Source organism: Ischnura elegans, chromosome 3, assembly GCF_921293095.1.
Source record: "Ischnura elegans chromosome 3, ioIscEleg1.1, whole genome shotgun sequence".
NCBI classification, from domain to species: Eukaryota; Metazoa; Arthropoda; class Insecta; order Odonata; family Coenagrionidae; genus Ischnura; species Ischnura elegans.
In genome coordinates this window covers 42741005-42813093 of record NC_060248.1, presented here as the reverse complement: position 1 = coordinate 42813093, position 72089 = coordinate 42741005, and positions in this window count along the sequence as shown.

Sequence of the window (72089 nt, the reverse complement as noted above, 5' to 3'; positions counted from 1 at the left end):
TCTACATTTCTCAACTCCGGATGCGATGGTGATGTTCGCGATATAAGATGGCATTTTTGCTCTTTTTTGGAGGGGTTATGTGTGAAGATCGACAACTCTTGATGAGCGCACAAAGCGTTGCGTTATCATAATTTGAGAGAAGGAAGCGAACGAAGACTGTGAGATGGTTAACAAATCGTAGTTTAGACCATTCTTAATTTTTATTACCTTAGGTTGATTAAGAGTGGTAGCATTTGTCTCAGAACGATTATAGCCGGAGTATTGAACAAAAAGAAAAAAAGGCGCATTGAAATTAGATGGATTGGTGAATGATTGCAAAAATATGTAGCATAGGTACGAATACACTTTGGGCTTCAATGACTTATTTATTAAAAAACAGTCAATTGTTTCCTCGAAATTACTTACGTCTATTTACTATCTCGAGTGTCTATATCTTTTATCGAATGATATTTAATCAATGAAAATTAGAGCATAACTTTATCATAGGAAAAATCATTTGCACGAATCCACTTTCAGAGGGAAATATGTAGTTTTAACTTTTAGCATTAGAAGAAACAGTCCACTCTAAAACCATTTTTTGCCCTCGATGTCTTTTAATAAGCCTACGCAGAAGTCTCATTTAAATATTTGTTTGTTTCCAGGGGCCCTCAATCCGAAAATTCCTCAAAGTTTCAATTATCATAAAATGTTACCGTCCTAATATATTAAATAGACTTCACCATGGTGAGACAACACTTAGGAAAAGTGTGAAAAACTCGCACAGCCTCCCTTTCGCGAATGCGGGTTGGATAACCACGCATACCCTCACTCCAAATTGAACTTACCCATCCGATTTCCGATAAATCATATTTAATAATTCATTCAATCTATAAATCCTGTTCTCTCCCACCCTTTCCCCACATATTAGACACGTGGCCGTTTGCATTGTTGTGTTGGGGTTGCCCATACCAATATTTTGTTGTCGATTCGCACCCATCGGAAAACCATACATTCGTAAATTAGTTATATGCAGGGGCGGATCCAGGATTTTTTTTGGGGGAGCCACAAGGGTCTGTCAGGCAAACGATTTTTTCATACTTGAGAATAAAAACAACATACAACAATTACTTTACGAAATATTCTTCTAATTTTAATATGAAAGTTATGAATATGAAATTAAATGATTGAGACTCCGTAATACACAAAAACGAAAGGAACGTAATGATAACCGTATAAAAAGTGTTAACTAATTTTTGAGAGTCTGGGGGGGCACGTGCCCCCGATCCCCTCCTCTAAATTTTCTTACGGCTATATGTGTCATGTACGTAATAATTTAAGTTAAATTCATCGATTTTTGTTGGCAGACAGCATGAAATGTAAATATATCGAAAATTGGACCGTCGCACGATAGATGCCTCTGGGCCAGTGGTCTCCTCAAAGGATAGTCGCCACAAGAGTAAACATTTCGGTTGGAGATGGCTGCGTGCCTGCTTCATATGCATATTCTAACATCTTCATTGGAGCATGCATTTAATAGCTCTCATCCCGAAACATAACCAAAGATACACTAATATCGTATGTTCCAAAATTTTTAAATGGTCTGACGCATGTTTCGGCATTATACACTATTTCATTCTCAAAGGTGTACCGTAAATACATAGTGTATAGTATCGAAATCTGGGTCAGACCATTAAAAAAATGTGAAACAAACCATAATTTTATCTCAGCAAACACAGATCCACCAAATATCACCATCCACCATCAAGTTGATCCCTTATTCGCTTAGTACTCGATACAGATGGTAGATCAGGAATTCAAAAGGGGCAGTTCATAAGTAGTGGAGGCGTTGGTGAATGGAAGCCGTGTTGTGCTGAAGAGGTCAGAGGGAAGTGGCACATGAGAGGGGAGGTGAAATCCGGAGGGTGGCGGAATAGGGAGGAGTCGAGGGACTTGCGCGCTGTCCCCTCGCAACCGCTTCGATCTCCGCAAAGAAGATCGCGCATGCTCGCTGAAGCGGGGCGAGGCATGCCCATGGAGTAGGCACCACTCCCTCCCTTTGAAGCTTGATTTCTGTTTTCTTTTTGGCACATTTTAATCGGTTTTCAAAAATGTCTGCAGCGCGGCTCAGAGAGAGCCATTTATTCTCAATATTTGCCACGTAATATTCACAAGCGCCAGGATTAGCATTGAATAGCTATGAGTTTAATGGATCACCTATTTAAATTAGGTAGATCACACATATATTAAAGTTTGCGCACTCTTCCGCACTCTAACAGGGCAAAAAACACGGGGGAACTGCTGGGGGAACTAGAAATGATCACCAGAACAGGATCAAATTTCGGTCACAAAGGACCTGCGTAAAAAAGTTTTCATATCTTATCAGGACGAATAATGATTTGAATAGACTCCCTGCAGAATTTATTCAGCCCTTTTCCCGGTAACAAAAAGATTTTTACGATTAAGTGCAACAATTTTATTTTAGAAACATAATTTCAATGTTAATTTCCATTTTAATTTTAAATTATAAAAGGTTAATTTTTAAATTATTATTTTGAGATGTATTTTAATTAGTTAACTGTTAGCAAATGACCTGGCAAATATCCAACTTGTAACAATTTTTATAGCAATCATAATAATCACCGTCACGAGTATTGTCTGACAGCCCTAATTGAAGCATATTTCTCCGTTAAATCTGGTCGCTATGCCCGATAGTAACGCGAGTATCGACTTTTGTAAACCTACGTCAATGCACGGCGCATGATAACCCACCTGGAGAACCACTGCGGAATCTTTTATTGTAATTTTCGTCTCCGTGAATTTGTAACCGACCCCAGAGGGCGGCCGCGCACTTCGCCACTGGATCCTTCCTCTCTCACCCCTCTGCTTCGCACTCCCTTTCCTAATGCCCTGGGATTTAGATGTGAGGTTGAGCACGTCGTAGGAGGGAAGTCTTACAAGTGAGGATAGTTCTCCATCACCATAGCCTATTTGTTGACTATTAAGGTATACCACCGATAAAGGGAATAGTCTAAGAATTATTATCGGGTTTTTTTCGGAACTTACCGCGCGTCATTATTTTATTTCTGTGCAGTTTTGTTCACATTAACTTTTTCATTGTACCCTCGTTTTTACCATTATTATTTCTCAAATATCGATTTAATGACAGTAGGTGGATTTGATATAGCGTTGCAGTTTTTTTGTTTTTATTGGCCAAAAATTCTCATGTGAAAAGTCCTCTGAGAAATTATTTCAATAATTCTGATTCCTTCGTTAAAGGCTGTGATATGCTTCAGTTTAAGAATCTGGAAATGTATTGCAAACAGGTTTTACCAGAAAAAGTAAACAAATCTTCAAATAGGTTTTAACAGGAAAAGAAAAAAATTCTCCATCTAATCTCGTCGCCATAGTTCTTTCTTTTGGCATATGAAAATGCTACATCATTTTAAAAACAGAAGAAATCGCAGAATTATTTTGATAATATAAGCCATTTTCTCCGACATTCTAAGGTGTAAATCCCTTTTCCGCGTCATAGTGAAATAAAAACTTTTTATATGTTACCATGCGAACCTACCCAGGTCCTGGCTATATATTTATTACGTTTTTATGTCCCATTAAATTTCATTGTTGAAATAATGAATAAATGTAAGCCAAAGCACACTTTATTTTATATTAATGGATCGAAAAATCTAAAGAATGATGTCCTGAATTGTATAAAATTGAATCTAGCTAACAACTATTGACAAATCCTCAAAGTTTGCCGCAATATCTTCCCACTCTCTGTGTGCAAATGAAGGGTTTCTGGTGAATCACTGGCACAATCCCCTCGAAAATGCAAGTCCGACCCACTAAACAGGAATCCGTGGCTCTTCACTTAGTTCGAGCAGTCTCAGCTTAGCTGTTCGCCGAACCATGTTAAATACAATGGGCCATGTGTCTGATGGAGACATCATGTCCTTACTTCGCCTTTAGCACTAATCGCGATGAAAGAGATTTCCATTTAGTCCATTTCCGAACCAAACCAGCCACCACGTGTGAGGGCGCGGCTAGTGTGACTGCCGCCCAGTCGGCCCGTCGCATTCTTTTTCCTGCTAAGAACGTTAATTTTAACGCAATTAAGTGAGAAGACCTTTTAAATTAACGTGTTTAAACATGCGTGATTCACCGGTGTTTTTAAGTTTCTTGCGGTCAGTCTTTTGGTGATAAATTCGAAAACCTTACCCACTAAACAGTTTGAGGGGTGAAATATCCTCAGGGAATAAGGGATCAAATCAGCATCGATGTTCACCTCGTTGTCATTTTCAAGGGACCAGCATTTGTGGAAGAGAATAAACTTTCACATTGCCCCGTATTGGGAAGGGATTAAACATAGACGTCATATCTTGTTTACGGTCAAAATTCACGTAAGCAATAATCGGTGAGTGCCATTTTAATTGACTTGCCAAAAGGCTTGATGGGACTGCTCCCTTAATTATTCAACAGTTAATTCAGTAACAATTAGTAATAACGGTATTCAATTATTCTCGTAGATCAACTCATCAGCCATTCTATGCATGAAGTATTTTTCTTACCCACTCCTTAGTATATTCTCTAGCATTATCTCCACCGCATAGTAAATTTTATTAAAGTAATCCACCGATTAAGGGAATTTTTATCCATTAAATTATTTTGAACGCTTTCAGGTGGAATTAATATTGATATGACGAAAAGAAAACAATCGCGTCTGGCCTGTAATTCTATAATGGTCCTGAGTATGGTGAGGCGGCGTGCAATCTCTATTCAGTTCGGTTGCAGTGAATTCTGAGTAAAAATTTGACATCATTCATATGAAAAATACGCGAAGTAACAACTTTTTACCCGTACTGAACTTGACTTTTATGTATGACTTTTATTCATGATGTAGAGACACGCTTTGGAATGGGATGTGGAGACACTTCAATTCCTTTGCAACCAGCTAGGAGAGCCTTCTTGTATCTATATTGGATATAGTTTTCGCGGGCTTCCTAATATGTTAGGAATTCAGTTTTTGAGAAGGCTATTTTCGCCATCGACCTCAGAGCATTTAGTCTACTCCATTAATACAATGCCTTCTATAATTTATTTGCCTGTGAAAGATCAGATTTTATATAGGTTTCCCTTCGCAAAATAAGACGCACTTATGAGAAAACAGAGAGCTGTCCTTAATGGGATTGTTTATGAGGAATGTATCAGTGTAAAAGATGAGCTCCCCTATCCTCGCAGCAGGCGCTGTATTGGAAATCACTATTCGGAGACCGGAGAAAAGTAGACTTTAAAGTTTTCTTATACACCATATCAGAAAATTTATTCAATTTTCCTAGGCCAATTTTTCTGTTAATTTAAGACATAAAAATATTTTACACTGGTATTCATTGACGCTGCCCCTTAACTTACCTCACCTTTGTGAATCAATTGATACTGCGATAAATCTGTGTCTATAAATATGTGCATGGGATTCTGGGGAGAGGTTTGCGGGATTTACATCGCGTGTGTCCATCTGTGTAGACGACAGTTTAGCCGGCATTGCAGCTGGCTTCTCCACGTAACTACACGAAAGCCTTCGCAAGGAATGCCACGTATTCTTCGTTGCGGTAACAGGGAATCTAGCGCGAAATTTTGTTTTGTTCCCCGAGTTTTAATTTACTTTCAGCCTGGTTTCTCTGTGCTATTTAATGTGATTTACGTTACATGCTCTTATTTGCTCACCTTTCCATGCGGTTGGAGTTTTGTTACGTAAAAATGCAAGAGATGGAAAGAAGCCTGTGGTTGCGATTTCGTTGATAACGGTGATGTTACCAACAAAGATTCACAATATGGGTCGCTTTAGTTCTTCTAAGAAATTTATGTATGCATGTAATGTATGTAATGTATGTGTTTGGAATAAAAAAATAAAAGAACTTGGCTAAAAATGAAGAGAATCTCACGCCAGCAGAGGAGTGCCGTTTACCAGGTCGCTCTCCTCGGATGGATGAGGAATGTAATGTGAGCATACAATGAGTGATCATTGTTAAGTAAAGTATTTTTAGATTCCTTTTAAATCCACTAATACATCGGTAAAGGTATCACTGACTTCAAAAGCCATTGAAGTCTTACCAAGTACACACACTGTAATGGCATCACTTGGTATTTTAGAGAATATCTATGCATGAGAAATTGCTGAAAGATTCGGAGATTAAGACTTAAGAGAATGAGAAATGACAACTCTCATCAATTTACTTGTAGTGACAGTTAATTCAACTAAGACGTGATATAAATCTCAAGGAACAAACTTAGTAGAGCGGTGTCATCTATCGCACGTAGTTTACCTTCGTTCATAACCCGTTGCAGATAGAGTGGCCTCATTTCCGCAATAATTCAGGATAGTAATTGGGGAGAAATAATACATGTTTAGCTAGTATAAATGCTTTGCTTATCCATAGGTTCTCTGCGTTCTTTAATGCGAAAGCCTTCTTCGGCCAAGTATACGTTGAATACAAGGATTTTTATGCTTATAATCACAACAAAATATTTTTGGTGAATTTTTCTGATACAAATGCTAATATATTATTGATATAAGACACGGTCTCCGGCATTACTTTGTGGAACAGCTTCATGATAAAATGAAAATACTTTGTTCTATTCCACACTTTATTTTAAATAGTACGACCCGGGTTTCTGCATATGCACCTGGTGGTAGCATGATATAGGTACAGAAACCCGGGTCGTACTATTTAAAATAAAGTGTGGAATTGAACAAAGTATTTTTATTTTATTTTATGACTAATATATTACGTCTGTCTTAAAAAATAGCCCTAAATCTATCATTTTTATATTAATGTTTTGTCACAATTTCAGAGTAGATGGTCGTTGCCGTAATTTTTCACCACTTTACTTTCTCGTTTATTGTTATTCATACTATTTCTTGTGTTTGTGGTATACCGTCAGACTTCTCATCTCACAGCCCCTGATTGTTCGATCTAAAGATGCCATTGAATTGTGTAGGTTCGAAGATTTTCGCGGCGTTGATTAGATGATCTTTCCATTCTTTATGGGTTTTCACCGCGTTTGTTGTTTTTTAATGACAACGGTTTCGCTGGCGTTACAGTCAGCGTCTTCAGGTCGAAGTTGAGGAAATTGGAAAATTTTTCCGCCTTTTATAGGCATAAAATTTTTCGCCTTATACAGGCGGCGGCGGCTGCTGATCCGCTGCTGCTCTCTCATTGGCCGGTTGTCCATCTCTCATTGTTGGTGGTCGGAGAATCCTCTTCCATGCAATATGCAATCATTCCAATGAATTTTCGTAGTGGAGTTTGAAACGCTTTTTACAGAGCACAGAGTCAAGGTTGGGGAGTGCCCAGTTAGTGCATCACATATGCAATGCCATTCATGCCGCGTCATTCAGCTATTAACCACCGCTCTTACCCGAGATGCAGTATGCGGACAGTTTCCTTCCTCAGAGAAAATTACGGACAATAACTTAAGTATAAGCACTCACGTGTGTTATGACACATAAGCTTGATTACAATCGTGTGCGGAACAGGTGACGCAGTTCAGCATTATGAAGTAGAGTAACAAAAAAATGAGCTGTCATTACACCATTTAAGGGCGCTGAAGAATTGTTTGTACCACGTCGGAAGTTTCTACTCATAAATAACTCTCTTAGTAAACGGTAAAGACTAGATGTCAGCAATTGTCTGTTTTAGACGTAATTTGTTCTTACTTCCCTTCAATTGGAGGAAAACATGAGGCTGTAGCATAGAGTAATTGGTTGTATTTCCTCTTGGCTACTGGAGTAAGTCAAGAAAAACTGTAGATATTTCATTTCATGATTTGGTTTGATTTAGGTTGGTAATGTATCAGTTATTTACAGGGCGAGCTTAATTTTTTCCTTGTAGAAATCGCTTGCTTCTATATTTCATTTGATGAGCTTTCTATGAAGACTTTTATGACCTAAATATTATGATTTTGGATCACAGCGATTATGCCAATTAAGCAAAACGTCTCATTGATAAAAATGAAGCAGTGATATTGAAACGATGAAGTTAAATATAGATAAGAAATAAGTTGAATTTCTTGATACTAACTGTAGAATCATTTTTTAAATGTGCATTTCTATTTTCGCGGTCACCTGTTCGTACAATTTCTGAAATAGTTCTATGTGAAGTCATTCAGTGGAAACCCAGTTTCATCTCCTCTTAATATTGGCGTGATCCGGTACTTCTCCTTTTTGATGTTAAAAATGCAGAACATTTTTATTCGGGATAAAATTGAGAAGTCTTTACAGTCTTATGCTCTACATAAAAAAAACGCACATAAATTGGCCGCAAGTGTGATTATGGGAAAAATAGTGATATCGTTGATATAGTCATTTGGGAGATATTTTTAATCTATTTTACAGTGGCATAACGTATTCCTTGGTCTTACCTACTCCCCAACAGATTCCAAAGGACACCCTGCAGTGCACGCAGCACCCACTCGAAAGATTTAGCTACTCCAATGGAGGTATGCTACTAGTTAACGAGGCTGTATGCTGCGAAAGAAGTCATTTCGAATGAATGTAATTGAAAATTAACGGCAGTTTCTTTACATTACAGGAGTTTCGAAGTGAACCCCATTGAATAAGAACACCTGAAATGAATCTTCTCTCAAGGACTCTAGTGCTTCGATGAGTATACAAGTTTAGAAGATGGTTGCTGTGTTATTCGTCTGAGTATTCACTGTAATCATTTGAGTACTCATACTGTCTTTCGAGAAAGCAGTATTCATTCGCGTAGGTAGTCTTCCAGTATTCTTGACAACCATTTAAATATCGATTAGGTTACTCGAGTAACTGTGAGTGATTACTTTGGGGACAGCCCTATCACGCATAGTGCGGGACCACTGGTTTATGTCGGTTCTGGGGGAAAAGGGGTGGATTATGGTCGTTGTTTTGGGGGGGCTGTTCACCACTTTCCGCGGCGACTTGGTTGTATGCAATATCTCAGTGATAATTCGTGTGGCAAGCAGTAGACGAGTGGCTTTTAGATATTCTCATATTGCCTTTTATCATTGTTTGTTGATCCGACGAAATAATGTCTTGCATTTGAGAGCCACATTAATAATTGCCTTTTTATAATTAGTAAATTAATAGTCGCAGCAATATTCCACTTTGATCGTACCTCACGACAGGTTTCAATACATATTGTGATGCTAAAACCGTACTTGAATTGACATTGAAGTGGAAAATTTTCAATAGATTTTAATTTACTTCCATCTTAGATTTCCACCAGATTAAGCTTGAAACAACTCTCTATTCCATGTTTCAAATTTTTTTCCGGAATGACGGGGAGACGGCCGCTGTCACTCCCCCACGAATATTACAAAAGAGAATCCTCAAGTCGGCCTCTAAATGTGTTATCAACCACCGCGCATTAAAATGGGTTACTTAAGTCGCTGGCGGACAAATTGATCCGAGTTTCACGGGAATATAAGGTATAATTAGCATTTTTAACCGAAATTTACATACATGATGATGTGATCTATCAAGTGCATAATTTTTAATGCTATTCCTAGAAATTACATTCATTGTATTGCAAAATATTGGAAAAAAGTGGATCGCATTGATCTCATCACTACGCCGCGGACATTTTTGAAAACCGATTAAAATGCAACGACCGATATGGCAACAGAAATCAGCCTTCTATGGGAAGGAATTGATCCTACTACATGCTTTTCCCTTGCACTCCCCAATCCGCCCCTGTGATAGAATCGGGTGTTTGCGAGCGGAGGAGGAGAGTGTTGGATCGTGTCGGGGAGGAGGAGGATAAGGAGGGGGTGTCGCGATGCTCCGATGGAAGGGGGAGGGGGCAGAACAGGAGGTGGGGGCATTGTTGTGAGGTGGGTGGGGTGGAGACTCGGGCGATCGCCGCGAGGCAGCGTCACGGGCAGTTCGGCCTGTTACCGCTGCGAAGGTGGGGGTACCACGGGTGTCTCTTTCTCTCATGCCCTCTGGCGGTCGAGTTACGCCGTCGTCGAAAGAGCCCGCCCGCGCGCGCGCTGTTGTTGTTGTTTAACGAGAGAGCGCGCTGACATCCGCCTCGTTACGTCACGCGGGAAGCGGACCGACGACGGATTTTCTATGTGGACGCTCGCGGCAGAAGGGGGCGTGTACCTACTGTCCTGTCACCTTGCGGGACCTCCCGAGTGAGGTCAAGAGTGTTGACACCGGACCTCGTGTTAAAAAGTAATGACGTAGGAATTATTCGTGAGTGGCTCGTGGTAGAAGTACTCTCTCATTTCTTTAGAAAGGGGACCCGAAAATACTTGACTTATTTTTTTTAAATAAACTGCAATCAAACTCAAGATTTTTTTGTCATTGCTGGATTTTTGGTCACTACCCCAAACCTGACGGCGCGCAGTCACTTGTTTTTGACCTCGTGTCTGAGAGTGTTTTGTTTTGCGGCCGGCGCTATCTTTCGAGTTTCTTCGGTGTGGTCACGTGGGTGTGGTTAACTATTTCACCGTTTGCGAATATCTGTGCTCTCATTGAGTGGAGATGCGACCGCTTCTGAGGAATCCCTGGCTGTCATTGTAGGTGGTAGCTGTTTGAGGTAATACAAGAGAACTGAGGCGCACCACGCCAACCCACCTCCCCCTCTCCTAGTGGTGATAACTGGCTGGTCACCACCCCACTTCTTCCGCCCCCACCCCTTCAAGAGACCTGTGTTTTGGTCGGGTGATGTCGGGGACCGGAATGACGTCACACACCGAGGACAGCGCATAGAAGTGGAAACTGGTTGATTTCTAGGTGAGAGATCCTACCTTTACCTCTGATCATTGCGCGGATTTATATCTTGTTAGGCGCGAATCTCTGCTTATTCATGCAGTGTGTTCCTTAATAATTCACCGCAGAAGCATTATTGTTCTTGAATTGATTGGGGATTCAATTGTTATTGAATTGCCTGGAAAGAGAGGGCTAGTTTGCAAATATTTTCTCGACTCAAAAATAAAGCTGTCTAAGAAACATGATCGGTGATATGAAATCGCTACTTGTTTGAATGGTTTTTTTCTTCAAAATGTTATCTTCTGTTCTTCGTCGGATTCTATCCATCATGGTATGATATTTAGTGTTCACTTGTTCTACGCATATTTTTACGGTCTTATTGACAATTCTGATATCATAGGCTAGTTTTCTATGTTGCAATTTATTTCCATATCAAATATCATAGGGTAGGTTATCGAGTTTATGAAGTAAAATTGCGTCTTGACGAGGTGTACCATATTAAATTATGTTGTCACTAGATTTTATGGGAATGATCATTTGTTTCCACCTCCAAACACTTAAGTATAAGCGGAATTTACTTAAGGCTTTCGGAGGACTGATAACTAAGCTTTTACCTTATTTTGTATACTTCTATTTAGAAGAAAGTTGTGTATCTAAAAAATCGAATTGTTCACTACATTCGCATTGTATGAAGTTCATGCATCTTTTTATTCCGTTTTATACATCTTACCTTAGTGCCGACGATTTACATACTTATAGCATTAACATAGCTTTATAACGTCGCTATTAATAATTGGATTACATTGTCAAGACACTCAATAATTTTTTAACTATAATCTTCGTCACTCCCAACCCATATTTTGACGACTATTCTCGGTACCCACAACCCATGACTCAGATTTTTTCCTCTTTTGAAAAGACAGAAGATTCTTCTCAACGGAAGCTGGAAACATCATGAAATTATTTTTGTGCTGTGAGATATTATATACCTTCAGATGAATTTCAACATAGATGTTGAGGTTACCTTTTAGCGACTATCTAAAAATTGAATGGTCGTAATAGTGTTCTTGCTACTCACTGTCCCAGCTACAAATTTAATGGTAATTTGCACCCTGATCATCTCCGCGTCGGAATGATACATTAACATTTTAGTGACCCAGTCGTTTATTTATTACCCGTTATGGCTCCGGTGTTTCATTCATCGAACCCCTAATCCACGCTCTCATAAAATCACTCTTCGTTTTCACCTCTTCGATTCTTTGTAAAGACGTGATAAAAATGACACTCAAGCACTACTTGAGTGTAATACAGTTGAAACATCCCCAAATCCAGCTTATACGCTGCCAGTGTTTGGGACCCTCATGAAAAAGGCTTAATAGCAAAGTTAGAAGGCGTGCAAAGAAGAGCTGCCAGGTATGTGAAAGGTCGTACGATAGTCTTGTTAGTGTAACTGACCTCTTAGATAAACTCAGATGGGAATCTCTGTCGGACCGTAGATTGAAAAATAGAGTAAACCTTTTAGATAAATTCAAGAGCAGGGTCTTTTCTAACGAAGTTAACCATATCTTACGGACGCCAACATACTACGGAAGATCAGATCATATAAATAAAATAAGAGAGATATATTGTAGAACAGACAGATTCAGAATGTCTTTTTTTTCCCCGATCAATAAGAGATTATAACGGCAGCGACAGAACTCATAAATAGATTGCATAACTTGTAGTGTAGCCTACTAACTTATGTAAAACTTAATGCATGTTTCTTAATTTTACTATTATTTCTAACAGCATATGGTAGTATAATTTGTTAGTATACGCGACGTTTTTTGGAGCGTGTGGTGTGCATGTGGGAGTCCAATTGCATGCTGCATGCTGGTGTTTGATCACCCCCTGCCAAACACCCTAGAGGTGGCTGGCAGGGTATTATATAGATGTAGATGTAATCACATTTTTTCAATAATTTTTGTGGAGCCTTATCGAAGTTTTTACATACATCTCACGTCAGGTTTTCTCATTATTTAATTTTATAAAATTCTGCCGTCGTCCAAATCGTTCTACTTTTGTAACTAATTTTCCATAACTCCTTTCTGTTTTTTTTCGATCATCCCTGCGATAGCCACGAACTTTAAAATAAATCAAAGATATCAGCTCTTTGATCGGGAATTATTGGAAGGACGGGCGCGTGACGGCGTACAAAGTCACTTGTTCCTGCAGTGCTTTGAAATTCGTCGTCGAGGACCAGCGACAAAATAAGGGTTTTTCACCCCGACAGTGGCTTAGTAAGCACGACCCCTACCACATGTGCCACAGTGTGGACTTGTGACGTCAGCATCTTGTTCGGTAAAACCCATCCCGAAGTTTGCTCTGTGCAAATGGCTTGATGGTGGAACTGGTTAACACGCCTGACCGGCAATCGGGAGATCCGGGTTCGAATCCCGGCTAAGTCAAATATTTTTTCATTTCGAACCTCATCCTTTGGTGTATATAACTTTGCACCCGTGCGCGTGACTGCGTACAAAGTCACTTGTTCCTGCAGTGCTTCTATAACGTTATAAGTTTCATCTTGAGAGAAATAACTGGCCTATTTGCCACCTTATTGATTGCTGTCACGGTGACGCTCCTCAAAAGGCATAGGGAAGATGACGAGGGTCCTCCACAAGGAAGACTTGAACGATCGCAATGAATTGGAACGGATGAATGTTGGATGATAGGAGAGCCGTTGAAGCTGGAGGTGGGAGGAGAATTTTGTTCAGTAGACGCGTGAATCGGCAAAAGATTAATGGTCCCAGTACCATCGGGTTGAACGGTACGGAGGGAGACTTGTGACTGAAAGAGAAGCGAAGGATGAATGAGCACTGCGAGGGTTGGAGATGAATCCAAAAAGAGGAGAGAAGCATCCACGGCTAATTGAAAATTTTCTCAAAAATCACTACACAGTGTTGATAATAAAACCTTGCAAGCCCTTTCACTCATATAAACAATTAATCTTTTAGGATAATTAAACTAGAGCTTTGAGTGAGTACCAGCAATACGATTGCGCAATATCACCCATTGATATTAATTGTGTCAGGCAATAGGGTGGTTTCCTACTATTTTTTTATTGCCTAAATCGAAAGATTATTACTCCTGGAGTACGTATTTCACGCTTTTACATTTTTCAATGGTGATATCTATTTTTCGCGGCTAATCTAAGTGAAAATTTTCAAGCGCGCGAAAACGCGACGGTTAAGTATGAATGCTGGGAAAACACGAGTGACGTCATTCTGGTTCCCGCTGTCGCCGTGTGAGGTGACCTTGGGGCGAGGTTTTGAGCGCTGATACGACCCAGGATGCTAGGAGGTAGCAGAGTACCCTGCTAGCTGGTAGCGCTTGGCTTTAATAATGATTATTAATACCTTATCAAACGAAGAAAACTTTCCGACCTTAGCCAGTTTTAATAAGTGATATTTAAGACATGTTTCCCTGAGCTCTGTGCCTCATGCATGCATTGGTAATCTCAGACGATGTAAAACTACTATCTACTCGTATAGAAACTATGCACCTGTGACGTCACGTGGAGTGGCATCGCATGGGCGCCAATCTGGCCTTTTTCAAATGAGGTTAAAATTGACCATTGCCATTCGTCTAAACCGGTATTTCTAAAACCAAATAATTTGTATATTATGAATACACTAATGGTGGGTAACGAATCGCAATCAATGCCTTTCGTTTTCTATGGTGAAGGAAACTACCCTATTATTTTAGAAAAATCTTCTCGGGATTGCGCGCGGGTTAGATTATTTAAATAATTATTAATTATTTAATTTTAAAGAAGAGTTTTCTAAAGTTATTCGCCGGGAAAGTGTAAAATCATATATACCCTATTATTATTATTGCACATTTTCGTCCAATCTTAATTATTTGATGTCTTTAAAAATCAAGAGTATTAAATAAAATGTCGAAAAGGCTGGATACCCAAAAACCGTTTTCAAGGTAATTGCAATTTCCATTAAAAATGTTTATGTTGCCATAGCTCAGAAACTTAGGAACTGCGACCCCATTTTAATGGATAGAAGTGCATAAAATTGTCTCCCCTACTACCTCCTAAAGAATTGCAGATTCCTCTTGAAACACCCTGTTTCATATTTTGTTAAGAAACTGATGCTGGTCTTATTTTAAGTGACCTCTTTATTTCCGCCCTATATTTCGTTACCACCTTGTTTTTCCAATTTGAAGCTATGAGAAGATGATATATAAATGTGTAGGATACGGCAGACTTACTCTTATTTTCGACAACTCCAGAGAGTTCTTACCGTATTGAAAGAAATGGAGCTGGAAAATTATACTTATCAATGATGTTATATTAGACTCGGCGCTGCGCGCCCATTGCAGCCTCCCCGAACTAATTTTTGGACGGTGAAAATTTGGCTTCTTCCTCGAAATCGATTTGGGGATTGCGTAAGACGTTTGGTTAGGCTAGGATTGATTAGTTAAGGGTTTACAACCAGCGGCCCGCCGGCTGTCTTGCGGCCCCTAGATGCTATAGAAAATATTGTATCGCGAACCAAATATCGACTCACTCGTCAAAAATGAAAAATGTCAAAAATCGCATTGATTGATTAAACTTTTTAACCAATAAAGATTATTGCACTTTGAAATTATGGGTATTTTTAAATTTTATCGGTATGGTGGTGAAGTGACGTGGAGCATTGTGGTTGAAAGGTTGAAGACTCCTGTGTTAAGTCCTAGTTCGAGAATGAAAATTGAAGGTAAGACATACATGGAAGCATACCGGTACATTGGCGGTTAAATGTGGCGTCCTCAATAGTATTGAGTACCTCCTAAAATTTTAAGCTCCTATTCATTACGTAAGTGTCGTTTTGAATGGGTGTTGAAACCAAAGGTACGATTCCATTCGCCACTCTATGCTAACCGACGTCAAGAAACTCCAAGGGACGTCCTCACAAGGTGAGCGCTTAGCGTGTCCATCGACTGCCACCAGGCAGAGCTGCGATCGGTTCGCGCAATTAAGGATTCTCGGCGAACAAGATAATTAGCGGCATCCCTTATCTCTAACCAGGGTTGCCTTCCTTATTATTTGCGCCTGAGTTCGTATTTAAGTCAACACTCTTGGTTAGAGTCTTGTTTATCTGAGGGATCGAACCACAGGGAGTCGTGTCTTCCAGAAATAACCTTATTTGTGCCCGCGAAACGTCGTATTGGCCAATTATTATTTCATCTAATGTCCCTCTCATATCCTAACACCTGAGTAAGCTGAAAGTCAAGCGGTGATGAATTACGAGTGAAATGGACAACTTTTTCTGAAATATTGACAATATGACACGGAGTTAAACTCTTCATGCCAAGTTAATGACACCTACTTATGTATCTGTGCCCTACATGCGCATCGTGGAGCATTCTTGCACCTTAAATAAATTAAATGCCTTAACCTGGAACGGGAATAAAATCTACGCATGAGCTGTTTAGGTCATTTAATATAAGTGTATCTTAATTTTGCAGTTCGTACTGGCTATAATTTTTGAATCACTCGTTACTATTTTTCCGATGGCTAGAGCACAGATTCTCTTAACCCTTTACCCCTGCTATTGAGTCTCTCATATATTTAGCTGCGTTCTCGCCGTAGTCTCAAATTCACAAATGTGTACGGGTACGGATTGTGGGTGCACCATTTTGAGAAATTATTATCTTAAACATTTTCATTACTCTTCACAACTTAGGTCTAACGTTAATTAGCATTATTTCTGTTCACCTAAAACCCACTAACTCGAGATAAAGAGAATTTTTTTAAGTATATATCAGCAGGTTTGATTAAATTTCCGGGCATTGGCCCTCCAGTTATCACTGGACACCACAGCTCCACGACGCTTTCCCGTCTTGTCCGCCGACCGGTTCGAGGAGTAGAAACTGAGTGATTCCTGTACATTCTAGTTGGTTGGGGTTATGGTGTATTTGACGGTCGACATCTATGTGGTGGAGACAATGAAGTTGTAGCTAGGTAATCATACCATACAAGCTAGTGGTGGATCGCTGGGTATCATGAGCACGTAGATGAAGGCACAAAACGTAATACCGACTCACTACAGTATCATATTTTATTATATTTCGCGAGCGTCTACTATTCTTTTTAGTGGTACCAAAAACTGGGTGCGGATGACACAAGAGGTTATCCGAGCATTTCCATTTTTAATAGTATCGATAATAAAAGATATGACGTTGATGGAATAAACAAGTTTTGTGCGATCAATTACTAATTTATTTGATCTTTTGGCGGAGCTCCCGATGCATCTTAATTTTTTTGCCTGTAATTGGGATAACTTCTCAATCATTTGCTACAATTATTAAATGAATAGTGCATATTATCACTCAGTCTATTTGCTCCGCTCAAATAGGGCTCTTTGAATTTTGCAAAATAAAAGTTTTCGCTGCTTCATATGTTTTTTAATTTTACACAATTTTAAATATTCTTGCCGTAATTTACGATTATTTCACCATCTTCGTTTGTGCTTCGAACTTTCCACCGCAATAAAAAATTGCAAGCAATGATAAGATCGCAAAAATTTTCTTTCGCGAAAATTAAGGAGCCCTTAGTATTAGTCTCCTCTTTTTTATGGGCCACCCTCCTCAGTCGCTGTTTATCTCGTGTGTTTTTGTCTCGTACTAGCGGAAGTATGGCTCCAAATAATTATCTTAATTTGAAATCGTCATTTTTGGGCACTATTTTTGGTGGAAAACAGAAGAAAAATTTTTCGTCATCATTTTTTAATTTAATTTTTTTCCATTTAGTAATACTTATACGTTATCTTGTGCCGTTTTTTTCTTTTTTTATTGTGTTTTTTCTTAAATTCACTGCTGGAAAAAGAAGGTGCGTGTCTTACTTTGGGAAGCTTAATATATCTATTATGAGAATATAAGGTATATTATCAGGTTCTTTTGTGAATTGACGACTCCATCTACTTCAGGAGAAGAAGCGCGTATTACTAAAGAATGCGTCGTATATGAGAATATACGGTATGTGATCGGATTCTTCTATGAATTCATAGCTCTATTGACTTCAAGTGTTTTTAACTTGCGCATTGCATTGCCCGATGATTGATCACACTACTGATAGGTTGGGCAGCAGTCGATATTTTTGGACCATCGGTAAAATAAGTGGAGGATTGACTCGGTTGTTAGCAAGGAGGGCGGCGCGTGTAGTGGCGATACGGCTAGCTTCAGGGCGGGACAGATGTGTGTGCGAGCCTTGGGGTAGAAGCATGTTGCGTGACTCGGGGAGCGTTTTTAAGTGGGGAGAGTGCAGTCAGTGGTGGTCCCGGGAGATAGCGAGCGAAAGAAGGGGAGAAAGATGGCGAGGGCGAGGGAGGAAGGCACGAGGCTGGAAGCGAGAAGGAATGGATGTGTACGCGGAGATGAAGGGTTTTGGCTGGGCGCTTGGAGATAATGGTCGTCGGAGAAGGGCTGGGAGGGTGGATGTAAATCGGGAAAAGTTTGAAGAGAACCTCAAACGAAGCTGCGATGAGAAGAATCAAGAATCGCATGGGTTTTTTAGTTTTTGCCGCTCCCCTAATTTTTTCATACATTTCGCTTAGATCCTACTTAATTAATCGAACTAAGATCATCTTCTGGAAAAAAGATGACCGAAATATGGGCATAAAATTAAACTTGAGAAAGTTTAGCTAAGTTGTATTGTGTGCTATACTCTTAAAATTGTTGAAAATTAAAATACTTGGGTATGTAACTCGACTTGGGTATGCCCCCGCACCTCTCGCTTACCCTGGCGGGTATTCCATACCACCAGGCCCCCCAGTATTAGTTGTGCCAAAAAAAAACCCTATCCGTAATTCTTAGCTGCGCCCCTGCAATGAGGGACCTTAATACCTGCGATAGTTTAGCTCTAGGATAGCTTGACTAGGAATATATAAAATAGGAACTGCAAGTATAGTTGATAACTTGCAGTATTTGTAAGTACCAACTACCTGCGTGATTTTTTCTTGGCATATTATAACTCATTCATACAACTCGCTTACTAAGCTAACTTTTTGTGCTCTATGGCGGAATAATAGTTTTATTTGCATTCTCGTGTCCTTAGCACTCTCCTACTAGTAGTTTTTGGTCTGACCGAATCTCGCTGTCTTGTTTTGGAAAAAAAATTTGATTGGATGGAATGCAAAAAATTGTTTTCTTCCATTGGATGGAATGCAAAAATACAGTTAAGTTTGACGACACCAAGATGCTCTGCCGATCCAATGGCTTTTGGGATCGACTCATCAAAGAGTCTATTGAAATTAGACTGGCCAAGAATACCATCAACAGAGATTCCGGATATGCATTGAGCAGCGCTTGGAAACCTGTGCTAAAGACTATCCAAAAGGCTTGGCAAAACCATCACGACAGCCAATCAGAGTGTGCCGCTGACGACAGCCAATCAGCAGAGTGACTGTATGTAAGCAAGTCAAAATTCTCACTCGACACTAACAGCCCTGAGGACGATGACCGAGTCGGACATCGAAACGTCGGCAGCTATGGAGTTCCTGACCCGGTGGCGATCCCGAGAACTCTTCACCGAGAGTGCGTTTCTGATTAAGGCCGGGACGAATTCTGCATGCCTGATGTGGAACTACCCCGTGCCATACACCCTGATGGTGGCTTGCACGATACCTCGTAGATGTAGATGTATCTATCCCATGGCTCCGTACTTTCTCTTCCACTTCGATATGGATTGCGCGTGGACTTCAGGGAGGGAAGGGGAGCAGTTTCCGTACCGTACCACGCGAAGCACCGTAACGCGTCCTCGGCTGCACCGCTCTCTCTCTCCTCGATGGGTGCGGTCTCTTCGTCGTGCCTCTGCTCCTCTTTCGCTTCCTCCCTGATGAGATGCAGTCGGCGTCCGAGACTCCCGTGTCCTGTCCCACTTGACTCATTCCGTTTGAGGAACGGGGGGAGAGAGAGAGAGACGGAGAAGGTGTCGAAGGCGGTGGTGATGAGGATGTTTCGGAAGAAGGGCAACTTCCTACACTCTCTCCCACGCCATGGAACGTAGCACGTCAGAGGCATACCACCCCTCTCCCATCCTCTCTATCAAGAGGACTGCATAAAGGAGGCCCAATTCTATCCCATAGAAGGCTCATTTCTGTTGCCATATCGATCGCATTTTAATCGGTTTTCAAAAGTGTCCGCGGCGCGACGATGAATGCAATGTGATCCATTTTTTCCAATATTTTGTAGTATGGCCTTTGCAAATGTGAGTAATAGCATTGAAGAGTTATGCATTTGATAGATCACATCATCATGTATGTACATTTCGGTTAAATCTGCTAATTATACCTTATATCCCCGTGAAAATCGGATCAATTTGTCCGTCAGCGACGTGAGTGGCGACTTTTGAATGCCCATTTAAATACGCGGTGGTTGAGAACACATTTAGAGGCCGACTTGAGGATCCTCTTTTGTAATATTCGTGCTCTCTTTATACAGGATGGATAAAAATGATGTCACGAAATTTTAGCCCTGGATAGCTGATGCCAGTAGGAACCAAAAATTACTCATGATGTTTAAATCGAAAACGCACAATATTTAAATTGCAGATACTTTGAGCCAGGCTCTGCGATTTGCCGCGAGTCCGTCCTGTTATCGGATACTCTGGACTACTCATGACTTCTGCCTGCCGGAGATCGCGATGTATCCTAGGCATCCGGCAACGGGGCAAACTTGCGGCCTCCCAAGGCTTTGTTAGTTTCTTTAATGCGGAGAGGTAGAAGTCACTGGTTTGGTGTAAGAGAAAAATGTAACTTCAACTGAAGACATTTCATTTAATTAACATCAGATCCGAAGATTATTGTTACTGAGAGTAAACATAAATACATTTGGTCGCTAACCAGAGAACATCTGAAAATTACAATAAAAACAGGCTCAAAAGTTCCGTAGTTTAAAAATGGTGCGTTTTTGAACAAAACGTCAGTAATTTTGGCTCCTACTAGTATTAGCTATTCAGGGTTAAAATTTCGTGACAAAATTTTTCTCCACCCTGCATGTCCCACCCTGCCTCTGCTCATCAGCCATCATCGGAGGAGGGTGTTGGACCAGTGGGTAGAGCGTTGGGCTGCTAATAGAGAATTCCTGGGTTCAAATCACAGGTGAACACATTCCTCCACAAGTGTGAGGTGGCCCAGGGAAAGGAACTGGCCCCCTACCTTGAATGGGCAGGGATGGCAAGCGAAACTAGACGAAAGCCAAAACCAGTAAAAATGCAATAGTTTCGTTATCAGGAGGGAAATGCAGAAACGAAGAGAAATGGATTTAAATCCTGGGAGCTAAACTCAGGCTCGAAACGAAATCGGTGTCAAAACTACTTCGGGTCGAATCTAAAGTAAAACTCTGGGACGAAACGAAACACAGATAATGTTTCGCACCGGAGGGACCACGAGCTTCACCTTCGAACAGTTTAGTTTCGACCCACGCACCGAGTACGAAGTATGGTTGAATGAAGAAGAGGTTCGGTTTACCGGAATAAGCTGCATGGGGCACTCATATTCTTACCATTAATAGGAAAGCGGTGAACGCAAACAGGCCATTTGATTTTTAAGCTCAATATTTTAACCTCTCTACACGTATATCAAACGAAATGGGTCGAAACTATTCCCTGTTATCCCCTCCACTCAACTTTTCGGATCGAAACTTACCTATGACCAGCGAAGTTTCGATTAATTTCGTTTCGTTCCCGAGAGTAAAGTACCGTCCCGGGTCGAACGAACACTCATTGGTGATTTTAATTTCGTGCGGGAACGAAACTAAACCTAGGCCTCGTATTTTCGTTTCCCTCCGGGTCGAAACGAAACATTTTCGTTTCGTTTCACTTGCCATCCCTGTGAATGGGTGGTACTCACGCTTCTGTATCTTTAGTTTGGGGTGAGCTCTGCCCTCACCTAACCATAACAACCTCCTGGTTGTATCACTGAGTACTAAAGTCAAATTCAATATTCACTGGAAAGGTAACACTGGTCCCTCACACCTGTTTGTGCCATTTGCCTCCTTCGTACGTTTTTACACACAATCAATCCAGATGAAGAGTTGGTATATTTACACACTGACAGCTGCACGTGTACCCGGTATAAATATCAGGGTGAAAATTGCGGATCGCCGTAGTCAGCATCTCCATCATCACCTCTGTTTGACTTTGTGCTTCTTCCTTTTCTCCGCGTGGCTTGCGAAATCAATCAAAGAAACGGTGAAGTGGAATGCGAATTGGGAGGCCTCAGTGCTCTTTGTAGAAGCTTGATGAATGCGGCGACTTCGCTCGCTTTTTGATCGCCTTTCAAAAAATCCGCTGCGCGTAGGTGAGCGAAGCACGCATCAATCATCAGCACGCATCATGCAAGAGGATTCCCGCATGCACACATCATGGACATAAATATGTTACTCACAGCAAACATGGTGCCATGCAAATAAAACTATTAGTTTGCAATAGAAAACGAAAATGCGTAGTACAGTGGGTAGCATCAGGAGTGGCTCATTTGCGCCGTTGTCGCGGCGGACATCCCGGCCGGCAGGTGCATGCGTTATTCTTCCTCAGGTGACTTGTCTCGTGCGTGGAGGAAGGCCCAACGGGATCACAAGCGTGACGGTATTCGCGTCTCTCGGATGAGCAAATAGGGAATCATCTGCAATGGGATAATGACACGCTTCAGGCATCCACCGTGTTCGCATGCTCATCACACCCTCAGCTTCGATCTGAGCCGTGACTGTGCCAATCCTGTTGGTGGTACTTCGTTACCAGGTAAAGCAGTGATTCATCGCACAATCAAAGTTAGCGTAAGCCGTTAGGTTGTAGTAAGAAGCAAATATTCACAGCCACTGCATGAGCGGAAACTACATTAATAATTCCATGAGTCATTTAAGGAGGTAATGCGTAACTAAGGCATAGTTTGACTTGCCCGAGATCATGTACTTACCAAAAGTTTCTTGGTCGCTGTTTTCTGCCGAACTAGACTTCATAAAATTCTATATCAGGATGATTACAAAATGAATAGTATTGTTAAACGTTATGTTTATTTGTAAACGAAGCAAATATTTATTAAATACATGAAGTTTTGTATACTTTTGTCCAATTAACCTTTCGGTAATTGATATTATTTTTCATATTATTATTTATTTATTAGATTTAGCCTAAATATTCTGATAAATATTTATTTCCGTACAGTACATTTGAACAAATGTTTTCGCTTATTTTCCTTCCAACCACGTTGTCCAATTCATTCCAATAATATATTTTGTAACGAGAGAACAACGTGACATTTATTTCAATGCACTGCAAAGTGGATTGCCCATACGATATTTTGCGATCGTGACATATTTTTAGCTGTGATTCGTCGTTTCCGCGCAGTGCTTTGGAGTATAGGTCCCACTTCAATCAAGGAGAAGGATTTTTTCAACAAAAGGCCTTTTGATGTATCAATCGGAAAAGCGATTCCCATTTTTAAATGCAGTAAACGGAGTTGGCAAATTAGCTGTAAAGCCTTGCCGTTTACGACACATGCGTGGGATTCATTGTCTCCAATAAATCATTCTCCCATCTCTTACTATTTCTTTTTTTTGTATTTGTTCAATTGTATCCGTTGGTGCTGCTCCAATAGCTCGGAGGAGAAACTTGCGCAAAGTGGGTCGCGAACTAGCGAATGTCCTTCGGCAAATGCAGTCTCGTGTGAGGAGATTAAATGTTCCAATGCAATTTTACGTTGATTCCGAAACATTGAATATTCTCACTATAATAATGTAATCCAAGAAACATTTCACCTTTTGATCAATTCCTACTTCTAATGAATGAATAAATCTAATCAATTCTAATGAATCGGAAAAATATTTCCTCTTAGATTTTAATTTTGGATTTTTCAGTTTCGAAGTTTGCGGGATACAAAATAGGGGCTGTCTGTCTGTCGAAAGTTTTAAGATATTTATCATGCTCTCCCGATGAGTATATTTGCAGATTTTCCATTCCATAGAGCTCCTTAATAGAGCATGAAACATCCTTTAATGATTTTAAAAATATAGAACTTAAATAAACTGATATTTATGGATGGATCATGAACCAGAATTAATTTTCCAAAGCGTAAGAAAATTCAATTTAATCATTCCACATTTTATATAGTTCTGCTATACACCATAACCTTGACTAACTTCATAATTAGGGCTATTATGTCTCTCTTGCCTTGGCATCAGTTGGAAGTAACATTTTATCTTCTGCTATTCAGGGACATTATTGTTTACCCAGGGGATATTTTCTTTTAAAGTCATACCATCATACTATGAGTACCGCTTAATGTTTATGATGTCGCAAACAAAATATAGACAAAAACACTCATTTAGGGTAAAGATTAAGGCTAGCAGCTTTTGTTTTATTGTAAAGGGTGTTGTACCGTTGCCACACGGAGCGTTTAAGCGTGCAACATCCTATTGCGATATACTCTCATTGTCTAGGAGGCCAAGAAGACAACAGCGTCGCCGTAGTTCCATCGTATCTGTGCTTCAAATTTTCCCACACGCCTGCCTTCGGCATCTTCTCATGACTCGCACCGTCATAAACCTTGCTTTGTCTCCTCGCACGGGAAAGCCACCGGGGCTGTTACGTCATCCACTCGCCTGCCATTTTTTTTTCCAGTGCCTATCACCTCGAGAGTATTACGCCTTTATTTTTCTCTCGTCTCCATTTTTGTCGGATTTTTTTTTCCTCAATTAAAAAAAATATCTCTATGAGTGGTGCCTCTGTCATTGCGATCGAAGGGGAAATCGAGCCAAACGAGATTGTGAATCATCGGCTAATGGGCATTTGTGAGTGATTTTCCGCCGTAGACGAAGCTCGCTGTGTTTTCTCACGTAGCAGTTGCTGTTCGGGAGTCGGTGGTGATGGAGTGAAAATGTGGATAAATCCATTTACTACGCGAATAAAGTCGCATGGAACGTAGACTGATCCGTCTCTTGTTTTAATATGTACGGGAAAACTAGTAATCGTCATTCATAAAATGCTTCTTTAATAGCTTATATTTTACATATATTTGTCATGAATATGAGAGAAAAAATATAAGGTAACTATAATTACTCAGGAAAGAATTAAAAAGGTGTGATACTTTTTTTCACAGAATTAAATTTAAGTCGATCGGTTTCGTCGCAAAAGCGACATCTTCAGGTACAGAGTATGAAGATGTCGCCTTTGCGTCGAACCGGTCGACTTAACTTCTGTGAAAAAAGTACCTTTTATTCGTGCCTTAAATCACTAAGTCCGTAAGATGGCTCATTTCATAACAACTCTTAAAGCTTCAAAAGAGGCGAACATTTTATCAAGCTGTAGCACATGTAGGTATCTATAAGTAACTACTAGTGTGTTGGGAGAATTATTTCTTATGATTCATTTAATGATTTGAAGGAAATTTGTCAATAAACCACTGTTAATCTATTCTTTCATTTTCACGAGGTTTTTGCCTTGAGCACCTTGTATATTTAGTAATTCTTTTTCATTGTCTTCAGTACTAGCTTCGAATATGCATTTAAATACTAATTGTAGTGGCTCAATAGTATAAAAATCCTTTTTCCTTAGGCCCCTAGAATGAATCTCGGAATTGTAATTTGAATCGTGCATCTATAATGACTTTTATTTTCCTATTCAACGATTAAACTGAACTCAGTATTTCCAGTTATCAAGTCTTTTCGACATGTCGACAGATTTCAGGAATGCTGCGCATGAAAATTGCTAGGCTTCTGTGCTTACTCCAAAAATGATGGCGATTGAACATGTTTTACGGAAACATTTTTTTAAGCATAAAAATTTTAACGCGCAAATCCCCATGTTACTATTGCCTCCAAAATCCCAAACTTTTTGTTCATTAAATGAATATTGAGATCCTCTCGTGTAAAACCATGGACCGCTAGATGTACCGCATAATTTCAAAGGAAATAAAAAGGCTTAATTATGATAAATTCCATGTTTCGTGTAGAATGTTTACAACTAGTGCCTTTGAATAGCCAGGAAATATTGTTGATATCCTATGAAGAAAGAAGTATGTATCTATAAAAGGAAAAGCAATAAATACTTCATATCCGTATGATTTATTTGAGAGCCTTTGATTAAGTAACTCAAGGGATTGAGATACCCGAAACGGATATGTAAGTGCATATGCTTTTTTATGATGTACTCAACCACCATAGAGTAGCTCGTTAAATTAGATTTAATAGTCCATCGATTTAAAGATCAGTTGGGCATATCACATTGATAGAGTATACCTATGATTTTTTCTTTAATTGTTCGCGAATCTGCTCTTTTCTCATGACTTTTCAATCACTGCGTGCTAAACCATCCTTAACAAACGATCAGGGAAAGCGGTATTCGATTGTGCGGTCAGAGAGTGAGCTCTACTGTGCGTTCTGATCCAGTGATCGATATAATTCCCATTGGGAAACCAATCTCCACGTGTTTTACCCACGATGCTTATTCTCAGGTCTATAAAAAAGACAGCGCATAATTCGCAACGATACGGTTTCTTGATCGCCTTCATCGTGTAAGAGGGGAGTCGACCTACGTGGAGAGTTCCATCCTTCTACGAGTGTTACACTAAACGTCATTGCAACTAGAAGCTGCTGCGTACATTGTGGAAGGGCGGAAGTGTTATTGAGAAAGTGGCAGACCGATCATTTCCAACTCTGCGCTTCGCCTTTCCCATTAAAAAACCTTTTTGTGTTTGAATTCTAAGCAGGGTAGTGAAATACTTCTTGTCACGGAATTTAATCTCGTAGTAAAAATTTTAGTGTGTGGTGGTTCAGGTCAGTCCCAATGGTTTTAGCGGAACAGTATCAAAAATATTTATGAGATCAGAGTTATATAGACCTAAAAGTAATTTAGCTGTGAAATATTTTTCTTCAGTATCTCTTGACGTACGACTTTAATGTATTGGTGCGTACAAATCAGTTCAAAGGAAAGTAGGTTACTTACTGGTTTCATCAGCATTAATTAATACTATTCCTTAATTAATTTTTTGGCTGAATTCACAAAAAAATATGCTCGGTCCAAATATTCAATGTGGAGCTTACCGCAGACCTAGCCCAAGATTCGATGAGCAATGTTTTATTTCTTTTTTTTTAAGATTTCAATCGAATTCTTAACCATTTAATCACATTTTCAGGGTATGGAAGTATATCTGAGGTGATAGTTGCTCAAGTATAATATTTTTGTATTTTATTTCTAACTATTATAAAAATTAAAGTCATCCTCTGAGATCACTAACGCATATGTTATGTCAATAAGTAGTCAAAAAATGATGCCAATGTCAAAGAACACGCATCGAAGTCAGTGATGCACACACGGTATATAGTTACAGGGCTCCATCGGCCCAGGGGGTATGTGCGAAGAGTGTCAAGCTATTGTCCGGGTTTTTTTACCGTCTCGCCTTTTATTTTTATGTGTTACATTACTTTGGTAACTATTTTTAGTATCTGTCATGCTTTAACATACCCGTAAGTTTTGGGAGAAAATAAAAGAAATAGTTTCTGAAAATGCATACTAGGCTTTATGTAAATATTTAAGAGTAAACCTACAAATTCGCCAAAAAAACCCTGTCATTCTTCAGCATACCTTGCAAAATAGGCTGGCACTGAAAGGATTAGGTAACTGTCAAACGATGGATTCATTCACATATCTACGATTTGTTGTTCTACGACTATTCTATACCACATATCATCAGTTAATTTGGACAAAAACTATCACAGTTGTTTCACTTATTTCAATTGACCCAATTGTTTCTCAACTAACTTCTGTCTCACCAATTTTTTTCGGATTATAATGTCTGTGATTTGAGTAAAAGCATTCAATTGTGTGACTCAGAGCGACATTCCGGAAATATTTCCTCGGCCATTACACCCGCTCCAAAGTTCATTTTAATAAAATAATTCTCAGGGGTATCCACCGCTGTTGGGATGGCTGCGGATTCCGTGGCTGTGTAAGAGACTTTTATCGTAGACGTGAGCTAACTCTTTGTGTGCCCGATCCGCGCGGTACGGGCCTCCATCGAAGATTGTGCTCGAGCCAGGAAACCTATCGGAGGTTGAAGAAGACGGTCTCCTCGACTGAGTAAAGGATTATGAAGGGGAGAGGAAGACGACGACGACGATGACGATGGGAACGACGGCGGATGGGAATGCCAATACTCAGGGTATTATTGAGGATTTTTCCCTCCTCAGTTCTGGGACATATCCACCGTTAGTTTTTGGTCTGAATGTAATGTTTTATGGTAAGCTAGATGTTAAAAAACAACATGGGCGATTTCTTTGAATCTTACTTCTGTCGGGGGAAAAAGGCAAAGCCTTTTCATTTATTCCATATGGATACAAGTGTCCAAAATGTACACCGGAGACCACTATTTTCTACGCAAGACGCCGTTCATGCATTCATACTGTCGGTACCCTCCTCTCGACCGGAGCATATATATCGTTATTTTTGGCCTGAATTTAATGTTTTCTGGTCAATTAATTATTAACAAAAGCGTTTTTCTGTGAATCATGCGTCTGTATGATGCTGTCATCGGCCAGGAAGGACTGAACTAGTTACAATTACGACACTTCACTTAGCCAAGCGAGAAATAATTCAAATGTCGATGTATTTTATGTGGTATGCAGGGTCCGAGGAGGGTGCACCGACTGGCAAAGTAGTACAAATATGTACTTTTCATGAAAATTGCTTTGGTGGTTATAACTCAGGACGTGTTTGTCGAGTGGACAGATCATTGGGCTATTGATCGGAGGGTCCCGGGTTCAGTCTTTGGATACTCCCAAACAAATAATGTCGGAGTGCGAGGTGGCTCATGGAAAGGAACTGCCCCCCTGTCCTGAATGTGTGAAAATTAACACTTTCGTGGGTTAATATGCGGTGGAATGTACGTTCACCTATCGCAACTAACTTTCCGTTGAATCCATGAGGAATATTACTTCATCTACATCCTATATATTACCCTCCGAGCTATCTCTAGGGTGTTCGGCAGGGGTGATTACTCACCAGCAACTCAGCTGACGATCATAAAATAGGCTTTCAACGCTAAATTTTCCTTCATTTCCCAAACAAACGGAAGTTGTGGACGCATATGCAAAAAGATTTATGCTAGAATAGTAATGTCATTTTGAGAAAATACTGAAAAAGTTTGCCATACCTTGCGAAGCATGATACAATTATATTTTGCTTATGGTACATCACCGTATTACTTACTGATCAACTGTCTAATCAATGCAATAATTTAAGTGAACTATCGTTAGTTTCATAAAAGTGGCGTCACTATCAGCTCTAACGGCTGAAAAAAGTAACTACGTAAAAATTAAATAATCCACGGTCGAAGTGCCCAATTTTGATTTGGAAAATTTATTTATTTCGCCAATTATGGCAAAAATTGTTGTTTGTTTTATTCAGTCATGTTCAGGCAATGGGGAATCTCATCAATGCCCGCACTTTTGACGCGGAGATGACGTTTCGGAGATGACGGATTGACGTGGATTCACGAGGGAGGACGTGTAATATGTGGGGAGATTTTTCTTTCTCGATCCCGCGAAATCGTCGGAATTCTTTCTGTCTGCTCTCCGCCTCGCCGCCATCGGAGCAGGGGAGTATCGCTTTTGGGATGTAGCCAGCTCTTCCTTCTCCCGCCTCCACCTCACCCCGAACCCCTTCGGCCTCCCTTCCCTCCGCCAATCTTTTTCTTGCGAACGGCTATTGATGAAACGCATTTTTTTCATTCCGCTTCATCCAGTCGCTCTGGCGAGAGAGAACTTCCCGCGGGTCGCTCGTCAGGAATGAGGAATGACTTGGGTCGGAACGATATTGGAATGGGACAACATATTATGCAACGTAATATTGAAAATGCAGGAGGTATTGATTAGGAGAAGTCATGCATACAATTTACCTGAAAAAAAACGATGGTTGGTACTTCTAGCTACTTCCCCGTCGAATGGTCGAAACGAGTCGAACAGCCGGTAGGCCTGGCCTGGTGAGATTAAGTATTAGACTAAACTTGAAACAAAACATTCGAACAGTCGGTAGGCCAGACCTAGTGAGATTGAGATTTAGTGCAAAATTGAATGAAGAATGACTTGGGTCGGAACGATATTGGAATGGGACAACATATTATGCAACGTAATATTGAACATGCAGGAGGTATTAACTAGGAGAATTCATGCATACAAATTACCTGAAAAAAAACGATGGTAGGTACTTCTAGCTACTTCCCCGTCGAATGGTCGACACGAGTCGAACAGCCGGTATGCCTGACCTGGTGAAATTGAGTATTACACTAAATGCATGAGAATAAAATAAAATGGGAAACTTCCACAAATTGTGTGGAAGTTTACCATTTTATTTTATTCTCATGGATATAAAACATTTCCAACAGATATCGCCGGACACTGTGAATTATATTAGACTAAACTTGAAACAAAAAAGTCGAACAGTCGGTAGGCCAGACCTCTTGAGATTGAGATTTAGTGGAAAATTGAAACAAAACAGTCGAACAGTTGGTAGGCCTGACTTGGTGATATTGAGATTTAGTGTAAAATTGAAACAAAACAGTCGAACAGTGTGTATGCCTGATCTGGTGAGATTGAGATATACAGTAAACTTGAAATAAAAGATATGAAGTAATGATTCTTTGCAATTTTTCACATAAATCTTTATTTTAAGAAGTCAAGATATTTCGCTGCACTGCAGCATCATCAGAACTCAAGAATCCTCATGTTTCTGCAGTACAGTGAAACATGCTGATTCATTTAAATTAAGATTTATGTTGAAAAGGGAAAAGTATCATTACTTTCTGTCTTACAATGGGTTTCCACATTGTATCATCTTCCACCATACATAAACTTGAAACTTTTATCTGAGGTTTTATTAAATTTTATCTTGAATATTTACGTGCAGATTTGATAAGTACTTATTCAAAATTGGACCGTAAAACTACACCATCACGTCAATAGTGTGAAATATTCCTAAGCGTTTAAAAAAATTTGAAAGTCAATGATTCTGGCAGACATTTTCGAGATCATGTCATTCCCAATCAAATGATGTATTTTAACTCAGAGTCAGGGTTATTTCGCCGATGTATTGTTTACTTCTTAATCTACTCTGTTCTGACACCCTACGAAATGGCCGTTAGTCCAAAGCGGTCCATACGGGCCGTGCGTAAGGGGCAATGAAGTAACCCCACGATGCACAGTGGTCGGAACGGCCGATCTGGCTGGACAAAAGTCAAATATTTGAGTTTGGATAAATAACGTGGAAATGTGCTTATTGAATAGGTAATGAGTTGTAGTTTAAGATAGTATGCTGTTTTTGCGGATTTCTTTCAAATGCAATCCACTGTAATGGCTAGAAACTTCGATTCGGGACTTGTCATGATTTTACTGTACCGGTCACTGACTTTTAGGCATCAGTATCAGTGGTTCTAAAACCATAATGATGGAATATTTTAATGAAAAGTGGAAGTAAATAGACTTATCTTTATATTGAATTCATAGTTTGGACAAAACTTATTGTTATTCTGAAGAATCAATCTGTTGAAAACAATCTGACCAAAATTGTTATAAACGTACTTTGTGTTAGAATTTAAAAAAAGCCCTGAAGGGCCCCGGTATAATTTTAACGGATTATTGTAGGCAATAGTCTTATAAAACGTGCTGAGCAAAAATTGGCTGCGCCTAGTTGCGCCTTTTAGAATTATAATGTATTTTCTACAGTGACATACGAATCTTCGAGCGGTACTTTTCAGCTTACCGCAGAGTGGCGCTAGTGAGATACATGCGAAATTGGAAAAATCATCAGCACTAAAATATTCTTGGGAACGACTTCATGTGTAATTTGTTTATCTAAACTTATTTTTATATTTACTTTATTATAAAAAATTGCATTGTGTAATAAAATTATAAATAATTGTTAATTTATTTTTGATTGATTACATTAGTTGTTTTCCTAGCTGGAATGAGGTATTGGGTGTTGTGGACACTACCCGTAACACCATAGGAAAACGGAAATAGCCAAATTGTGACAATGGTTTGTTCTTACTAGACGTGACTGGGAACCGTAACCTTGACACCCGTGCAACTGAAAATCCGACCTCAGTGCAATGGGGGCAGGAAAACGATCCTTCGTCAAAGTAAAGTAGGATTGACAAGGGAGAAATCAAGTATGCCAGTAAAAGATATCATAAATTCAGAAAAAAATGATCCCCTACAATATATATTAACCTGAAATTCTACACCTTGAAAATAAGGGCAAAAGGCTAGATATTTTTACAGCAATTTGAAGCTGTGCAAAGTGATACAAATATGCTTATGAATGAACTACTATTTGTCACTCACTCACTCTCCTGTCCTTAAGTTCCCCTTCCCCAAATCAAATGGTCAAATTATTTATTCACCCACTCCTTAACCGACTCAGCCCACAAAGAATTCATGGCTAGTGATTTATTTTGTATCACAATTGTGCCATTGCGTCTGTATATACCATCGAGTGACTTGACCGTATGGAAGAATCCCCGGCCATCTTCGCCAAGATATTGCCGACCGATCAAGTTCTCTTTTAAAAAGGAAACTTGTAATTTAATCGTTGAGGAAAAGGCATACATGAACGAAGAGATAAATAAATTGAGGCCGTCCATTTGGTTTGATGTTGCAGTTGATCATCATTTGGTTTTGTAGATGGTCGACGGTAAAGCCGTCAGTTCTATGACTGGTATTTCTTCCCAGACTTGCAATGTCTGCAAAGCTACTCCTTGCCAAATGAATGATATAAAACAATTATTATTACGACCCGTAAACACGGATGTATTCGAGTTTGGCCATTCACCTCTTCACGCCTGAATAAGGATTTTTGAGTATATGCTTCACATTTCGCATAGAGTTGTCATTAAAAAATGGCAAATTAAAATCGCCGAAGATGAATCCATTCTTTCAGCACGAAAAAAGTGTGTCCAGGACAGATTTAGAGTGGAAACGGGGTTGATTGTGGACATTACGAAGCAGGGAACTGGCTCCACGAATGATGGCAATGCAGCGAGGAGATTTTTCGCCCAACCAGATTTGTCTTCAGAAGTCACTGGAATCAGCAAGGAACGAATACAAAGATTAGTTACCTATCGTGTTGAAAACAGTGGCGTCAAAACGCGCAGTTGATGTGGAAGTTTTTAAGCAATATGCTTTGGAGACGGCAAGGTTGTGCGTGGAGCTATACGGATGGTATTATATGCCAGCATATGTGCATAAAATGCTAATTAATGGAAGTGATATCATTCGTACGGCTCCCTTACCAGTTGGTGTTTTGTCCGAAGAGCCAAAGGAGTCCCGAAATAAGGATGTAAGGCGCTACAGGGAAAGCAACACGAGGAAAATCTCTACTGCTACGGTAAATGAAGACCTCTTCAACATTCTTCTGGTATCATCAGACCCTTTAATATCTTCCAAAAGAAAATTGAAAAAAGTGAAGAATTCCCCTTACCCACCCGAAGTTATGAATGTTCTATTGCCATCAATAGATGAAAATTATGGCTAAAGTGACTCGGATGGTTTTGTTTCTGACTAAGTAGGATTAACACGAGTAAATTTCGCCTTACTGAAATGTCTAAAAGTGATTATTTTCTGTAAATTGTAAAATTTAAATTATTTAAATGTTGCAAAGTGATTGGTTTATGCCCATTAATTTCTTGTATTAGGTGCAATGTTCTGGTAGGGTTAACAAGAGTAAATTTCGCCTTATTAAAATGTCTAAAAGTGATTATTTTCTGTAAATTGTATAAACATTTAAGTATTGTGTAACACATTGTAACATTGCTATTTCCATTGTAAATTTTGAAATTAAAATTTGTCATTCAAAATGGAGATACTAGAGTAATGTTTAAGTCACAGGTCATTTAGAAACTGCCCCACTAAATTAAACCTGGTAAGAACCTCTCATTAAATATGATGGGGGTAATAGCCATTGCCGTTATCTCTTATTCAAGGACGCAGAAAATTTTAAGCTATTGCAAATGAAAGATGATAAAATATTTGACAGCTTAAACATTAATTCGCACAGAGTGATAATAATTTCAGCTAATAATTAATTTTCAGGCAATATGGTGAAAACCGGGGGATTCCCAAACCCCCTATTTTTGCCTCAGGTCAAGAGAAAATTATTTTAACCATTTAATAAGGTAAAGTTATCGATATTGAAGGTATTTCAAAAACATTTGCCACTTATGCTTGCAATATATGCGCCCGACAGACTTTTGTCCAGCCAGGCCGGCCTTTCCGACCACTGTGCGATGGGTTGAAAGGACCCTAACAGTACAACTGCCGACTTGACCATCTTGTGGGTTAGTTATCTTTTAAAGTAAGTGAGGTGACGGATCTATATTTGAGAGGGTTAGAAAAAGGTTATATTTTCCTCCAACTGATGAGAGAACCAAGAAAATCATTTGCCAGAGGAACGAGAAAAAATGTTGAAATGGTGGAATAAAAACTCGATTGAATTGTTAGGTCTTACGGAGTGGCATTGATCGTGTACGAGGTAAAAACTAAATTCCCTTTTGTTATCTAGATGGCGAATGGTCTCCCAATACCTTGGGATTCAATGTAAATGCTCGACAAATTGACTGGATTTCCTTAAGCTACATAGAATTGGATTCGTGAAACGTATTACGAACCTCGCTTTTTTTTCGTTTCTTTCCTTTTTATTTCTTTTTGGTTTCTTCTCGTCGTGTTTTAGAGGCTATTATTACTTTAAGACTCAAATCCTTTTCTTCTCTTTTCCTCCGAGGTGTCACCTTTCATCGGCGTCCCTCAGCCCTTGGCTTTTTCAATCTCTTCAGGGTGCCTCCTTGAATGAGTTCTCCCCAATCGGCAGACTAAGGGTCTACATCCACCATCATCCGTAGTACCCTCTCTCCCACTCTCCGCACCTTTTTCCTGTCCCTTCTCTCTTGGTGATCGCCCCCTTTCTTTCATGTAAAAAAATCTCACCTCGTTTTTCCCTACCCTAAAACTGGTAGTTGCGTTAAGGTACCTGCAACGTGTTTTTCATCCAGTTATGTCATATGAGGGCATGTGCCTGCGTTTGTCAGAAAAGGTGTCCAATTTCAATGAGATAGCCTCCGTAAATACGAGAATGGTGTTGTTACGTTTGGCTGCGATAAATTAAATTCGATTAGATGGAATTATTTATGTAGCTAATTTTTTTGTTTTCATTTCACCTCCTACGCGTGAAGGCCGTTTCCTCAATGGCAATTGTCGCCATAAACACTCCATAGTCCTTGTTGCTGTGATCGATTTTTTTCTAGGAATTACGTTGCCTCAAGTTTCCATGAATCGATATGACTCAATTTAATATTTTATTATTGTGGGAGGTCATTATTTATTCTTGATTTCGTTGGTGAATGCAACATTTGTAGAGATAGGTACCATTTGTATTGATGAATATTATTTCCAAATGCGAATACTCCTCAGGTAATAATTGAAACCAGGATAGTGCAACGGGCTGTTGCTTAGTCGATTTGCTGAAATGTGATTATTTTATTGAGAAAATATTATCATCCTAGCATGCTACATTTGTTAAAACTTTCCTGGGTTTTTATGGTGTTGAATCTTTCGAAATGACCGGTAATTTTTTGAGTTTATCTTCTTGTATAAATGTTTATGCACTTTAATCTTATTCGTAAGAAAGCAACATAGTAGAAAAATCACAAACGTAGATTAGATTTTCAACGATCATTTTTTCTGGGAAAACAGCATTGAAACGGCGGATCAAAGAGAACAGATTGATGTGATTGAAATGGCTACGATGTTAGGAGTTAAATTAAGTCCAATGGGCTAACATAATGAATTGATCATGCAAAATAGATCTTGCGAACTGAATTTTCCCTCGATCCATCATGTGGTCAGACAGAAGCATTATGTTAATCTAACCAGCTGCCTATAAGGCTTTACATTTTATTGTGTCTCAGACCCTGCGCCATCTTCCACGCTCCGACTTACCGTTCGGGATTGAGTCGTTGCCAGCGGATGTGTAGACCTTATCTCATAACAAATTACCGTCCATGAAGCAGAGGAGATGCCACCCTGTAAATTTACTGGAACAAGATCACGAGGATTGCTTACGAGGCAAACGCGAGCCCAGTTTCCGGCACCCGCTACGAGAATTTTTATCCCATCACCCCTCCGGAGCATCCGCCAGCCAGCCAGCCAGCACCCCTATCGGCCACCGGTCGCGACCCACAACGGCCTGCCTGCTAACGTGGCAATGGAGCAAGCCATCCGCCGATGAGGTCACCGATCAACCGTCTCGTCCGGCATCTTGACCGTTGGTAGATTCTGTATTCTGCAGGTTGATGAGGCCATTAGAATGGGGCCGGCTACCCTAGCCAGAATCAGCTCTTTGAATTATCATTGATAGGTAAAAAAAAATCAGCTGCCTAGTACTAAAAAAGTTAAAGAAAAGTGCTTCTGGCTTCAAAATTTCGTGACGTGATTAGATATAATAATGAAAGCGAGATTAATGCTGCATTATTCCCTCAACGATTCAATGGGAGTGGCAGTGATATCTACGGGTTTTTTTGAACTTGGATGTTTCCCCGCCGATATTTCGAGAAGCATGTAATGGATTAAGATTTTTTAAACCAACTGATTTACTTATTCCATCCTAACGAACCTTTTCTATCTACCTTTTTGCCGTCAATTAAGCCGTAGAAGGTTTATATTAACGCAAGTAATTCAATCTTTATGAGCCTCCATTTTTTCGTGACTGTAATTAACTTAAGTGGGGCTTTTTTCATCAAGACTGATTTTATTTACACTCCATTCTTTGAGGCAATACAGCAAAGAGCGAAAAATTTGAATTTTTACAATAATTCACAATTTTCTTCGCATTCCCTTGGGAACCTCGATTTCGAACTTGGGCCGTATCGACTGCGTGCTGGAGGTCTGAGCGGTGGATGACTGAATTATAGCTATTTACCATGTACTCCAAATTGCTGATATAAATCGAAAAATTGAACAAGTAATGATAATAATGGATGTAATGAGTAATGCAAGTAATGATAACAAATAATGATGGATAATAAACATTTGAATTGATTGAGGTTTTTAACATTTTGAATGCCGGCCGCTGATTTTAAATCCCTACTGAGAAATCCAGCCATTTTTAATAAATTCGGATTTTTTTTAAAACATTAGCATCAAAAATATATTTATATCGATGTGTATTTCAATAAAAGTGGACTTTTCTCTTCTTTATGAATGAGTTGAATAACATTTATAGCTAATTTATAAATATATATTTTAATAATGAAAGCCTACTGTTTTTGAAAAATAAAAAAGTTGCAACAAATGATATACCGCCATAAAATGCATAGTATTTTTATTACGCTCAATTTGAACAATTTAAACCATGGAAATCATACAGAAGCATTTTTCCAAGCACATCATTCAAAATCCTGGATGACCAAAAGGGTCACTGCACCCTCAACGAATGGTTCTTTCCTCCAAAGAATTTTCACACAAAGAATGCTGAGATAAGGGTGCCGGTAGCGACAGAAGACTTTTCGTCCTCAAGACATTAAAAGGACTCTTATTCCATCGAGCAGTTGATTTTTGAAATAACAGAACCACTAAGTAGAAAACTGGAAAAGTACCATGGGCTAAATATTACAGCTTCACGCAAACAAAGTCAATAAAATAGACGTAATATTACGTCCATAGCAATCCTCAGAAGGATTAGCAGGACGTATTATTACGCCCATGGCACGCAAAGTGTTAATTCGTCTATAGGCATTATTTTGCGGTATTCTATGATTGTGATAATTTGTTGAGGAATCTTCATTGTTATTGATCCATTTTCCACCACATATCGACGACCATGCATAATAATCGAGGACCATGGGATCCGTTAACCATCGGCTGTCGAAAAAAATCTAGTGATGGCCACCATTGACCCCGAAAATAATCATCATGCCGTCAATGGTGAAGCTGTGTTAATATCATGATTTCGATTTATCGTACCACCATACAAGAGGCTTACATGAAACACCTTATATAATTTACCCTTACGGAAACGAGTAGGTCCATCGGAGTGATTGACTGGCTGGCAGGAATCGTCTCGCAGCACTCGCTGGATCACGCCGTCCGCGACGACCCTTTCACACTGTATCTGCCGCCCATGGACCAGCGCGAGTCATCTCACGTAGAGGTCCCGTACTCTTAGGCTGGCTTCCAAGCTGCGGAGGCCATCGCAAAGGAAGAGGTAGCTGGCGACGAGGCATGCATGCAGATGGGTTTAAAGGAGTGAGGAGAGATGGAGCGAGAAGTCTACGTGTCCCTGTCCCCAGACCAATGCGGTCAGCAAATGGAATTATTGCATCCTCTTCTCCTGCCTATCCTCTCAACCTCCATCTCTGGAATGCTCGCGTCGGCTCCAGCTATGGCGTGCCGTCGACTTTTATCGAAAGTTTTTGTATTGAGTTCGTGGGCATTTGCATTGACGGATCTCCACTTAGATCGGTGGGTACGGGAGAATACTAATGTTGCACCAGTCTCATGCGGCGCAAAAGGTCGCATGCTATGTGATTTAGCCGGCTGATCTGATTCTAGTTTTTCCGATGGACTGTGTACCAATATCAAGATTCTTTCTGCTGCGAGTGGGAAAATATGCATAGTTTTGCTCTTGTGTAAGCGAAAGCATGAGAATGTTTTTCACTCAGGAGATATTTTAATTCGTGTTCAATCGAATGGTAATTTAGTGATGTCGCTGATGAAATGATGGAGATAAAATATGTATCCAAATGATTATGCCTTCAACTGAATATACTAGTTATTTCATATCCAAAAACTCGCGTGAGTTTGTCGAGATAAACGTTTAAAAGTCATTATTTTATAGAGCATTGTTGTTCTCTTTGTAACCACATGGTAAAGAGCATTTTTTATATAATTCACTGAACATAGGAACTAAATAGTATTGTCATTTTCCTTTTTATTTATTTTTTGAAGATTTGAACTCTTTCCTTCCCCCAATAACGGTCTTAATTTTTATTCATGGTTTTATGATAAAACATATGGTTCAAAAATTTTATTTAAGCATAGCTATATATTTATCTCGGCATAGTTTGCCATTTGTAGCGGCCAAAGTTTCAATAATTAACTTATAATGCTCACCCTTTTAATTTTGTTTGATATCGTATATACCACGTTTGCCTTTTTTTTATTTTAATGTATTTAGTGTCAGATTTTCTCCTTGCTTGTGTGTTACACTCTAAGCGCGCGTGGTCGCTGTCTCTGGAATCATTGATCCTCGCAACGAACTGTCGGAAGTTCGCTATTTTTAAAACCGTTATTAATTGGACAATCTATGTACTTCGCTACTCGTGAATTTTATTTTATTCCTGTCCCACCGAAAATAGCGCCATTGGCCTTTTGAATCGGGGTTATTAACTTCATAATCAAATGTGCACGAACATCCATGCATTGGAAAGGGGCAAACTACCCAGACGGGACTCACACCTGCGACCTCTTGCGTGTCTGGCAAGGGCTTTACCCCGCCACCACCGTGGCCAGCTGGTTAAAATCCTTGTAATGCCTTTTAATAATGATATTTTACGACAAATTTTCGTAATATTCATATTCGCTCTGAGTATAGGGGGTACGCCATTTCCAATAAAATTATATTCGAATTGGATTTTCATTTTGAAATGTCGAATTTCACCAACCTGTTATATTTCGTGAAAGATCATATAGATTACTCTGACATCAGCGCTCTTGACCATCCGTAACATCTTACAATTAGTTATCATTCCATGTTAACTCCCAATTGGTCAAATCCCGCCCCTTTACCAAATTAGTCAAATCCCACATCCCGCCACCGAGGCCGGCGGGGTTAAGTCCTCGGCTGCCACACCGAAGGTCGCGAATTCGAGTCCCGCCTGGGTAGGTTGCCTCTCTGCAGGACATAATTGTTTGTATGAGTGAAAGTGTTACATTTTATGAAAATCCTTATGTAAAGGCCAAATAGTGCTGTTACCGGTGGCGTGGCAGTAAATAAATAAATTTATTTGCTGTGCCTGAATTACGTCCGGCGATGGCATATTCAATTAATTTATTATCGTGGGCCATTTGGCCCATGAGATAATTTACAAGTGCACAACAATTCAGTAAAAATCATTTGACAAAGGTTCAAAGAAAAAAAAACACTGCATCAAGACTCAGCAAATGTAAAAAATAGAGAAAAAAAACTAAAAACGAAAACAAAATATAAACCTATACAAGCATATACATACAATTGCATCCCGAATACGGATACACGACATTACTTCAGCACCACATCTTTCGGCAGGCATCTTTCCGAGTCTCTCGTCCACTCTCCCGGGCACATCATCCTCTAGTACCTCTCTCTCCTTCCACTTCCCAATCCATGCAACAACGTCCCTCCCCTCCACGCTTTCGTCTCTTGTGTTCGGAGTGACCTGCCCCCCACATATCCGTGCCCAGAATGCAGAAGAGACTCCTACTACCCATTCTATCCTCCTCACACTTCCTCCCCACCAACTGCCCCTTCCATCTGATGGAATCTCCTACTCTGTCCCTTGTGCCTCCTCCTCACCCTGGCCCATCTCTTTCTCCCGGCCAGTTTGTACATAACATCCCGCTTACGGATTCTGGTCGATCTCCACATTTTGATTCCTATGGGTGAACGTGCGATGAACCAACGGCCATAACTCTCTCGAAAGTTAACATCTAGCGATGGAGACTTCGTTTCGCCGCTTTCTTCTGTTCCTCTCTCTTTTTATGTATAAGATTCACCACTACTTGGCTTTTCATATTGGATAACTTCCACACATGCCGTAGTGACAGTAATTCTCTGTAAACATTTGTTTCATACTACAAATTATAGAAATTTTTAATTTATATTAGAAATAAACTTAGGAAACATCGTGAACTTAATATATTTATATATTTTAAGAATTACTTTGATGACTTTGATGATGACGAAAAAGATATTAAAGTATACTTATTGGCAATGGCAATGATCCTCATTATTATTCTGAGAATGATAATCTTATTACTGATCACTGGGTGTGAATTAATATAACTTTAATATTTCAAATTTCTATCACAGTGAAAATAACTGGGCTTACAAGTGTGGTTTGTGTGGCGTGGTTTGAGGAAGTGGAGCTCAAATTGGGCCGAAGAGATTGAAGAGCACGTAAGAGGTTGAAACCCCGTGGTTTGATATTTCCTTAGGCTTATGCATTGGATTTATATTAATAACGCGAGATTAGCATTCTGGAACTTCCTGCCATGCTCAAGATTCAATCGGATCGCCTTGAGCTCGATGAAGGATGCCATTTTATGGTTGGTTTAAACCAAGTGTCCCAAGTTATTACCAATTTATTTTTGATCTCCCCGTTTCCTTTCGATGTGGTAGGTCCGTCCATTGTTTCTAGTCTTGCTTCTCTTTGACTCCTCGTATAATTTCAACACGTTTGGCGAATGGCAATCGATTTGCGAGGTGCAAACTTCTTCGTTGTCTCGCTCGCACTGAATGATGAGCGCGGATGTCGTTCCACGATGGATGGCGTCGTTTCTCTGATGTGCGTTTGAACAAATGGCGGCATTTAGATCTCTACCTACGTTGTGCATTGCCGGGATGAATGAGTGAAGACGTTATTGTGCCAAAGGTCACGACGTAAAATACTTCGGTGTGAAGAGTTGGAGAGAGGATGAAGTGGTTATCTCGTACTCATCTCACGAAAGTTGGCAGTGGAGGGAATTTTGAAAGGCTTTAGCGGGTATTGATTTGGTGTGCTTTTGATTTGAAGCTTATTTGATAGTATTTACGTTTTGGTAATCGATAGCATCAAAATTTAAAATTCCTTTTACAAACCAGTAGGTGCTTCTCTTTTTTTGTACAGTATGATAACTATTTCACTGCGTGTGTTGTGAGGTGTCATAAACGGTAACACGGCTGTTTTAAATATTTTATTGAAGAATGGTACATTCAATCACTGGTTGGTTTTTCATCACTATTTTTGTAGTTTTAGCGAAATATTTCGCCCTATATCATAGCTAATCCAAGTAAAGGATATGGAGTAAATAACTAAGGATGTTTTGCCGGCAGTGTTGGTAAACAATGTTGATACATTTTCTCTCCCAAGCGGTTACCATTCAATTGCAGTTCTACTTATCTTATTCCGTCGTAACTATAAAATCGCCTCCAAGAACCAGGCTGAAGCACTTCGGTGCGTTAGTAACACCCTAGCATTGTTTTCCTTCGACCTCACATTGTAGGATGCTCCTATAAACTCTACCGATGGTATAAATATGCGAGATTTACCTCAATTCTCACCTGTAATTTCTAGGTGGGTACGGTCTAGTCTCATTTTTTAAAAATATAATCTAGTAAAATTGTTAAAACTACCACAAAGACCAGGAGTCATCTAGGTGCGCTCTGGTGCGCTATTAACACCATCCATTCGCCAACGTGGAGCATCGTGCGAGTGTTTTCACCCCGTGGAGATGGAGAGAGATCAGGCTCTTGGCCCCCACCGGACGTGGAAAGGTTTTGTTGAGAGGTCCCGACGCCGCGGGCTCTTCATTTTTTTATGCCCGGAGGAGGAAGAGGGTAGGAAGATTGTGAGAGGGGTGAATCTGTTTGTGGTTGGGCAAGGGAAAGGCTTTGGAGGTTGCAGAGACGAGGGTGGAAAAGATGACTGGGGATGTTCTATATCACCTCGTCTACCCTGTGCCTCGATGGAAGAAAGAGGGTCAGGGGATAGGAGACCAGGATCCCTGGAGATGAAGGCCCCTGAAAATGTGGGTCGGTGGGATTTGCCCCCCCCTTCCTCTTTTTCAACCATCCTTCCACACACGGGTCCATTCCGGACGACACAGACCTTTTTCTCCATCCGCTCCGTCCGTGGGTCCCTCAAGCCGGTCGTGGCACGAATTTTCTCTCGGGGTGGTGGAATGGATGCGAGACGAGTCGCGTCGGCTCTGGGAAGAGTGAGTGAGAGATAGGCATTAGGCGGCTAGAAAAAAAGGTGATGCCCACGTTTTTTTCCTTGTCTTCCTTGCTCATACTTGCCATTTATTACGCAGGTCTTCCTCATCCTGTACTCATACTGGTTGTGCTAGGCTTGAGTTATCGGTGGATGTTGAGGGGTACAAAGAAACTGGAAATGGAATTCAAAACAGGCCGTTACGTATGAGGAATCATCTGGAGGGAAGAAATTTTTTTTCCTGGCGTGTGTGAGAATTACCGATCGGACCAAAGCGCGCGAAATGAAGGGGTACAGTTCAGAAATGTGAGGGATAACTGGTTTCTGGAGGAAGTGCTCTGCTGTTATTTTCCGCCGTGCATGTTTAACGTGAAATTTTTACATGTATTCGGCCAAATATTCATTCGGTCTAAAACTTCAGTCGAAGCACTCACAATCAAGGAAATGGGCCAGTGTACCATAAATCTCTGTATCATTTCTCCAAAATATTTATTTTCCAGTGAAAGTGAAAACGTCTTATTCTTAACCACTATTTTCGCGACGATGCTTATTAGTATTTTGTGATACTTTTATACTTACATTCACATGATTTCTCAATATCACTCTCTTGTTGGTTACCCCTGTCTCCTTCAAGAGCCGGGAATGCATTATTTTCGAATGAAAGAACTTTCAAATCCGATTGCTATTGAGTAGGGGGCATGAGAACATTTATCATAAATGTATCGAAATGTTTAGCATATGAATATCTGTTACATATTTTTTTAAACTTAAAGTTGTGGTAGTTACTTAACTGTTTATATTAGTGAACTTCTCTTTTCATCATTAATTAGAGTCGTGATGTTCGTTTAAAATGTGTTAGAATAACCTATCAGTCTAAAGTGCGCAAAATTGAGGGTTAAATTGTTGGTGGAGGAGGTATTTTCTAAAAAATGTGCTGGTCATACATTCGTAAAATATTTACTCGATCGAAAACCTCAAATAAAGTTCTAAAAAATCAAGGAAGTATCGTAGTAAGCCGTATATATCTGCCTCACTAAATTTAATTTTCACTGTTACATTCTTCTCATCCTGTTCTTCACTCATCTCGATGCTGAGAGCAACAATCTTATAATTCCTCATCATTATCTTAACATTTTGGGGAATCAATCATGTTTCTCTTAGGCAAGCGACCCCTGTGATCACTTCCCTCCTACTTCTTGAGAACATCATCTCGGGTCACGCACGTTTCGACGCTGGCAGAGTTGTGTGGGCGCCTTGCACTCGGGGGAAGAAAGGACTCCCATTCCCCACAGCCTCCCGTTACTCGGCGAAACATCCCTTCCTTTCATCCCCCTCCCATCTGCGCCAGGGGAGCATCTCAGGTGTCCCCGCGGCCCTCTCTTTCCACCCCCTCCCTATCCCCACGGCTGCATATCCTTCTTCGCACCCTCCTCCTTCCTAGACATCCCTCATCCGCATTGTGTGTGTACATCCCAGACGTGCCTCGGATGTTGGTCCCGGGAGATGAAAAGGGGTCCGGGCAACCGGAGGAGAGGCGCAGGGAGATTTGAACGCCCGCATCTTCCGTCTCAGGATCCCCTCACGCGCGACAGAAAATCTCCCCCATGGCAGGATGGAGACGACTCCGGTGGTTTCGACGTGGCGACGAGATTTGGGACCTCAGACGGGTGAAGCATGCCTCTTTAAAACCCTGTGAACAGTTGGGTGCAGCCAGGAGTTGTTCAGAAAGTTGGTCCCTGCAAATGGAAAATTGAGTGTATTAAATTTTTTGTCCCGGACGTGGTTTCATGGAATCCACTTAACTAAATGGCATGTAAAAACAACTTCGTAATTCCACATAAATTTTATATTGTGTGACCTAGGTTTCGATTTAGTTCGTCATCATGTGGTGACTACATCAAATGATGACGTCAAATCATAAGATGATGTGTCACGTCAAAACCTAGGTCGTGAAGTATTAAATTTACGTGGAATTACAAAGTCATTTACATTCCATCTTGCATATATAAAAAGCAACGATAAACAGCGGAAGCGTTTCAATACAGCGCGGACTAACTAACTCTGTTTTATAATTTCAGTATAACAATAATTTTGACGAGTATGACGATCAAGCGTTTTAATTTTGGATTTATAAATTGGGTGCAAAGGTGAGGCGCTGTGTATATAAACTGGTATCTTTCAGAGTGACAAGTAAAACATCCTATGAAGAGCCACACGGTAATTCTAGGTCCAGGAATGATAGAATAAGAGGGATAATTTGAAGAACGGTGAGGTATAGCAATCCGTTTGTCAAAAACGGACATCGATTAATGGTGGGTCGTACTATAAACACCTTTCCAAAGCTTCTTTGAAATTTTAGCACGCATACAGATTAGCGGCTGTTATTTTTACACCGTTTGCCGCTTGCCCCTTTGAGCCATATGACGGGGTTTAATGTAGATGTTGCCGTAAAATATAGAATGTATTTAACGTTGGTGAATGAGATAGAAGGAAGCTTGTATAGATGTTTCGAACGAAGAAAATGCAATGAAATGGGCTAAAGATTAACTACCATATTGCAATCAGAGAGAATACTGGTAATATGGCAGCATTTTGGAATGGAACAGATTTTAATTATGAAATCAAAGGCTTAATTTTCTGAGTTAGGCCGTAAATGTCTTATGTAACTTTGAGAATAATGATGGTTTTTGTATTACCGGATTTATAGCCACATTTATTCCCTGAATTGTCGAATTGACAATTTATATGATGCCCTGTAAATATTTTTATACGTATTAGGAAACTTACCTAAACGCACCTTTACACCTTTGCCTAAACATTTGGTAAAATGTGTCGCCGATTGTTGCGAAAAAAAGCGTTAAACACTGATAATTCAAATATAAATGCTATTTTATAAGTGAGAAATCTGTAACGACTATCAGCACATTATAAAGTACAGCATAGTGTATACTTATAGGTATTTTTTACGTAAAACTTATTCTCTTACTTACCTTTGTGAGTCATTTGTAAAAAAGTCATAGTACTTTGCCTTTTGGCTATTTTTATTCGCACCATCACTCTGATAGTTACAGATGGAAGTGTAACGTGCTATTTATCCCATTAAACTTGCCATTATTAATTTAACATCATATGGAGAATTAGCATAAAATCTTTTCCAACTGGTGAATTTTGTATCTTTTGTAGAACTTATAACTAGTGATATTTCAAGTAAAACTGTTCAAATGATTTCTTCGTCATCTTGGCTCAACGCTACCACGAATAAACTGCACATAAAAATTAGCTTCATTACCATGAAATTGTCCTGCGGTTTAAGATGACGGTCATTTTATCCAGAAACTAGTTTGCAATCACTGTTTCATAACTTTTTACTCCTTTTACGTGTACATTTTGACGCATGGTAGTGTTATGTTGAGTCAATTATCACGGTTTTATATCTGATTGTGAAGTTAAGAATCCCAATTTCATTTTTAGGAGAGCAAATTTTCAAATTCAATTCAGGACACGAATGGGTGGCTTCCTATCCTTACCGACCTCACAGTCAGACGACACTTTGTTGGGTAACAGCTCACATGCGGATGTTGAATTTGCAATCTTAAGAGTTCGCGCGGCAATGAGCCGTACCCCTCCCCCTTTGTGGGCAAATGTGAAGGGTGGGTTAAAAAAAACGCGGTTGCTGCAGGTAGGGTGAAAGGGGAAAAAAGGTTCCTCACTCGTCCCACCCTCCGCCCACCAGACTTTCCCATCTGGTTCCCCCAACAAAGGGGTCCTTCTCCAACCCCTCGAGAACTTTCCTCTCCCCCCATTCCCTCATCTCACCTCCTCTGCGCTTCCTCCTCTTTGTGCTCAGCAACATAAGGGTAGTCAAGGAGAAAGAGGAAAAGAGGAATATCTAGGAGAACACATCTTTGATGTCTTTTCTTCAATATCACGAACGTCGCAGAAGTCCGTCTCGTTCCAACTTGAGATGCCGTCCTCATATATCGGTCAATGTGTGTTAGCATTAAAAAGTAAAGTTCACCGTACATTATTGGAGAATTGGTGGCGTTAATGTCACAATTAAACTGATATCCGTGTATAGATCTATCTCCCTTTAATTGACATAATCCTATATTGAACTAGTGGTGGTGGATGTGATTATTGAATGGCATACTTAGCCTTTCTATAGCTGAATACCCAATCCGTTGGGACAAAATAACAAGTGCTATTTTAAATCTCTTCCTTCCATCTGCGCTTCCTCCTCTTTGTACTGGCGACATAAGGGCGAGTCAAGGAAAGAGGAGAGAGAGAGAGGAATAGTTGGGAGAGCACGTATTTGATATCCATTCTTCAATTTTACGAACGTCACCGAAGTTCCTCTCGTTCCAACCTGAGATGTTGGCGTTTCCAGTTGTCTGGGCAATGCGTTTTAGTATAAAATACCTAGTGAGTAAAGTTCAACGTAGATTAATAGGGAATTTATGGTGTAAATTCCACAAATTAACTGATATCTGGGTATATATGCCCCTCTAAGTGACAAAATTCTGTATTCAATTTCAAAGTGGTGGATTTGATTGAATGACTGCTGCAATATCTTAGAAAATAGACCATTCAAAAATTTTCCTTTTATTACTCTATTTACATCTCTCTGCAGTGATAAAATTCTAAGACAAATCTATTTTATCTCATTCCAAGTGAATTATCTTATCTGCCAGTATATATACCAATATCAGTCATGGCAATAAATGCTGCACCTATCGTTCGTCGTTAAAAAACTGCATCCGTTTCATTAAATTATGCAGGTGATACTTCCAAATTCCGTGATCATAACAGATGAAGAACTTATTCTCCACGGATTTCCTTTGGAGTAGCAGTTCGAAGGCGTCACCTTCAAAATATTCAAATATGTGGACAATGTCTCACATGCCTCTCTATATCATCGGTGGAGAAAGGAATCTGAATCTCTGTTTATTTTGCACAGATCCGTTAGCCTTGATGCTATGGTAACCAAAAAATATTTTTTAAACTCATCTGAATCCCCTTAAGGAAGAAAAGTTATGATTTTTATGTATGCAATAGGAATATTTGTTGCGAGTTCGGATGCGGGGATAACTGAATAAATCACGTTTCGAATTACTCATGCAAAATCTCTAACGTTTTCGATCAAAACAGATAGAGATCTCCCTGCCCGAGATGTCTAAATTCAATCCATCTTTACCGGATGGAATCAGTGGCAATGGAGATGGGGACGAGGCTTCCACAATGTAAGGGGTGGAGATTCGAGGTTTTTTTTGAGGATTGGCCCGTTTGTGTGGGCCCTACCACGCTATTCAATACATCATTTTTCCTGATACCTACCACGTACCAACCGGTCGCCAACTATACCTCGGGCGGAATTGAGATGAGCGAGGGTTTGGAGGTCGAAGAGGCGGAGAATGAATGGTTGGTTCTTCGTTCGTGGAGTACCCGTTTACCCTCCGGGAGAATATTTCATCGCTCATCGAGTATTCTGCTCATCACCGATCTATGGAAATCCTCCAACGTACTCGAAGTGACACGTTGCGTCCGTTCGTTTCCGCGAATTTACCGCTAAAACATTGTTCTGCGTATTGCACAAAATTATGTCACTAGTACTTGAATAAGAATACTAATAACTTATTAACAATTATAAAAAGCTCTTGTACTGTCATCACGGTTTTCTTCTAATTCGACGCGTTTCATCTTGAAAAATGACAAAGCAGGAGCAATTTCCACAAATCTTAAATTTATAATTTTAATAAAATTAATAAATTTTAAATTTGTACCTGATGATGCTGTAAAGCGAAACCGGTAGTACATTAAATTTAAAATTTGTGGAAATTGCTCCTAGTTTTGTCATTTTTCACTATGTCACGTTTCCACTCCATCTGGCCTGATACCTCAAATTACATGCGTTTCATCTTCTTTACTTCGTCATCAGGAGAAACTACGAGTCTCCACGGTAGCGATTTCGTTCGCTATAGGGAATTGAGAATTACCTTTAGATTAACAGACTTTTGATCTTAAGGTATACCTCGGTTTTCCGGATTCATTTTGCTACGACCAATTTTCACGACTGTTTCGTTCACTAGACGTCTTTAAGTGATTCTGGCTAGTGTAAATTTAATCACCGCAGAAAAATCCCAAAAAATGGATTGCATCTCTTACAACGCTGTAAGAAAACCTTCATAATGACCAGCAGGCTTTTTCTTATGTGTAACTGCATTGTCAAATTGGAATTGTGATTTCGTACAAGTGCTACATGATATCGTTTTCCTTCTAGAGTGGGCTTTTGTAAAATGTACTTCGATAAGTAGAGTGAGGTTATATGCTGTGGAGGGGTATTATCTCGACGTGCCTCTCTGTCTTCATTTATTTCCTTGTGATCACCATCGTTTTCTGGTACATTATTTGTCAAGATATTCTTGCTATTTGGACTCCTATCCGCATACGTAGCTTTGATCGTCAAAATTAATGCAATTACCTCTTTAACCCCTAATTTGAAGCTGCCTAAACTTTATTCAATGCTTATTTACACACTTGGGTAGGCTTTGAATACGGGCGTGACAACCGCAGCTTTTTTACCGATGGTAAGGTTAAAGCAGAATAGGGTCTGTGAACTTAAGATGCATCACTAGCTAATCAGCGGTTGTTCCTGTGTGGTAATTGCTGCGTTACATTTCCTTCAAGGCTTAACTGGCAGTTTGAGCTGGAAAGGGCTCCACTGAACTTCTTACTGTTGCGTCTACCCTACCTCTTTTGAATGTTAATCTGCAGGCCTCAGCTCTTTCTCCTGGAATTCTCTCCCTTCTCCCGAAGAGAGCTGCGTCCGTCTTTTGCTCCTCAAAACTCCCTTTTCCTCCTTCCTTGTATCGTCAGCTCCTGTTCCCCCGCCCCCCCCCCCCCCCTGCGTCCTCCTCCTCTGCACTCCAATGCGTTGCGCCACCGAATTCCATGGCCACCTCCTGCGTCAGCACTTACCATCCAAACGGCTCGTTCGTTACTCTTTCTCCTCTTCCTCCTAAAATACCACCTTCTCTTCCTCTCCAGACTGTGTCACTTCTAGAAGTCATGCCAATTTAGAAATAGTTCTCGCTGAATTCAGGCAAGTATGCCCGACTGAAATCAAAAGTTGTTTTGTTTTTCGATTGGTAGCCGAAACTTTAAGTAAATCTTATAAGCTATGTGCATGTTACGATGTTGGTCTTTTCCTCAGAAGTCACTTATAATTGATATACATATATAGTTCCACAAATTTTACAAAAAAGGGACCCACAATCAATGTTCTTACAAAATATTAAACATTAACCCCTTGCTGGGTCTTTAAAGGTAAAGAAGAGGAAAAACATGTATGGAATGAAACATTTTCATATTTTTTAAAGCGTTGCCAAATTTCTTTTTATTATTAAATCACAGAGAATAATTAGCGAAATTGCAGACCCCTCTTTTGCTCTTTTTTCGAATAAAATAGAAATAGGTATTTGCATCACCCAGCATAACGAAGTTACTTCTTTGGGTACTCTATATAGAAACAAACTTTGCAAGACCGATGATTAATGCTTCGACCGTTTGCGACGCCGAGTTTTTCATCACTTTTTAGATCTCGAATCTGATTAAATCCGCCACCGGATGTAAATGTGGCGCGCAAATTTTCGGGGTGGATTTATCTATATGATGAAAAGGACCCCCATTTATATTATGAGAAAATCCGGATTAAGTGAATAATTTTTTGTTCAAAATAAAGTTTTTTTAAGAATGCGATCTTCGAGTTTTCCACATAAAATTCTTTTGTCATCAACTAGATATCACATTTCGTAAAAAAATCAATAAGTCCATTTTTTGCCTTAATGATTATGATCTCCTATTTTAATTTAATTTTACCTTAAAAGTATGTTTTTAACTCATTTTGCATTTAAATTAATTTGTTCCATTTTTTAGCTGTAGTCAATAATTTCTAGAATTAATCCCGAGAAATGCCTTTACACTGAGCAATAACAATGGATGGGTGCTGCAATTATCTCTTTACTCCCTAATTATAGCTCTTATAGTGCACTCAGCGGAAGAATTACCTACGGAGACTCGGTAATTATCTCTTTTTGATTTTTTGTTGATTTAAGTACCATAAGTGCTCACGTGGAACAGCAATTTCGCAAAATGGGAAAAATCAGTGATCAGTGGAGCGTTGAAATCTCCATCGCAGGCTGACCTCCTTAGAGTACTCGCTGGATGGAGGTGAAGCTTTTCCCAGCCATTAGGAAAAGTTTTATTTCTAAAACTTGTTAAGATGATTATTATAGTATTCTACCAATTAAGGTGGGTTTTCATGGAGTATTCAAGAAGTGATCTGGGAGCCTCCCTTTCCTTCCAGCACTACCTTCTTCAATTCACTGTAAGGCCTAATCCCTTTCAATCCATCTAGAAATCCAATTCTTTTCCTTCCCCTCCCTCGTTTCTCTAACATTCTACCCTCTAACACAATTTTCAACATCCCCTCACCCCTAAACACTAACTCCATCCATACCTTCTGTCTCTTCCGTATCTCATCTAAAAGCTGCCTCTCCTCGCCAACCACATCCAGCACTTCGTCGTTCCTTTTCCTCTCCGTCCATTTCACCCTCTCCATTCTTCTCCATACCCACATCTCGAATGCCTCCAATCTTCTCTCGTCTTCTGCTTTAAAAACATATGAAATGACTGCCAGACTCATAGAAATATATCTCAGGAATATGATACTTTATTGAAAGATTCTGTTTGACACTCAAAGCGTACTGGTGGTAATCTGACGTGGACTGTGAAGCTGCTGGTACATTTTTTTAAATGTTTGAATTCTAAGCTATGTATTCCAAGTAAAAGATATGTCACAAAAAATTAAGAAGGTGTTGCAAAAGGTCTCATATTTTAAAGCAATATTTCTGTTTGTAGATAAGAGTTACTCTTTCACGGTAATGAAAGTTGGGGAATGATGCGTTGGAGCAACTCAATCAGGAAGGGAAGTGACGCTCATGGCATAGGTACGAGTACAAATTGCGTTGCATGTCAATTATGGTGACGAATTAAGAATTGAGAAGGTTGAAAGAAGTTGGGGAAGGTGAGAGGCCAAGACTTCATTTCATTCTCGACCATCGGAGAAAAAATTGTTCTTTTTCCATTTTTCAGCTCACTATGGTGTTTCGTTTAGATCCAGTGAATGAGTTTCTTTAACCTTCGGCAACTTTGCGAATTTCTTCCATCCAAGTTATGTCATTCCGAGAAGCTCAACTACCACGTCGAGAGATAAAGTCTCTTTTCCTATTCGTTCGTCTTCTTTTAACTGTGATTTTTGTAACACGGCCGAGCTTGGAATAAGACTCCACTATTACTTACAGATATACGGTAAATATATGTAGCAAAATGGGCGAATGTAGTATGATGACCAATAAGTATCTCTTTGAGTAATGCAAGAGAACTGCATAGCTTAATATAACTTTGCTTAATTAAAGCATTGTAGCAACTCCTTCGTCGTTATTTAACGGTACTTAAGTGCATGCAAATGCAAAGTCATATCTTTACCTAAGAAAGTATTGTCTTTCGTTCTGTAATTAAGAAAATTGGATTTTTAATGGGCAGGGAAATGATTTTACCCATTCATTGTACTTGTTCTCGAATGGAGATCCGGATAACTTTGTCATAAGTAAAAATGGCTTACCTCTCCAGGTGAAGAGAGCACATGAGTTATACTATTTTTCGGTTGAAACCATTCTGTAAATACCGGTAATACCGGACTACTAATGATTGGCACTAAAGTGTTAGGTACCATAACTGTCTCCATTTAATCCCCTGTATCTCTGGTTGGCAAGTGATGGCAATTGGTTTGCACTCTTAGAATATTGAGCAGGATAGTTCAGATGATGTGATTAACTTCTTGTTTCGTCATGATTCTCAGTCTCACTGAATCGTAGAAAATGCAACAGTTCTTGATTCCACTGAAGTACACTAGCATGCGTAGAATGGATTGAATATTTTTTCCTCAATCGCTATTTCCTCAGAATATCAATAGGATGCGGCACTTATTCGTGTTTTGTAAGCCGAGTGTTGGAGAGTTATAAATAATCAGCGTGTCATGTGCATTTTCTGCATCCTCATTACCATTCCAGCGGCTTAATTTGCTCTATTTGAATGTGATCAACGATTAGCGTTGTAAATTTATGGATTTAATCCGTGAAGAATATGAGAAAAGAGGTAATACTGCGGTTCCTCTTCAAATAAAATAATTTTACTGTCTGGGTGTCGCCACAATTCAGTATCATTGGCGCTAAATTATAATGCACCGTGCGGTAATCGAGATTGTGCAATACATTTTATTAATTGTGGAATTGCTATGCCTTAATAATGCTTTAATTATTTTAACATCCTTGGGTTTGTCATGGACCCCTTTAAGTCTTTTTTTCCAATCTGTCCATTGCGCATTCTTGGAGGTAACGGAAATATTTAAATTCACTGGCATGCATTCAAATACATGCAAACTAGAGTGTTTCACGTTCTTTGCTGATCTTCCATACAGTTTCAGTAGAATATCTACTGCCTTTGATCCAAAAGATGAAAGTACATTAGAATATTTCTCCCGGTGTGGTTGGAGCTGAGAATCTTACTCTGGAGTGAGAGGAAGGCATTCTCAGTTCTGCAAGGGAGCTTTCTTTCATTCCTTCCTCGCTGAAGAATCTGTTTTATCGCTCTTCAGAAAAAGGTATCTCACCCCATGCCTTTCGCTCTTTCGGGCCTCTCGTGGATTTTTATGATCTTCAAACCGTTTCCTATCCATTCCACTCTTCCCATTCCCCTTATTCCATCTCCGTCTTCACTCAGTTTACTTCTCTCTTCTCTCTACTCTCTTCACAACCTTCCTGCGGCGTCCCCTTTCTGTTCTCCATCTTGCTTTATTTCTTGTGCGTATGTACTGTTTTTTCAAAATGTTTTCAAATTTTTTCTCCTCGGTGATCTCAAAATTTTGACTCTTGTAGTTTCACAACACTTGTCTTCTTTGCATTCGACCGAAGTGTGGCAGAAGGTTTATTCAAGGTGCTTGCTTATGTTCATATTATTGTGATTCGTTAATGTAATGCAGGCAATTGATTGTTCATCTTCATTCAAAATAGAACATTGCTCGAAGACCCTCCGCTGTTTGTGATGGAAATTAAGGAACTTGCTTAGCGTATAGGTCCACGTTGTGGGGAAAGCGGAAGGTCTTCGGTTTGATTCTCGGACCAGGAGAACTTTTTCCTGGTATTTAATGAGGCATCCAAAAATCCTCCACACTTCCCTCAAAAGTAGAAAATGTATGAGAAAAGCATCGAGATTCTGAGACTAAATTGTCACAGATAATTAATTAATGTCTACTTATTTTGCATGATGCATCTTCCTCATAGTACTTACTACTTGTGAGTATTAATAAAAATAAGATTCATTAGAGATCAGTTCCATGGTAGAAGATTTTCGAAAAAATGGAGAGAAATTTTATGGCTTCGCCAATGCTACTAGTATCATATCGAAATGAAAGGTATGTAAATGGCTCTGTGAGTTGTGATGCGTGATACGCATTAAATTACGGTGAAAAAGTGCAACTACCTTTTATTTCAATTTTTCGAACTTCCACTGTTTCACGCCTGAATCGGTTGAACTAGTAGTAACAGCCTCTACGAACAGTCTTGCTGCTCCCTCGCATCTCCACTCGCCGTTCATCAGGGAATCGGGTGCGGTGTATGTAGAATCAGGGCGTGCGTCGTGCCGTATGCAACGACGCGCATTCTTTCGTCGCCGCCGTGGTCTCATTTGGCCACATTCCCACGCGTGGAGCAATCCGGCTGATTACTATGGAGTCGTGAAAGCTGACGAGTGCCGTTCGTCCCTAGGAAGCCACCGGGACCGCTCGTCAAAACGCATTCGGGGAGGAGCAGAGGGGGGAGGCGAGGAGGCAGTAGTCATGAGGAGGAAGAGAGGAGGTTGTATGGACGTCCAAGTGAGGAGGAAGATGGAGAGAGAGAGAAAGGGGGTGGGAAAAGAGAGAGGAGTGGACAGACGGACATTCTAGATTGGTTCGTTTCCTCGGAATTTCTCCTCCCTCCGACTTCCACCGTTATGAGGACGCATCAGTGGTAACTGCGGTGTCTGACTTGGAAACCTGAAAAATCTGAGGGTAGACCTTGTGATGTAGGAGATTTTTGATCAGCTATACCTTCATAATTTTTTCCCATGAACGAGGAATTCCCAGTAAGCGCGAGTCATAAGCTCGCGTTGATTACGTCCCTGCCCTTTTTACACACCGCCCGTTGCTACTGCCGATTGAGTGATTTAGTGAGGCCTTCGGACTGGTGTGCGTCGCTCAGCCGTTTAACCGCAGCGGCGCCGCCGTTGCCGGAAAGATGGCCAAACTTGATCATTTAGAGGAAGTAAAAGTCGTAACAAGGTTTCCGTAGGTGAACCTGCGGAAGGATCATTACTGTGTTTTTCGAAGGGTTTCATTACTTGTGTGGCTAGCAGGGTATTATGTAGATGTAGATAATACCCTAAAAGTCACGTGTACGGTGTTTGGCTGAGGACGATGAATCACCAGCACGCAGAATGCAACAGGATGCCCACGTGCACACAACATTGTCTTAAAAATGTTACGCATGCCATCAAATTCATCATCATCTTGTGGTGTTCTGCCCATCGGCAGGTCCCTTGCGCCAACGCTTCCTCCATTCTTTCCTGTCTCCGGCCATTGTTTTGAGTCACTATATTTTCCTATTTTTAAGTTGCCAAAAAACTTTTGCCTTCTCCTTCCCCTTCTTCTGATCCCCTTCCTTGAAAGGCCTCAATATCCATCCTTACCCGACTGATTTCCCGTGAAGACTCCATCAACGTTATTTCTTCATCTATCCTATTCAGCACTTACTCATTCCTTGCTCGATCCTTGCCACCGTATTCCCTCCATCTTCCTCCAAAACCACATCTCAAACGCCCCAATCCTGTCACTGTCTCTCTTCCCCATCGTCCAAGTCTCCAATCCACACATAGCACTTCACTAATCTCTTCCTCAAATTTTAGTCCCTTTTTACACAACACTCTTTTCTTCTTCTTAAAAACTTCTTTCGCCATTCCTATCCTTCTTTTTATTTCTCCTATACTTTTCCAGTCTTCTGTTATCTAAGTTCCCAAGTAGCTGTAGGTTCTCAAATTCTCTATTTCACCTTCTTTTGCCTTCACCTTCATACCATCTACATTGCTTACTTTCATCACTTTAATTTTCTTAACGTTTATTTTCATTCCATATGTTTCCATTCCTTCCTCCAACCCTGTTACCAATATCTGCAATGACTCTTTGTCCTCGGCTAAAACCGCCACATCATCAGCAAATCTAATTATTATTCTTCCAAATTCATGCAGAGGCAAAACTTGCTAAAGTGCTTGCAAACCCGGATGAGTAGGGTAATATTGTGCAATCATGCTGACTTTTTCTGTTAATTTTTTCCTAAAGAAATCACTCCAAAAATTCGTCCGCGCTGGCCACTTCCAAAAGAATAATTTTTGGACCATTCAAACTCATCACTCCCACTTGACCGGAGTTATTCTATCATTTTCCACGGATATCGTTTGAAACTAACGTAATCATCTTGAAGTTTTCTGGGCCTACGAAGTAGAAATCTATCAGCATTTTTCTGTGTATTAATAAAAAAATTGTTTACTTATGTCAAAATAAGTTGGGAAATTTTTGAAATTTGTGATACAGAGATGGTCTATTTTATGCTCTTGAAATTTTAAATATAAAAGCATTGAGTTTTTCAACTAGTGATGCGTCAAGAAATATGACTTGTCTGTACGGGCTGGTGAGAGGGCACGTCACTTCCGCCCCACGGGTATTTTTGAGGTCCATAAGGAGGAAGAGAGGAGGTTGTATGAGCGTCATGGTGATGAAGATTGAGGGAGGGGAAGTAATGCAAAGACAGGCATGAAAGAAGGTTTTTCTCCTCAGAATTTCTCTTCCCTCCGGCTCCTACCATAAGGAGTACTCTTCATTCCACCTCAACCGGTCGTATTCTGTTATTTTTGGCGACAAATAAAGGGTGATTTTTTAAATGTCGACAATCATGACCAGACGCAATGATAAAGTATTTATACGATTTCTCCATCATTGATATCAGAGCCTAGTAATTAATTAATTTGAGGAATCAAGCTTCGATATCGAATCGACGTAGCATACCCAATTAACTACCAACTTTTCCCTTTCTGTAGCCATTTTGACTTCCCTTTTACCATTCCCATTCCATGCCAGTACTTGTATTCGCCACAGCACAATGCCTCCGAGTAAATAGCTGTACAAAATATTTTAAAGCGTAATGGTGATCATTTAGTAGCTATCCCTCCATCGTAATAAAAATGACAGTCAGGGCTTGGCGTACCAATGGTGGCACGTAAATGGATTTCGAAAGTAGTTAAGGTTGTTGTTATCTTTCTTGTCCTCTCCTTGGCGTCCACGAAAGGAAGCGATTAAAATTTTATGGTCGCGCATGCAAAGATGGAGAAGTAGAATGTAAGACGGAGCAAGTTCATTCAAAGTTGGTTGCGCGTAAGCGGCTGAGGTGGTTGGCCGTGAGAGCCGTGACATCCTTCAATTCTTTGATGGGTGCTGAGTGCTTTTCTTACAATCCAAATTTGCTCTTTCTCTCACCGGCCATGTTGAGAATTTTCGTTTTCCATGTTGTCCATTTCACTTTTTTCCATTCTTCTCCACTCTTCTCTCTTTAGCAGCCGCACTTTATTCAAAATATCCTTCCATATTGTTCATTATTTAAGCTCCAATCATCTACATCTACATAATACCCTGCGAGCCACCTCTAGGGTGTTTGGCAGGGGGTGATCAATCACCAGCATGCAGCATGCATTTGGACTCCCACATGCACACCACACCGTCCAAAAAACGTCCCGTATAATAACAAACTATACTACTATATGCTGTTAGAAATAGAATATAGAATAGAAATTCAGAAAAATGCATTAAGTTTTACATAGGTTAGTAGGCTACACTACAAGTCATGCAATCTATTTACGAGTTCTATTGCTGCCGTCATAATCTCTTATTGATCGTGGAAAAAATGACATTCGGAATCTGTCTGTTCTACAATCTATCTCTCTTATTTTATTTATATGATCTGATTTTCCGTAGTACGTTGGCGTCCGCAAGATATGGTTAACTTCGTCAAAAAAGACACTGCTCTTGAATTTATCTAAAAGGTTTAGTCTATTTTTCAATCTACGGTCCGACAGAGATTCCCATCCGAGTTTATCTAAGAGGTCAGTTACACTAACAAGACTATCGTAACGACCTTTCACATACCTGGCAGCTCTTCTTTGCACGCGTTCTAACTCTGTTACTAAGCCTTTTTCATGAGGGTCCCAAACACTGGCAGCGTATTCCAAATGTGGTCTAACGAGGGAAAAGTAGCTAATTTCTCTCACTTTGTCGTCGCACTTTCCTAATATTCTTTTAACAAAACCCATTTTACGATTAGCTTGACCGGTTATTTCTCGAATATGTTTATTCCACGATAGATCATTATTGAGTCTAACGCCTAGATATTTCACGGATTCAACTGCATTTAATTGGGTGCCTCGAATGATATAGTTACGCTGTAGGGAGTTATTCTTCTTCCAGAAATTCATTACGACGCATTTTTCCAAATTTAATTCCAACTGCCAAGCATCGCACCAAGCTTGGATAGCAGCAAGGTCATTCGTTAGTTCATCCATATCTTTGCTGGAACGGATTTCTCTGTAAACTACAGCGTCGTCTGTAAATAATCGTAACTTACTGTGTACTACTTCGCCAATGTCGTTTATATAAAGAAGGAATAGGAGTGGGCCAATGACACTACCCTGAGGAACGCCAGAAGTGACTCTAACCTCATTGGAGACTGCACCGTCTAATACTACTCTTTGGACGCGGTCACTCAGATATTCTCAAATCCAGGAAATGACATCTTCGTCTAGACCATAAGATTTCAGTTTTATTATTAACTTTCCGTGGGGTACTTTATCAAATGCCTTTTTGAAATCAAGAAAAATCGCGTCCACTGGAATGTTGTCTTCCCCGGAGACTAAAATATCGTGGGCGAAAAGCGCTAACTGAGTTTCGCACGATCTGCTTTTCCTGAATCCATGTTGAGTTCCCATTAATAAGTTTTGCGCGTCTAGGTGTTTCATTACCGAGCTGACTACGATGTGTTCAAGGACTTTGCAAGAGATGGACGTTAAAGATATCGGCCTGTAATTAGATGGCTGTTCCTTGTCTCCACTTTTAAATATTGGCGTTACATAGCGATTTTCCAGTGATTGGGTACTTCGTGTTGCTTGATGGATTTACTGAATATTAACTGCAAGTAATGGGCAATTTCTGAGGCTAGCTCTTTATATACGCGAGAAGGGATTTCGTCTGGACCAGGTGATTTATTTGGACTAAGCGATTTCAAAATATTTTCTATTCCGAGCGTACTAATGTCAATAGCTGGCATCTTATGTATACAGGAATTGTCATCGGTCTCGGGTGAGTTTTCGGAAGGCTCCGTGAACACGCTCTTAAAGTAGGAATTTAATAAATTGGCTTTATCGTAACTGCTTGTCAACACATCTCCATTGTCGTTTCTCAGGGAACATACGGTAGATCGTTTACCTTGAACTTCCCTAACATATGACCAAAATGCTTTTGGGTTATCCTGTAACTGCTCTACTAGTGTTTTTCTTTTAAAATTCGTGAACGCATTCCTGAACGCTTCCTTCGTGGCGGCTTTAGTCATCCTATATTTTTTAATTATTAGCTCGCGTTCATTAGCGGATAAATCCGTGCTGACTTTTTTCATTTTTGCATGACACGCTCTCTGTCGCCTCAATGATCTTCTCACTTCCGCGTCGTACCATCTCGGTTCGCTGCCTTCTTTTACTGTTTTACTAGGGATGTAGCTATTTATTCCCGAAGTTACGAGCGAAAGAAAAGCTTTCCAAGTATTCTCTACATTTAACTTTAATACTGATTCTTGAAACTCGGGGAAAGCAATTTTCAGATGACTCTTAAATCCATCAAAATCAGCTCTTTTAAAAATGAAAACTTTACGCTCTTTTTAAAAGTTTACAGCGGTATTTAGAGAAAACTTTGCAGTTACTATCCTGTGGTCACTAATTCCTTCGACAGTGCCAACGTTTACTACCTGATGTGGTATATTTGTCGCTAATAAATCAAGAATATTTTCTCCTCTGTTTGGTGCGGATGCTATTTGAAACAATGAATTAGATGTAAATGTGTGTAATAAAGCCTCGCAGATCACTTTATCCCTCCCACCAGGAATGAAGCTATAAGTCTCCCAATTTATAGAAGGTACGTTGAATTCTCCACCAACAATCAAGTTTCTTTCAGGATACTTGGATGCTACGCTGTTTATTTGATTTTGAAAATCCAACATTGACGTTATATCTGAGTTAGGTGGTCTGTAATACGAACATAATAAAATAGTTTTGAATTTTGGACATTTAATTAAACACCACACAGATTCAACGCTAAACTCTCAGTTACGGTTATCGCTTGGCTGACGATTGAATTCTTTACAGCTATAAAAACTCCGCCCCCAACTCGATTAATTCTATCTTTCCGATAAACAGTGAACGATTTTGGGAAGATCTCATTGTCTGAATCATCATCTGTTAGCCAACTTTCTGTTCCAAAAATGACGTTACACTTCGTACTATGAATTAAATGGTGGAATTCGGGAATCTTATTTCTTAAACTACGGCAATTAACCACCGCCACGATTAAAACTTCGGAAGCAGTATTATTGCGATTCGGGAATAATTCTGATTTGCTTTTGTCGAATAGACTATTCACAGGCTCTATACCGCTGATAAATGGAAATGCATGTCTTATTGTCTCACTATCAATATGAACTGAGCCTTGACTGCCTTTGAACGTATTGCTCGACTGACGCTTTTCGTGCTTAAATGTAATACCTGAAACGCTGATTTTTCTTTCTACTACTCTATTCTCATTTCTGGAAGAATTTTTTTCTGTGAAAAGTCTGTCTGTGTCTGTGTCTGTCATCTCGATACTCCATCCGCTATCACAATTTCACTTTCATTCTACTAAACGCATATTTTCGTAGCCTAATCTCACGGTCATCGCCGTAGTTTCTTTGTATCAGCGATCATTTCCTGCAAAATACCGTCATGGTAGCACTCTGCATTAAAAATTTTAATTTTGTGACTAAATTTGGAATTCAGATGAGCGTCTCTATCTATTACCTTGCGTATTAAGATTTTTTTTCATTACTCTCCTATCCATATCGAAAATACTCAAAGGGAACCATCATTTACTTATTTGGTGCAATCCTATAAATAATTTAGTACTTTACTATTTACTTTGCAGACAGTCAGAATATTACCATTACGTTCTATATCATAAATGAACATTTTTGTTTAGCCTCACTGCAAACTCGTGGTCTTAATTGTGGTTCATTGAATAATCCCAACTCTGTGACCTCAAAAACCATGCGCGCATCTGAGGAAAAGATCCATCCCGTACAAGCTTTTTTCCCTTTTGGTTTCATTTTCCCTGTTTTCAGTCTAACAATACAGCATTCGAAATAGCTATTTTCAAATTTCAACCCGTCCACTTGACGTATTCTGTATCTACCTGTTCCTTTAGACATGAAGACCAGGAGTACTGTAGCTCATATTAATTTTTCATCCTGACTCTTCCTTCTCCCTCGAGATTTGTGACTTTCGACATTTCTCCTAAACCATGCGAATTCCTTCTCCCCCGGCTTTCCCTTCGGGGTTAATGCCTTCCAACCCTTCCGCTCGCCTTGTTCCCAGCATCCCCTTTTTCCCGATAATCCTCCGTTCGCGGAAAAACCGTTTTCTCACGCCCCCTCGAGGGACATCTCCCTAACCTCCAACCTCCTCCCTCTCTCCATCCCTTCTCCCGTCTCCCTCGCCTGAGGAGTCCTCAAGATTCGCCATACACTCCCCATCCTTCCCTACCGCATTCTGTCGGTCCTAAATCACTCCCACATCTCTACTCCTCCCTGCCTCACGTGTCTCCCAGACTGACCGCTAACTTCTCGTCCCCGAGGCGGTCCTCATTCCATCCTGTACGTGTCTTCCCCTCCCCGCACGCATGGAGAGTACATCTCCCGTTGTCCTTTCAAAGTCTCCTGTCTCAATGGGACGGACACGCTCGGCCCCTCCTTCCACACTTACTTCTCCCTCCTCCTCATCTCTCCTTGAAGACTCCTTTCTGCTCTGGTGTCCATTTCTTTGCCAATATCCCTCCTCTCTGATTTCCGAGGCTGCGTGAAGGGTGGATACTTTAGGGAACCCACGCATGGTTGCTTGGGAAAATTGTGGAAATTGGTAGATGAAGCTCTTGATAAATACTTCCACGTTTAGATGGCGTCTTTAGGGTTCATCTTTGCTTTGACGACTTCTTACCAATATCCTCCTCTCTGATTCCTGAGCCTGCGTTAAGGACGGAAACTTTTGGAAACTCGCGTATAATTGCTTGGGAAAATTGTGGAAATAGTTGATAGACGTGAATGGAGCTCTTGGTAAATACGTACACGCTTACATGGTAGATGAACAAAGGGCTATTCTTTGTTCTGATATCTTCTTGCCAATATCCTCCTATCTGCTTCCTGTGGCTGTGCGAAGGGTGGCTAAGTTAGAAGATCTGGATAATCATAAGAATATTATAAAATTTCTCTCACAAAGGGGTTGAATCTCCTAGAAAACTTCGGCACGGCAGCGAATGCTCAGACCGTCGATTGATTTCTCTTTTGGAACGGGTGATTGATATCCTGCTGCTTGCCTTTTTAATGCCGTCTCATGGATTCTACTTCTCCATTCGTTTTGTAGTTGAAATTCTTAGTAAACTCCTCCATATTGAGATAGTTGCTTAACAAGAGGTACTTTGGGTTTCACTTGGGGTTGAGTTGCTTTTCTTTCCAATTTTCTTCCCTATCATCTCTGAGAATGTTTGTAAAAATAGTATATTCTTGTCAATATTCCACTCTCTGATTCCCATTATGCTGCGTTGAGGCTTCTTAATATAGGAAAATCTAGTAACTATTGTAAATAATTTTTTAGGGTATTTTGTTATTAGCAAACTACCAAATGTTCAATATTGCTGCCTAAAATAATACAATATTTGAGAATTATGCATTAATTTGAACAAACATAGAACTTAATTCATACTGATGTCAAATTTTTGCTCTTTCAGGTATATTTCATGGTAGTCTACCCACCAGTTTTCCGAAAAAAAAACGACTAAAAATTGTTTTATTTGTAGATAGTTTTTAATGACGCCTATTAGCGTAAAAAAGGATATTATATGTAGGGGTGGAGACAGCGGAGGGATTTTTATTTTCTATGCTTCAACAAAGCTCGATCGCTTGATGTGTTTGGGATTCTAAGACATCAGTGTTGTAAGCAAAGGGAATTCGTATGTTTCCATTTGCAGTATCAGTTTTTCATCTCACCTTACCCGTATCTTAAAGGAGCAATTGGTATGAATGTAATTTTTTTAATGCACCACTATGCTTCAACAAATCTCGGTCGCTTGATCTGTTTGGGATTCCTTGGCATCGGTATTGTATTCCCATGGAAATATTTGATCTGGAGTCGTATGTTTTTCCTCCCGTGCATCCTTGAATCGCATTCTTCAGCACCGAAAAGCCACCGCACCGCTCCATGAGGATGGGCTCCGCCCTGCCCACTCCATCATTCCAGCGTCTCCACGGACTGCTCATCCGCCGCACCATGGTGACGTCTCCTCTCTCCGGTCAGCCAATTCTCTCCCTCCCTCACTCTGCTCTTGCTTACCTTCCAGTTGAGGGACGAGGTATGCCTCAACAATTGGATTCCCATAATTCTTGTCGCCACGGTCCTCTTTTTCCCCGGGAGGAGGCAGGGGCGACGGCCGGCAGGGGACGGATGGCGACGGCGGCGAGGAGAGATGTTGATGGTGGGCCTCAAGCCTAAAGTGACAGCGTGTTTGCCCTTTTGAGGGGCGTTTGGCACCGAAAACACGTACAAGGTGGGGGAGGCATGAGGTTACTATGTGTGTGTGTGTATGTGGAGTTGCGGGGAGGGAGGGGTTTGGTCTTCCTGAGAGTCAATACGCTCGTATTGCAATCTGAACTTTGCAATCGCACAACGTGGTCGAGGTGCTGGAGGAAGAAATGAGGAATCTGCAATATACAGCTTCTACCACTTTCTTCTGCAGCTTTAAGATAACTTTCATTTCTAACTTCCATATACACAAAGAGGCGGATCCAGTGAGGGTATCCGATTGACATTAGAAAAAATTATAATTCTGTTCAGTTGTTGAATATATGCAGAAGAGAAAATCTCCTTAGCCCCCACCCCTCTCGTCCCTCTATCCTGGATCCGCTGCTGTATGCACAGATTGAATTGTAATACTCTCACAGTTGAGATTCATAAATGTTATGCGAATATTTAATATCACCCATACATAATCCGGTTAGTTTGTTTAAACCTGGATCTTCCTCAGCCCTAGGGCTGGTTTGCAGCAAATCGCCATTATTATTTTTTTCTTAACAATCCTCTTATATCCTATTTTTACGCGCATTTCTCCTTTTGATGAGCAGGCTTGTAGGCAGACTTGATTACAAAGAAATTGGTGTTTTCATACTTTGGTGTATAATAATTTATAATGTCTCTGTTTAAATTCATCAGTTCTCTTCGCAAAATAATAATATCAATGACTATTGTTAAAGAAATAATTTTCGAGGCTCTTTCATTATAATGTAGTTCCATTTTTCATTTCATTAAAATATTTTAACTTAAATGAGAACATCGCAGTGGTATTCATTCATGATAGAGCTAGCTAATTATAAGTCGCTATTTAAGCAATTTGGCACACGTGCGCTCAATTCCTTTAACTTATATTATGTGTCTTATTTTAAAAAGAAATCTCTTACAAGTGTTATTAGGAATACCCAAAGGTTTAGAAGGAAGTCGGTAAATTACATGCAGTGCTGAGGGTTATACATGAACATTAACATTTAAAAAATTATATTTATATCAGCTCATATAGCTGAGCAATACCAACAATTACAATTTTCATTGTCTTTATTGTATGCAAGATATTTCATTAAGCCTCATTCTTGATAACTTGGCGTGTTTCTAAGATAAAATGATAAGCATTAGATGAAATCGCGCTTGTACATCGACTTGGTGTAACTTTTCACTATGCCTAGTGTTACCCCTGTCCACAACTTTTTTTGTATGACCACTCTTTTCTAATAGGTAGGAATACGTTAACAATGAATCAAAGGCAGTATGAAATGGAAGGCCATGTACACAATGGTGCAGTAGCTAGGTGACTAATATAGCGCATCCTCTGCAAGGTAATTAAACTACTACAGCGTTGGCTATGAAACCACTTTCCCTTAATATGAAGCGAAACTTGCTTTTTTAAAATGTGTTTCCTCTAGCATGTGTGTGCAGGGTGCGAGAAACCTGTTTACTCCTAACCACTCTTTCTCTCTTTGAAAGGCGATAATGTCGCCATTTCGTCAAATTTTCCGTGAAATGTATGCACCGGCATGGAGCCAGAGTTGTAAAATTTAATTTGATTGTAAGGGGACAAAGGATAGGGGGAATACTGAAAACGTGGTGAGGAGTGAATCAATCCTGAGGTGGAATTGAGTAATGGGAGAATGCAACGCCTTATGTTTTAGGAAATAAGAGGTGATTTCCTTTTTTTTATTACCATATAAAACGTATTTTATCATAAAAAAGTTTTCACCTCTAAGAAATTTTACGACTTGTCAAAAAAGAAAGTAATCAGAAAAATTGAAACTTATACTTAAATCTATGCTAACAAAAATGCGTTTCAAGAATTAAATATTAAGAACATTTTTAATCGTAGAATTTCGAACCGAGAAGAGATTATCTAGTTCTTATAATTTATTTACATATTGAGGATGTTCAGCTTCCAAATATTATTCCATGTATTTGCATGTTGCTTATTAGTATTAATTCTGCGACAATCCTGTGCTTATTATGTAGAATGTCGCCTTCTGCGATTATCACTCTCCTTCGTTGACGAGAATTTGATTTTTGTTTTTTGCTCCATATTGACATTGAGTGGGTATCCTCGTTTCTCGAGTGGATCGTGGTCATTATTCATCAAATTTGAACGACTCAGAAAACTTTCGCTGTCAGTAAATATTGGATCTAGGAGTTGGATACGAAAGCACTAAAAACGGAAAGAACTGGTCGTCACATTATTTCTTTAATAATCGAAATGTATTAACCCGGCAGATAATCTTTTCTATTTTTTTCTCAAATATTATATTAAAGTACTTAATTTGTTAATTAATTGACTTTTAAATTTTATTGGATTGACTTTTACAAGTATTCTTCGAGGATGTCACTTGGGGAATGCCGCAAGGTAATATGAGTTTATAACATTTAAAATAACATTCGATTTACCGAGTTTATCACCTAGGATTATGAGTATACATAACTCCCGCTGGACCAAGTGCGTTTTGTCCTTTGTGACGTAATGCTAGTTTAAACATAAACGTATCCAAAAAGATTTCGTTTTCAGAATAGTAATAGTACATATTATATCCTTGCTAACATTTCTTGGTATCTAAAATATATTAATTTCAAATTAGAGAGAGAATTGAGATAAAAATAATGGAATTTTATGCACTGGCAAATTTTGGCGTGGGCTTAGTGTGTGCAGACTGAAAATTTCCAAATGATTTTATTATTTCTAATCAAGTAATTCGTCATAAGAAATAACCTGTAATAGTACTATGGTGATGCTTCCTCGTAAAAAAATTTGCCATGTGACTCCGACCTTCCCTCGAGAGGAATTCGGTGATCATTTCGTCAAATGTGGACGCTACTGCAAGTAGCACCACTGTAAGTGAAGTATTATTTGAAAGTAGGGTACGGAGGCGTAAAAAAAACCGACGACGAAGAAAAGAGGAGAGGGAAAGCACAAAAGAATGGAACGAATTGGAAGGACTTGTGTTGTGTAGGAGGACAGGATGGAAACAAGGGAGTCAAGGCTGTATTTCACTGCGGAATAGGTGGAACACACACTTTCTGGAGGGAACTACGCGTCTCTTTCGGCCGGAAGATCTGCCTCCCGTCGGAGTTGTCGCCAACTCCTCTTCCCCATTGTCCCAGAGAATCCCTTCGGCGTCTCCAATTAGTTTTAGGGCTCTTTGGTGAGGAATGCGTGGAAGGAAGTCGAAGTCGTCTCGGTGCGTGCTGGGGGGAGCGAAGGTGTGGACGGGGTTAAGGCAGGGACTGTTACGGGGACCATAAATTCATTTATGAAAGTGTCGCCAATGACTGACTGCCCGAGATGATAACTTCATCCGATTGGTGCACCCAAAATTTCAAAATTCCCGGCATTTTGGAGACTTCGAAATTCGAGACTTAGTAATCACTTTTAAGTTCTGATAAGTATCGATTTATTAATCCAGCAACATAGCCGTGAAATGACTCTTCAGGGTGGGAGCTTAAACCATATTCATTGAAATAATTTATGATCTTGAAAGGGAACTATTTAACGAAAACTCTGCGATAATAGAAATATTTTAAGCAACTGGTAATATTTTGTTTTTGATAGTAAATTTTAATTCTTTCCTCGTTTTAAAGGAATTTAGCTCTATGCGTTGGGTGATAACTTAGAGCATTCGGTAATGAATTATTGCCCATTACTTAGGACCAACTTAGTCTTGAAGGTAATTCTCTTTCTTTGTGAATGTCCTGTCTATATTACTAGCAAGAAATGTAAGAACTTTCTTGCGATTCAGATACAAGGTGTCGAAATAGCAATACCTTGTACCTTGATCGCATAAAACGATCTCTTTGTTTCCATGGATTGGGTGGTGTCTCATATAAAGAAGGATTTTGATGAATAGAATAATAGCCGTTTCCAGTATGAATTATTAAAAAACAATTGAAATTTTTTCAACTATTAAGGGATAGAATTTTTGATTATGATTCAAATAAGGTGAGAACTTGGAAAACGAATTCCTTACGTCCTATCTCTCGCCTGCTCTTTACTTCCACGGCAATTTCCCCATTCTTACATTTAGCTAAATGTATCTAAAGCGAAGACGTTCAAGTACTTCATCGATTTTCATTACGTAACTACGACGCTCAACTTGGGGTTATCCCCAACACTCTCACTCACTTCCTGGGATTTTGGATATCGATTCAGGTCTGACGCAATTGAGAATAATCAAGGATCGGAATCTTTGGCGCCGTAAAAGGGTTCGCTGCAATTTGTTCCCTGAATCACCTGACTTCTCAGGATTGGGGGGGACCCTGTCTCCTTTTCCCACTTTTCTATTGGTTACCTAACGATTTGATCGTTGGATTATTCTTCCTCATAGGATGATCCTCCAAAATTGTTAGAACGTTAATATCTTTGCTTGGTTTCGCTATTTAGTGGGCCTTCTTCGCTTCTATAGCGTTGAAGTGTTTTTCCCCGTCCCATCCCTTCCGAACCTATCCCTTCCCAGGGGCGTCGACGGGCTCCCATCGCGGCGGCGCCTCTTTCCTTTTCCCTTCCTCTCCTCCCCCTCACCGGGTGATCGGGCGTATAAGCCACTGGCTTGGTTCCCGGCCACGGTGTGTTGTATCCCTGGAGGGTTCCCCTTGAACCCTCAATCTATTTCCCATTGGTTCCGAGACGTTCTTGGAAAGTGTCTGAGGAGACTGTGAGGAGATGACGGCTCCATCGCATAAGAATTGTGGCAAAATCCGCTCCTCCATGTTTTTTTCTTTTTCTTGCCCCCCCCCCCCCCCAGTCCACAACTCTCTCAGTTTTCATTTCCACCATCCCTCTTGCTAGGACACCAAAAGTGTTTTATCCCGTCGGCTCGTGACCAAATGATTCGGTTCGGCCAGTCGTCGGCGAGGACAAACGATCGGAAATGGGACATACACCCACACAATGGAAGTAGTCTTTGCGTCAATAGGGTCTATTGTGGGGTCAACAATTCAATGTAGGTGGCCCCAGGGGAAAGCGGCTCGGACGCTGGTGGTTAAAAGACAAGTCACAGGTCGTGAGAGACGCTGAGCTGCCGGTCAGACTCCTGCTTGGCAGCTTTCCTAACTTGCAAATTCAATCATTATTACAATAATTACAGTATTTTACCGATTAAGGTAGGTTTGCATGGATAATTTAAAAAGTATGATGGCAGTCTGTTCTTCCTTTAAGCACTTCCTCCTTCCATTCACAACAAGGCCTACTCCCTTTCATCCTCTTCCTTCCTCTCCCTCGTTCACTCAACATTCTACCTTCTAACACTGTTTTAAACATCTACTCCCCGCTAAATACCTACTCCATCCATACCTTATTTCTCATCCGTATCTCATTTAGAAGCCCTCTCCCTTCTCCCGCCATGTCCAGCACTTCGTTATTCCTCCTCCTTTCCGTACTTTCCGCTGCTGTGTCATTAACAATTTTGGGAAACCCGGGTTCGGATCCCGGCTAAGTCAAATATTTTTTTCATGGCGAACTTCATCCTTTGGTGTATTTAACAATTTTGATGCTATTGACAGCACTATCAACTTCGAGAAAATCCTCATCTAGCCTCCTCTATTTCGAGTCTCTCGTCTGTAAATCTTGGTGAAATTCCAATTACGGTGAGGTTTATGTTTGGGTTCAGTTTTTTGCCGTTAATGTAATTATGTTATAGAAAAGAACTTTATTTTTGCCTCCTATTCTGCACACATTTTATCCTTACGAATTTTCTGTATAACCGATATTTTGCCCACTGTCAGAGCAAAATTGCTTATATTGTTATAATTAGCTAGATTAAACATTCAAGCGCCTTACTGGACCTATTCCCATCGTCTGATCGGATCGACCCGGGTAGCAAAAATCTTCTCTTTCGCCAGAGCACCGAATAAAACCTATGTGCTTCAAGAATTTCGACTTTTACTTTATTTGGACGCTCTAATCTCTCGTGTTGCTCAAGTGTCCAAACATTTGCAGAGCTAATGTTCGCATTTCCAATTGGTCAACCAGTGTAACCGTCTGTCACTTATTAAACTGGCTGCATCATTATATTAACTCTTGGAATGGGGATGATTTCTCCAAAGATTGGGCTTTAATTGCTCCGCAAAGCATTCGGCAGTCATCCCATTAATGACTGCAGCTTCATCACTATCTTTCTCTCGCCATCTGAAAGCCGTTGGGATTCATGAACTGTAAACGACCCCAGTCATTCGGAGCCTTAAACCTAATTTGTTGCCTTCGCATTAGCGACTTGCTGGTCTTAAGTTGCTCGCCGTACAGTGGTGAGAACTATGGGGACATTTTGATTCCTAACGGTATTATTTCGTATTATGGCGCTTCGCATTTAAATCTTATGGCTGTCTACGGCTAATACGACTTCCAACTACACATTATCTTATCTCATCGTCCCATTGCTTGGCAAAAACATACTTTGTTTGGACGTTTTGGGACGTTTTTCTTTCCCTCATGCATTTTTTGTTCTTGAACTTTTTCTCCTGCCACCTCTTAGATGAGGACAAATTTGACACGGCGCCATAGTATATAATCCTTCCTATGTTCCGTCTTTTAAGTTCATATCAGTTATTTAACAACTCAACACCTTTCATCCTCTTTGCAGTTTCAAGGTTTTGGAGATTCGCGATCCACTACTTAAAAAGTCATTAGTTGCTATATTCCTCCATCCAAGGGAATTTCACATTTATCCTATCAATTAAAAACATTTCATTCATTTCATCATATTATGGCGATAACATGAATATCTCTGTATAAGTATTCATCTGAGTATCCATCAGTATCATGAGCACATTTTAGCTAGCAAGCCTTATTATCCTCTTTGTTGATGCCTAAGCTCCCGGCCCTTCCTTTCCGCTTGAAACTATACTTAGGGCGTTAGGCTGTGTTTGGTCACGTCTCCTAAGAAATGCCCGACACTAACATTTCATTTAACCCTTCGGCTCTCCGCTGTGCAGGTCAGTGGCCCCTCCACTCCGACCGACCATAATGGCATCCTTCTGCTCCTGCCGGGCGCACATGCACGATGCCTTCCGTCGACCAAGTTCCCTCGTGGAGCCATTCCACGACCCCTTCTCAACTCATCCATACTTCACCCTCCCTCCCCCTCTCACATGCGTCCAATGAATTTTGTCATCCTCCACTTCCCTTCCGTGCCTAGAACGTGCCTGTTTTCTCGCGACCTCTTCCTTCACATGTTCTGACGCCCTAGAGCGCGGTCATGAAGTTCGTTCTGCAAGCATATATTTTCAGGCTCTACGCCGGGTTGATACATCCACATTGTTTCTAGCAATGACTCGTCTCTTTCACTCAAGAAGATTAAGGACTGACTTGCATATTTGATTTTGATGAGAATGTCATTCGAAAGCGTTTGTGTTGGTATTTATAATAATAAAAATAATAATGATAATAATATCGTCTTTATTACAAGCGAATTAGAACTAGATAGTCCTGCCCTACAATACTTGTTTGACAATCACATACATCCAAGCCCTGGATGATGGTAAATCCTCCCCAGCAGGATTCGAACCCCCGACCATTAGTTGGCAGACGGGGACATTAACCCCAACGCCACGGAGGCCGACATGGAGGGCCCCACCCAGTGTAAAACTCGCGTAACGTTCACTGCCACCCGCATAATCAGTTTTCAAAAACTTTAAACACATTGCAAGGCCAAGTGAGCATTTGTGCCCTAGCATTTGTTTTCTCGGCGGATGTACTGATGATGTTTCATGTATTGCGTCCAGTTGGTCCGTCGAGGAGAAACTGCCGACTGGACACGCTCGGAAGATCAAAACTGATGACTTAAAGATTTCATCCGCCGGTTTCTCGATTCCTCGCACGCTGATCACCCACATTTTTCTCTTCTCCCCCGCTTTCCATTCGACCCCCGACTTCCTTGAAAACGAACGACCTTCTCACTCCTCACTCGCACACTCACAAACCGTTCTTTTGTGCTTTCTCCCAATCCTCCCGTCCGCGAGATTTTGCCCGAATCACGACTCTTTCATGGAAGGGGTCCTCGACATATATGGCACGCAGGGCACGTGCGATGTTTTGAGAAAGAAGAGAAGGCTCCTGTTTTTTTTGTTTCCAAAGCCGCCTCCGCGACCGTATCGCACTCTCAATACATTCTCCATAGGTTTTTGATTCTTTCCTTCGATTCTTCAGACTCTTTTGCGGGAGTGCGGGATGAGATACACAAGCTTGCTTTGAAGAAGATGGTTTGGGGGGGATAGATGAAAGT